We start from the raw sequence: 60,948 nt of genomic DNA on the forward strand, positions 1-60,948 counted from the left end.
GTCTCTAAGGATTAATAATGGCGATAATCTTAGTAGTTTGGTAGGAGTGCATTCTGTTGTTTTTAAGAAGAGTAGTTTGCTGTAGCCACCCTTGATTGTTTTCTGTTTCCATCTGGAATCTCTCCTGCCTTTTGAAGAGAATGAATGGGAGCTTCAAACAATAACAGTTAAATTTTTGTGAGGAAACGAGGGTATATAAATATAGTGAATTCCAGAGTACATCAGGATATTTTGAATAAAATAAATAAGAAAATGCTCACAGATAAATCTCTTCAAGTAGTTGCAAATGTAGTATTCCACTTCTGGTGTCGGCAAGTACCGTGCATAGCTGTTGGAAACATTTTTCCTTCAGGGATACCTGTTGGGTTCCCTCTGCTTCCATGTGTTACTGTGTTCAGGTGTGAGGGCAGAACTGTCCGTAGCCTACCCACAGTTCCTTCTTATCGTGACAGTTGTTGGAACTCTTTTCTATACCAGATCAGTTTCTTTGAGCCTTTGTGAACATTGTGTGTGTGTGTGTAGTCTAGTTTAGCTTTATTAGAACTAATTTTTAGTTCTTTTAATTAAAAAATGTGGTTTTTTTTGGACATTTCCCCATTTGGGGATTTTTCTGTATATGGTACTAAGATGCCCCGTCACAGAGTTCAAGCTGTGCACAAGCAACCCATGCGATAGATGATTGAAGTGGCTAGGAGAGGAACATGTGAAGTGCTTGGTTTTCAGGGAGTTCAAGCCTAGGACAAAAACACTGGGGAGACGAGGCTGTTGAAGGAGGCAGGCCTTGGGCCATTGTCTGGGCTGTCTTGGAGCTGTCCCTGTCTGACATGGTGCTGAGTGTTGCAGCTTCAAAGGGGAGTACACCTGTGGAGATAGAAAAAGCCCTGCACCATTCTCTTGCTTGTACAAAGGAAGAAATACCAAGCTTCTGGAGAAGGTCCCTCCCTTTGTGAAGAGGCTTGAGAAGCAGTTGAGTAAAGTGCACTTGGAACCTGAGCACTTCTACAAATCTGTGCCTGAAAGTTTCAGAGGGGTAGCCATGTTAAAACAAATAGTCTTGCAGCACTTTAGATGTAGATGATATCATGAGCTTATGATATCATTTGTGCCTAAGTTAGCTCTGGTGCTATAGGGGATTCTGAGCTAGGTGCCAGAAGCCACAGAGTCAACTTCTGCCCTACGTGAGACCATTTGGTGGTAACTACTCCAGAGGCATTTGTAATGGCAAGAAACCTGCTTTGCTTCTCAGTGCCAATGTCTCGATCCTTACAAGCGTCTGGTCCCCGTATACCACTCCCAGGAATTCAACGTTCATCACTTGAAGTTACATGCTTCCCCGGGGAAGCCTGCTACAGTGGCATTGCTCCATGCATTGCCTGGCTCCCAGTACTCATCTCCAGCACGAGTGGGATCTGCTCCGCCCTAGTTGGAGGAATGGGAATCCTCCTAGTTGGATCAGAGGTGGGGTTGACTTCCTGGTCTTTGCTCAGATTCTCTCTTCCTACTGACCACGGTGACCTTTCAGTGGGACATCCCATGGGAATGTGAACCAGGACAATGGGGCCCTGCCCTAGGTCAGCGGCCCTTTTGGAACCCTTGGGAGTTTTCCCCAATTCTTCGAGGGTCCCCATGGGTGCTCCACCTTAGGTGCATCAGTGTCACTGCGCGCCTGTCGGAGATTTGTATTAGCAGTGACTCTGGCCGGTGGCGCACGCGGAGTGCCAGCACAAGCGTTCTGAGTGCTCTACTCCGCATGTACAGCTGGCTATTTTCAATTCCTTCTTAACCTCCGTGGCTCCGGTCGCAGCTTACAGTCTCCCGCTTCACTTCACCATAAAATCCTTTTTATGTAGATAGTTACTCTGTAGTTACCTTAAAAAAATATAGTAGTAGTAGTTAGTATAAGTACTACTACTAAACCCTTATACTCATAGATGACTAATGTCTCCTCCACTTCACTCTGTCTTGAGACAAAACTTCTAGCTAACTCCAGGAGTATCCCAATTGTCGTCCTTGGAAGGAGAAAATGGGGACGGCTAGGCCACATTCTCAGAAAATCATCTCCCAGTATAGTCCGTCCAGCTCTCACATGGAACACACAAGGAAAATGCAAAAGAGGAAGACCACGGATAACATCTACTGAGATTGAAGGATGACATCATAAGTGCTTACTTAAAAAAAAAAACAACTTTATTTAGTACTTGATCCATATTAGTGTAATAGACTAGAGCAGTGCATCTCAACCAGCGGTATGAGTATCCTTAAGGGTACTCGAGAGAAGTTGGGGGGGTATGTCAACACAACTGAAATTTGGAGAAAACTAAAGTTTTTTAAAGTTTTACAGCATTTTATTACTTTTGTACTTTTTACATCCAAAAATTTCATTGCCTGCCTGGCTACAATTAAGTACTTTAAACAAATGTGTTGCAATGGTAGAAAAAAAATTGTGTGTCTGAAAACTGTAGGTACTCGGGTTACTTATAATTAAAAAGGGGGGGGGGGTACTTTATAAAAAAAAAAGGTTGAGAAACACTGTACTAGAGGACATTGATCTACTCACAACAAAGTGCTAAGACAGGAGCCCCTTGTGTCATGCTGGGTTTGCCTGGTTTTAACAGGTGCACAGGATGCAAACTGTCTATTTGAATCTCCAATGGACATGACCTCTGTGTCCGCTGCCTGAGTGAAGAGCACCTCACTGAACAGTGACCTCACTGAAGGAAATTAACGTCCAGAATGAGAGAATCCAGAGAACTTCAGATAAAAATGCTACAGCTAAAGAAAAAGACACATCCGGCATCTGACCCAGAGCATGACACCTAGCCCCTAGACAGCATCCCCTGAGGGCAGCTTCTGACAGGGCACCTAGTACTATGCCCAATGCAAGGGACCGGAACAGAGTTCAACAGCCTACAAAGAGGTCACTATCCTTGGGGACAGACTACCCTCGAGGAAGCAATCGGTACATGAGAGTACTGCTTTCAAAATCCTAGCGGCAAAGGGGTTAGCGAAGCCGTTTAAGGACGGGACCAGCACCGACAGAGGCCATGATCCAAAGCGCAAGACACACATTGCCACAAAGGCACCAACGGAGGCAAGAGTCAAAACCTCTGGATCAGCACTGACTGCGAAGCTGCTGGCACCGACCGTGACAAGTGCAAAGTCACATTGGGAAGCAGCAGTGCAGTTCGCAGCGGGATGCTCGGCACCGTCAAAGCCATGCCAAGAGCCTGACACAAACAGCACCAATGGCAACATCCAAGCCTCGGATAGAAAGAAGAAAGCATACCACGGCAGAAATACTGGTACCGGTGAAACACAAACAACTAATGAGTCAGACCAGAATGCTGATGCAGACACTATCAGTGCTAACACCTCATAGAATGATCCCTCCTATGCCAGTTCAACAATTTATAACTGTGACATCACAGTCGGGGTTCCCCTCGATCCTGCACACCCGTAGTAGCAAGAACAGACCCCGCCAGCCAATAGATTAGAGAGGGTTTATTGCTTCTCCAGGATACAGCACAGCATAGACGTGACATGGTTACAGGAGTCAAGGCCAGGATGCCTCAGATCCCTGAGGTTAGGGGGTCCATCACTCCCCCTTTTAGCCCCAGTCCTCCACTTAGGTTGTTCCCTTCATGTTTTCCATCCAGCAACTGATCCTTCTTCCAACACTCACTTTCTTTGTTCCATCTCTTCCCTTAACCGGTAGAACTGGTTCGGTCACTGTTGTGGGGGCCCTGAAGGTGCCCCCTGCAAGGCAGTTCTTACAGACAGAGGACAATAGAGGTCATCCAGAGCCCAAGCACAGCAACTAGCAAGGTACTGACACTACATTACAATAACTGCAGAAGATCTCGCAGTCACATCTATATCAGGAACACCCCTTTTCAGTACCGATAAGACCCCACAGGCATCAAGGCATAGCTTGTTGTCCACACCTGCCACATCCATGCTTCCAGTATTCAGTGAGAGTGAAGAAGTACATACCAACATGTACCCACACCGATACTTCTTACCCATGACTAATCAACAATGGCAACTGCAGCAGCAATGGCTTCCACCACCTATTCCGCCAAATTAGCCATACTGGAACTCATGGGTATTATATAGAACACAACAAATGCAACAGGGACAGAGGACACCGCAATCAATTGCGACACCGAAACTAGACATCACAATAGACAGCTCCCCAGGCAGAGAGTACTCAGCTACAGCCGAGGAAGGCGAGGAGAACGAGGATAACAATCAAAACACCAGCACTCCCTCTATGAACAGAGCATCAACTTCGATAGCTGATACAATTATGCTTCCACCTTCTCCAACAGGTTTCAGGACTTTCCAAGAACTGTTCAAGAGAGTGGCTGACTCACTCGAGATTTCCCTCTCCGAGATGCCGGAAATGCAACACAAACTCACAGACATACTTCATATTTTGCCACATGAAATTAGCGCTCCCAAGGAACAGACCCGGTTAAAAACATTTGGAAAATGCCAGCTACAATAACGCCAACTGACGAGATCAGATCAAAGGTACTATGTCACTCCCAAAGAATCAGAATTACTCTTCTCCTTGGTGGTGGATGCAGTTAACCACAGGCGTAAACAACAAAATAATCAAAATGGCCCCTCTGACAGAGACTGGAAGAGGCTGGACATGATGGGCAAAAAGGTATACTCATCAGCAGGGCTCGACAAACAATGAGTAGATCACACCCCAGAAGAGCCGGCGCAGAGCGATCTGCGCATGCGCAGAGTGCAGAACCACGCAGCTGGCGAGCAGGGCTTGCTGCTGCTCAGCGAGCCCTGCTCATCAGCAAGCCTACAGCTATGAATAGCCAGTTACACAGCACTATTAGCAAAGTACACACATCACTTTTGATCAGTTAGGAAAATGTATTGATTCCATACCAGACAACAGAAGGGAGCAATTCAAATTCAATGTACAGGAAGGAGCACTAATCTCTAGGAGAGCTCTACAAGCTGCACTAGATGCTGCAGATAAGGCAGCCAGATTCTTAGCTTCTGCAGTAGTCATGAGGAGGGCATCCTGGCTTCAGCTTTCAGGATTCCCGAGGGAAGTGCAGTCAGTGGTGGAGGACTTGCCCTTCTACGGCATCGAACTCTTTGCCGAATCCATAAATACATTCTTACACACACTCAAGGATTCACAAGCAACACTGAAAACCTTGGGGATCCATGCACCTGCTACGAAGAAAAGACAGGGCAGACCTTTTACACAAAGGTACAGATCCACATCCTTCAGTCAACACCAGCTTCACATTATGACAACAGACGGAGACCACGCCAAAACAGGCGCAGACAACCACCTGATCAATCAACAACTCAACAGCCATCTATGGCTAGACAAACATTTTGAAGAGTTGGTCAAGGGTCAGACAACCCTGACATTCCCAAGGCAAAAGCGACAAGGAGTCCTATGGCACCTTATAGACTAACAGATGTATTGGAGCATAAGCTTTCATGGGCAAAGACCCACTTTGTCAGATGCATGTAGTAGAAATTCCCAAGGCAGCAATTTGAACCCTTCCAAACATTTGGCAACAGATTAACCAAATTTTACCCAGCTTGGAGTGCCATCACCAGCAACAGGTGGGTGTTGGAAATCGTTCACACCGGTTACTGTATCCCTTTTTCAGTTATCCCGCCATTCCACCCCCGTTGCCCATCCCTCTACAGGGACCCCACTCACAAGATGTTGCTCCTACAAGAATCAGAATGCCTACTCATGCTAGGAGCCATAGAAGAGGTACCACAAGAGCAAGGAGTTCTACTTCCACTATTCCCTGACCACAAGAAAATCAGGAGGATGGCGGCCCATATTGGACCTCCTGAAACTCAACCGCTTCGTAAGATACCAGCGGTTCAAAATGGTGAGCCTTGCCACATTTATCTCTGCCTTGGAGAAAGGAGTCTGGTTGTCCACCCTCAACCTCCAGGACGCATATTTTCATATATCAATCCATCTGTCGCACAGACAATTTCTGCGCTTCAGGCTAAAAGACAAACATTTTCAGTACAGGGTGCTGCCTTTCAGACTTTCAGCAGCCCCTCGGGTGTTCTCGAAGGTCTTTGTAGTCGTAACCACACACTTACGAAAGAGGGAGATTACTATTTTCCCGTATCTAGATGATTGCCGGGAAACAGGCATGACACAGAGTCAAATATCACAGGCGGTCAATACCATCAGAGAGCGATTCAACACTCTGGGGCTTCAGATAAACACACCCAAGTGCACGCTCATTCAAACTCAAACACTAGAATTCATAGGGGCACAATTGGACCGCACAAAGGCCATAGCCTCCTTACCGAAACACAGGTTTACAGCAATAAGGCAACTGATTGCAACAGCGCAGTCCAGCCTAGTGATAACAGCCAGACATCGTCTGCAAATTCTAGGCCACATGGCCATGGTAACATTTGTAGTGCCACAGGCCCGTCTCCACATAAGACCTGTAAAAGCCTGGCTCTGCACAGTTTACAGGCCAGGCAAACATCATATAAACTAGCAAATTGCCATACTAAACAAGATAAAGGTCTCCCTTACTTGGTGGACAATACACGACAACATATGTGTTGGAGTCCCATTCCAAAGAACTTCTCCATCAGTAACGATCACTACAGATGCCTCACTGATGAGATAGGGTGCTCACTTGGGTCAACGCATAATACAGGCACAATGGATCAAGCAGGACAGAGAGAAACACATCAACCTGCTCGAATTCCGGGCAGTAAGACACACATGCACACACTTCCTTCCCCTCATTCAAAACTGACTGTACAGATACTTACGGACAACGTAACTACAATGTACTCTATTAACAGACGAGGTGCCAGATCATACAAGCTATGCCAGGAAGCAGTCCAACTGTGGGAGTGGTGTGTCCCAAGGAAGATATAGCTCATTGCAGCTTACCTCCTGGGCAGGAACAACACACTAGCAGATGCCCTAAGCAGACAGTTTCCTCAGAAACACGAGTGGGAAATAAACATGACTTTCCTCTTCAGGAAGTGGGGGTTCCCATTAATAGACCTATTTGCTTGCAACAAAACACCCGATGCCCACAGTACTGCTCTAGAGCAGGCATAGGGTGCAACTCACTAGGAGATGCCTTCGCCATACAACGGAAAACACACCTATACTACACATTCCCCTCTGTTCCTGCTGACACAACAAGTAATTCTCAAGGTCAAACAGGACAAGGCCAAAGTGATCTTAGCACCCAATTGGCCCAGGCAACCATGGTATCCATACCTGTTACGGATCAGCATCTGTCCACTGCACTGCTTCCCACCAGTCCAGGCTCTGCTCAACCAATGCAACAGGTGGATCCACCATCTCGACATACAAACTCTCCATCTACAACTGTGGATTCTAGCTGGCTAGATGACATGGAACACACTCTCCTGAAGACAGTGCAGAATGTTCTTAAAAATTCCAGAAAACCTACAATGAGAAAAACATACAAAAATGGAAACATTTTATGATGTGGTGTTTCACCTACAACTACGAACCACAGCATACCCAAATAACACACATACTACAGTATTTGTTGCAGCTACATGAGGCAGGCCTCGCTATGAGCTCCATACGAGTACACCTCGCCTCCCTTTCAGCCCTACCCACCCCCCCACTCCAATCACACTCGGTCTTTACCCACCCAGTGGTCAAAAGGTTCCTCCGTGGCCTACAAGCATGTACCCGCCAATTAAGGACCCAACATTTGCATGGGACCTAAACTTAGTACTCACAAGGCTCATAGGCAAACCCTTTGAGCCATTAGCGACATGCTCTTTACTACACCTTTCAATTAAGGTGGCATTCCTGGTTGCAGTCACGTCTGCGAGGCGCATAGGAGAGTTGGGGGGCCTCATGTTGGACCCTCTATACACAACATTCCTTAAAGACAAAGTAGTTTTGAGAACACACCCGAGAGTCCGCAGGGAACTCTCTTTTTACTTGCAATGTACAAAACCTTTCCAGAAATCTCCGCGATTGTTTATATCAAAGACAGAAAGGTCACAAGGACTACCCATTTCAAAGCAAAGATTATTGAAATGGGTATCAGCCTGCATACACTTAGTGTATGACTTATCACAAAAGGAGCTAAGTATCAGAGGTATCTGGGTCACAGAAGACAGCCGGCTGCACATGCGGAGTAGAGCACTCAGAACGCTCATGCCGGCACTCCGCACATGCCGCTGGCCATGGGCATTGTTAATACAAGTCTCTGAGTGTTGCACAGTGATCCTGACGCACCTAAGGTGGAGCACCCCCGGGGACAACCATCTCAAAGAACTCCAGTTACTGCACAGGTGAGTAACCTTTCCTTCCAGATCTTCCACACACTATGCATACTCCCTCCAGTTGGGCTTCCTCTTTGCACTCGGGAGAGAAGCTGTTTCATCCAGCATACTTCTCCTGAGCATTTTAAAGTTTGTTGGTCAAATGTGTATCTGCAAACATAGGTTTTCCGGTCAAAGAGTCTTCTCATCACGGGGTTGACATTTTATTATTGGTGGGTCCTTCTGGGTAGCTCATAGAATCATAGAATAGAATCATAGAACTGGAAGAGACCTCAGAAGGTCATCAAGTCCAGCCCCCTGCTCTAGGCAGGACCAATTCCAACTAAATCAACTCGGCCAGGGCTTTGTCAAGCCGAGACTTAAACACCTCTAGGGATGGAGACTCCGCTACTTCCCTAGGTAACCCATTCCAGTGCTTCACCACCCTTCTAGTGAAATAGTTTTTCCTAATATCCAACCTGGACCTCTCCCACCACAACTTGAGCCCATTGCTCCTTGTTCTGCCATCTGTCACTACTGAGAACAGCCTCTCTCCATCCTCTTTGGAACCTCCCTTCAGGAAGTTGAAGGCTGCTATCAAATCCCACCTCACTCTTCGCTTCTGCAGACTAAACAGACCCAAGTCCCTCAGCCTCTCCTCATAAGTCATATGCTCCAGCCCCCTAATCATTTTGGTTGCCCTCCGCTGGACCCTCTCCAATGCGTCCACATCCTTTTTGTAGTGGGGGGCACAGAACTGGACACGATACTCCAGATGCGGCCTCACCAAAGCCGAATAAAGGGGAATGATGACATCTCTGGATCTGCTGGCAATGCTCCTCTTAATGCAACCTAATATGCCATTAGCCTTCTTGGCTACAAGGGCACACTGTTGACTCATATCTAGCTTCTCATCCACTGTAACCCCCAGGTCCTTTTCTGCAGAACTACTACTTAACCGGTTGGTCCCCAGCTTGTAACTATGCTTGGGATTCTTCCGTCCCAAGTGCAGGACTCTACACTTGTCCTTGTTGAACCTCATCAGATTTCTTGTGGCCCAATCCTCCAATTTGTCTAAGTCATTCTGTACCCTATCTCTGCCCTTAAGGGTATCCACCTCTTCCCCCCAGCTTAGTGTCATCTGCAAACTTGCTGAGGGTGCAATCCATCCCCTCATCCAGATCGTTAATAAAGATATTGAACAAAACCGGTCCTAGAACCGAACCTTGGGGCACTCCGCTAGAAACCGACCGCCATCCTGACATCGAGCCTTTGATCACTACCCGCTGGGCCCGGCCTTCTAGCCATCTTTCTATCCATCTTACCGTCCATTTATCCAATCCACAATCCCTTAACTTGCTGGCAAGAATATTGTGGGAGACCGTATCAAAAGCCTTGCTAAAGTCAAGGTATATAACATCCACTGACTTCCCCATGTCCACCGAGCCAGATACCTCATCATAGAAGCTAATCAGATTGGTCAGGCATGACTTACCCTTTGTGAATCCATGCTGACTATTCTTAATCACTTTCCTCTCATCCAACTGCCTCAATATGGATTCCTTAAGGATCCCTTCCATGATTTTTCCGGGAACTGAGGTAAGACTGACCGGCCTATAGTTCCCTGGATCATCATCCTTCTCTTTTTTGAAGATGGGCACTACATTTGCCTTTTTCCAGTCATCTGGGATTTCTCCCGATCTCCACGACTTTTCAAAGATAATAGCCAAAGGCTCCACAATGACATTTGCCAACTCCCTTAGTACCCTCGGATGCACTAAGTCTGGACCCATGGATTTGTGTATGTTTAGCTTTTCTAAATAGTTCCTAACCTGTTCTTTACCCACCACGGGCTGTCCATCTTCATCCCATCTTGCGTCACTTAGCGCAGAAGTCCAGGAGCCGACCTTGTCCGTGAATACAGAGGCAAAGAAAGCATTGAGTACTTCAGCTTTCCCCACATCATCTGTCATTAGGTAACCTCCTTCATCCATTAGGGGCCGCACACCCTCTCTGATCACCTTCTTCTTGTTAACATGCCTGTAGAAACCTTTCTTGTTATCCTTCACATCCTTAGCCAGTCGCAATTCCATTTGCGCTTTCGCCTTCCTGATAACCCCCCCCCTCCCGGCATTCTCGAGCTATACCTTTAAACTTCTCCTTGGTCATTTGTCCAAGTTTCCACTCTTTGTAAGCTTCCTTTTTGTGCTTAAGTTCACCAAGGATTTCCCCTGTAAGCCAGTCCGGTTTCCTACCATGTTTGCCTCTCTTGCTACGCGTCGGGATGGTTTCTTTCTGTCCCTTCAATAAGGCTTCTTTAAAATACTGCCAGCTGTCCTGGACTCCTTTCCCCTTCATGTTAACATCCCAGGGCATTCTGCCCATCAGATCTCGGAGGGAGTAAAAATCTGCTTTTTTGAAGTCCAAGGTGTGTACTTTACTACTCTGCCAATTAGAGTCAATACTAGAGCCTATAAAGCAGGAGTCTCAAACTCAATTGACCTAAGGGCTAGTGGTAGTCCTCAGATCCTCCTAGTGGACCAGCAGGCCCACCTCTCTAGCAGGGCTCGGGGGGCAGCAGTCACTCTCCCCAACCCATGTGTGCTGCAGCCCTGCCTGCCACCCCCATGTATTTAACTGCCACCACCAGCAGCATAGTGGGACAAGAATGGCTTCCAGCTGCTGGCTCTTCACCATTGCTGCACGTCCCCGTCACCAGAGGTGTCTGTAGGGTGGTTCGGTGCATCTGTTCCCTACTGTCTTATGGAGGGGATGGTCCACCATATTCAGGTTAACCCATGGGGTACTGGGTGGGATTGGGCTAACAGCAGGGGTTGTGCCTCTCTCCCCCCCCCCCCCTCGCACTCACCACAGTAGTGGGAGTCCAGGGTAAGTGGAGCTACACAGCAGCCTGCTCCACTTCGCAAGCCACATCTCCCAAGCCAGCCCATGCGGGGGCACTCTGCTTCCTGCTGCTGGGGTGAGTGCGGGGGGGCCTGACCAGTGCTGCCATCCTGCACCAGGCCCCTCACTAATCCCAAGGTTGTGTCTTTTGGGACAGGGAGTTTGAGAGAAGGAGTGCGATTGCGGAGAGGGTGAGGCAGAGGCTGGACTTGGGAGGAAGGTGTGCGTGCGCACACACCCCTTGTCCCAGGGCTGCAGGGATTCATATGCCAGCAGCCATGCATAGGCTGGATTATGGAACTGCTTGGGCCACAGGTAGCCTGCAGGCTGTGATCTTGAGGCCCCTTCTATCGTGGTTTGGGGAAGATGCCACTTTTTCCCACCTCAAAAATGGCAGAAAGAAAATATTATGTCCCCTCCCAAGATTTTGAGTACCTCTGTACTCTCCCAGCACTGGGCTCGTTAGTTGTGACAGCGCTAATGAGAGCAAGTATCAAGGGCACGAGGCTGACATCTGTAGTTCAAAGGATGCTAAAAAGCTGGACTTATTTGGCAGAAAGATTTATTGTTGTATCACTAATCAATGGACTTTACTTGGGCAGTGTGATTTGTATTTATGGGGCTCCATGGAAATTTCAGATAATTGCTTCCAGAGCATACTAGACAGGAGATTGCTCCTGGAGTCGATGGGTAGACTAGTTGGGAGAACACCACTGTAGGCAGGACTGGATATAACAGACTTAGCAGGTTGAACCACAGCTTCTGCAGTGGCCATGTGCAGATCATTGTGGTTGCAGTTTTGTGGTCTTTCCTATGGTACATCAAGCTTTATCCAGGACTTGCTGTTCAAGGGTCTTTCTGTGGTCTCAGACCAGATGTACACCAATGTTCATGGACTTACCGACTTTATCCAGTCCTCTGAGACTGATAATCAACACTCACAATACCGTCCTTACCCCCTGTCCAGAGGCTAGAGTTTATGGAAGCTATACTGGACTGTTCTCAAGCCAATGCCTTCTACCAATGTCATGTTCCAGGCAATATGTAGGTTTGAATAATTGCATGCTCATAAAAGCACAAAACTGTTTAATGGTTTTGGGTCACCCGTGTGTTTCAATATGCCAGACTACAGTTCAGAACCCGAGGACATGCTGGCATCTGTCTACTCCCCTAGGTGCCATCAGTTTGGCTATGTGTTAAGAGTGCTCTTCCATGGTCTCACTTCCCTGGATTGGTGGACAGATCCAACCTGTGTATGTTCAGGGGTTCAGTTTGTGCCATAATTTGATGATTAGTTTCAACAAAACACATCTAGCTGCTATTTCTGTGATTCATTCTAAAGTGAACTATCGCTCTTATTTTCTCCAGTTACCTGTCCATAAGGTTATTTAAGGGCTTAGTCATGAGGGTCGGGGACTGGACTCGATGATCTCTCAAGGTCCCTTTCAGTTTTAGGATTCTATACCTCAAGGGTCAGAATCTGTTCCCCCACAGGATCTACATTTTGTATGTTCAAGATTTGCACTCTGCTGCTTCTGTCAATGAAGATGGCATTTCTAGTGGCCATTACCTCAGCCAGAAAGTAGGGGAGCTGCAGGCTTTAATTTCACAACTTTCATATTAGGCATGTCAGTGTGTACTCAACTGTACGATTAACCAGTAAGCCTGGGGTTATCGGTTAATTTTGTCAATTACATGCATTCCCCTGTCCCTTGCTGCCTATATATCAGAGGCAGCAGGTAGAAAGCAAGAGCTGGTGCTGGGAGGAGCCAGCTTTGCCAGTTCCCTCCAGCACCAGCCCCACTGCCTCTATCAGAGGCAGCAGTGGGGGAGGGGAGCTACTGCGAAGCAACTTCTGTCTGGGACAGGCCTGAGCGCCCCGCAGTCAGAGGCTGCTATGCATCCCACGCAGAAGCCTCTATCCACAGTGGGAAAAGGATGCATCATGGCAGCCAGCAGCCCCTGTCTGCATTAGGTCCAAGCTCCCCATGGACAGAGGCTACTCCACATCCTGCAGAGCAGCCTTTGTCTGTTGGGAGCTCAGACCCCCCCCTCCCCCATGGACGGGGTTGCTGCCACCCCACACTGCTGCCACTGTATCAGAGGCAGTAATGCAGGACGGCAAGCAGCCAGTTTGCAAGGGGAGCTGGGTTTTAAACAGGCAGCAGCAGGGGGTAGTAGGGGTCTCCCCGGGAGTGGGTCTGGAGCACACTGGCTGATGGCCCCGCCTCCGGGGACTATCGAATAGTCGTGTAACTGATATTTTATGCAGTTACGTGACTATTCAATTCTATGATAGCTAACTTTCCTACTCCATATATGAAATTTCTTTAAGAACAAGATTTGACTGCACTGTCATCCCAAGTTCCTCCCTAAGGTGGTTTCCTCTTTCACATCAACCAGGCAATTTATATGCCTATTTTCTGTCTGAAAACAGAGTGGTTTTGCAGACCTTTGCTATCAGAAAAGGCTTGACATTTTACCAAGATAGAAACTGACACTTTTTTGAATATTCCCAGTTCGTAGCAGTGGCTGACTTCTTACTGATAATCAGTCTCCACCCAAAGATTTTTTTCCTGGTTTGTATGCTATGTGAGCATGTTTTGATTTGACCAATGTTGTTCCAGCCAGTAGAATCATTGAATAAGGTCACAATTGACTTTGATCTTGCTGGCACAAATTCCAATTATAGACATTTGTTAGAGTGGCAACCTGGACTTCAGTTCACATGTGCCTCTCACTATACCAGTGGTTCCCAAACTTTTTGGCATCCCACCCCCTTTTTGATTTTTGAGAAACCCTCACGCCCCTCTCCCAAAAAAAAGCTGCAAAACTTGTTGAGCAAAAAAGAAAGAAAAAAGGAACTGACCAGGGCCAAAAATAGCAAAATTTGGGGTGGGATTGATGGAGAGGGGAGCTGGGTCACCTCGCGCCCCCCCGTTTGGGAACCCGTGCACTATACTGTGGCTGAGGACTCCAGAGAGGATGCAAGAGTGGGTGGAATTGTTCTATAATTGTCATTGAAATAGATTTTGATCCCACCTCCAGGTCTACAGGTAGTGACTCACCAGAGTGGAATGCATAAGTACAATCATGTGACAAAAAAACAGTTACTAACTTGTTCCGTTGTAGCTGCTCTTTGAGATTTGTTGCTTGCGTCCTTCTCACGACCCACCCTTCCACATCGGAGTTCTGGCAAGAAAGAACTGGGAGGTAAGAGAGTCGAGGGGTAGAGGTGGCTCTGCCCTTTAAACCTGTATGCAGTGGCACACAGCAGCAGGGGAGCTTGAGCCTCCTATGGGTACCACTGTAGGAAAAGGTTTCTGATGGCCATCTGCTGAGCACACAGACACCAGGGTGGAAGGGGAATGTGGTCGAACAAGTTATGAACCAGGTTAGTAACCGATTTGTTTTACTTTACTGATCCAGCAATAACTCCAGTAGTGTCCAACCTTTGTAGCACCAAACTTAGCAGAATTCTGAGAGCTACATTTTGTTTTCATATGTATAACATTTGAAGCATACCAATGCCTTCCTTGAAGAGTTCAGGTGATTGAGCATCAGTGGGAATCTGGCCCTGCTTACCCAAAGGGTAACTTACTGATTATGTTTCGGTGATGGCCGTGTGCATCATGCCAATGAAATGTAGACTTGAGTTTACAAGGTGACTGAAATGTTTTGGTTTCTTACTAAATAAGTGTATATTTTAGAAAGAGGAAGGCTACGTAAAAAAGTCCCTTTCAGTTTAAGTACACATGGCTAGATATTTATCCTGGGATCCATGCCTGGAAATTCAGACTTGCCTTTGCGTCAGAATCATAGAAACAAAATCCTGTATTTCATGGTATCTGCCCTTTTTAAAAGGCATCCATGGGAAACAAACTAATTCTGCAATATTCTGGTGTTTGACTAGTGCTGATAGTGAAGCACTATGGTTTTAGGAGTATACTGTCTGACTTGTGCCGAAGGGCAGTTTGAGGGGGAACAGAAACAATGAATCTGAAAGAAAGTTCTGTGGGACAAGAAGAATGAGACATGCAAAGTAAGAAGAATGGGAGAATAGATTCCAAGAACATACAGCTTAAGGAAGTAAAGCAAAGGCTAAAGGAAACCAAAATGAACCCTATTGTTAAAACAACTGAAGATTTAAGAATTCTGGGACTTTGTATGGGTTACACTAGAATTCTAAATGAAGTAGCACAAGACCAAGTGGTGTCTAGCACAACTGTATTTATCTTCAGACCTTGAGCCCTCTATTCACATATAGGCAGAGAAGTATATGCTTTCTCCAATTAACCCAGCAAGTGCTTCAGATCTGACCTATGTAACCCTTCGGTCTCAATAGACTATGTAGCCTTGGGTCTTTCTGCTGGAACTGACAATTAGGTAGCAAGTTATGACGATTTTTTGACAGACGTGTTCAGAAACTAAACTGATTCCATCTGATTTTCTCCAATGCACTGAATAGCTATGAGATGTAGATGGATTTTGGTGACTGCCAAAATGAAGGTAGCAGATGGGGAAATTAGCGTAAGAGCTCTGGAGATTTTGACTAGGCAGCAACAAATAAACATGTTGACCTTCAAGATGTTAATTTAGATAAAAGTATGGATGTTTTATATGAACCTATGAAGGGGTTACCCCCTCTCTCTTTCAGGGGTAGGGAACCTTTGGTCCAGGGTCCAAAATCAGGACCCTGGCTTCCCTGGATCCAGCCCCTAGGGCTCGGGGCTCCTCCCTCACAGCATTGGGAAACCCATACTGGAACACTAGCCTCCACCCAACTGATTTTTCTGTGGGTCAGCATCCCTTGACCTAAGAAGGGTTCCCCACTTCTGCTCTATTTTGTCATTTTGTTTGTTCCCTCCACTGGCACTAATATCTTACCCCATACTGCTAAGATGGAAGCTATTTCAGAAAGAACAGTCTTCAAGAAAGGCTTCTCTATGCCCTCCTCAGTAGCATCTGGACTAGGTCTGAGGTCTTGCTGTCTCTCCACTAGGCCCTGTTTGCTAAACATTATCTGTGGTACTCTCTCCGATGTTCTCATTGAAAAAGCCATTTTCTCTCTCAAGAAAGATCTCTTTTGCTTTAGTACTTCCCAGATATACATTGCTCAAAATAAAATATGGTTCAGTCTGAGATGCTTTTCAAGCCAAATCCTTACACCATTGTTGAAACTAAGCAACAACGAAGTCCAGGGGAGACTTCTGGGTATTTCTGTGTCCTGTTAAGATAACATTTCTAAGTGCCTGTCACTGTGGCATCTGAGCTGGTTTACGTTAAGATATTGATGATTTTAATGAAAGAAAGACGAGGTATCATTTGGGACAGGGCTGGGCAAAATATGACCTGGGGGCTGGGTCCAGCGCACCAACCCACCGGATCTGGCCTGTGGACCACCCTTCTTGCACCCTCAAGCACACGCAGCTGCTGTGGTTTAAAACCCAGTCCCTGCACCTCTCTGCTCTGCAGGAAGCGGGAGGCTTCATGCTATCTCCCCGCCTCCGGCCCAATCCTTAGCTCCTATTGGCCAGAAACAACTGATCAATAAGAACTGACCTCAGCCAATCTCTCAGCTCCTATTGGCTGGAAACAGCCAGCCAATCGGAACTGGGAGATTGGGCTGAGGGTCTGGAGCAACACAAACCCCTTCTTCCACCCTGAGTTGAGGGCCACATGGAGGGAGCAGCCTGTATTGTCAAGCAGGCTGGGGCTGCAGCAGGCAGGGAGCTCAGCCTGCCTTGTGGGGTGCTGCAGCCTGCTGGCCAGGAGACTCTTAGGTAAACTCCTCCCAGCCAGCACCTGCCTCTGATACTCCAACTCCCTCCCGCAGGTCACCATCCAAACTCTCTGCACCCCCTGCCCCAGGTAACAACTCCCTCCCAGACTCTGTATCCCCTCCTGGAGGCCAGAATTTCCTCCTGCACCCATACAGCCCTCCTTCACCCTGAACCCCAATCCCCTGACCCAGGTCACAACCTGCCTCCTCCAGCCAAACACCCTCAGACTCCATGCTCCAGACTGCACCCCGGTCCCTTACCCCATGCGCCCTTCTGTTCCCAGCCTCCAACCTAGACCCTGTGCGCCCTCCACAGAAAAGTGCTGCCCTTGACCACTTACCAAAATCTTGGAGTGGCCCCCCACCAAAAATTATTGCCCACTCCTGATTTGGGAGGTAAGACTGAGTTTCACTTTCAAGAAAAAGAAAAACTTAAAAAACAACAAATAGTCTAGTAGTACTTTAAAGAGAACAAAACATGTAGATGATATCATGAGCTTTCATGGGCACAGCCCACCTCTTCAGATGACCGGAGTGTTGGAAGTCCAGATCCAAGAATAAATAAGGGAAGGTGGGGGGGAAGGGGGGGAGAAGGGGGAAAAAATTGAAGGGGAGGAAGAACAAAAGAGTGAGTAGATAAGCTTCAGAGGGATAGCTGAATGAGTCTGTAACAGGAAAAACTTATAACCTCAGTCATGCAGAAGGCAATGCTATACACAGTCTCAAAAACAATTCTAACGTCATAATCAAAGAGGCTGACTAAGGGGGGCTCTGTAGTCGTCATGAACAGAACAGATTATGAACAGGAGGCGACCGGATAACTCACCAATACCAGATTCAACAAGCCTCTCTCCTGTGATCCCACTAAAGAATAACAAAAACACCTGAAACAACTGCTCATGAAGCTCCCTGATGCTGCTCAGGACCAGATTTACACTAATACCCTTCCTTATCCCCGACCAGGAGTTTTCTATCTGCTACCCAAGATACACAAACCTGGAAATCCCAGATGACCCATCATCTCAAGCACTGGCACACTTACAACAGAATTATCTGGCTATATTGACTTTCTCCTCAGACCCTATGCTGCTAGCACCCCTAGCTATCTTCGTGACCCCACCGACTTCCTGAGGAAACTACAAAAAGTAATCTTCCTGAAAATACCATCCTGGCCACCATGGACGTAGAAGCCCTGTACACCAACATTCCACATGAAGACGGATTACAGGCTATCAGGAACACCATCCCTAATGACAGCATTGTACACCTAGTTACAGAGCTCGGGGACTTTGTCTTCGCCCACATCTACTTCCAATTTGGAGACAATTTATATCTTCAAGTCAGCGGCACCGCCATGGGCACCCCCATGGCACCACAATATGTCAACATCTTTATGGCCAACCTTGAACAATGTTTCCTCAGCTCTTGCCCCCTAACACCTTTACTCTGCTTACGCTATATCAATGATATCTTCATCATATGAACCCACAGGAAAGAGACTCTTGAAGAATTTCACAAGGATTTCAACAACTTCCACCCCACTATCAATCTCAGCCTTGATCAGTCCACACGAGAAATCCACTTCCTTGACGCTACAGTACAATTAAATAGTGGACAAATTTCCACCACCATATACCAGAAACCTACCAACTGCTACACTTACCTTCGTGCCTCCAGCTTCCATCCCAGACACATTTCTCAATCTGTTGTGTATAGCCAAGCCCTAAGACACAACTGGATTTGCTCCAATCTCACAGACAGACACAAAAACCTATAGGAGCTACAAAGAGAGCATTCTTAAAACTGAAATACCCACCTGGAGAAGTGCAAAAACAGATTGCCAGAGCCAAAAAAGTACCCAGACATGAACTCCTTCAAGACAGGCCCAAAACAACAGAATTCAACTTGTTGTCACCTAGGGTGTGTCTAGACTACAGTTTTTTTCTTCAAAAAAAGTGGCTTTAAAAAAAAAAAAGTCCCCTGCATCTAGACTGCTGCCGCATTCTTTTGAAAGTAAATTGAAAGAACGTGGCAGTTTTTTCGACCATGGAAAACCTCATTTTACAAGGAAGAATGCCTTTTTTCGAAAGTGCTCTTTTGAAAAAAGGCGCTATGTAATGCAAATTGCTTTTTTAAAAGAGAGCATCAAGGCTGCCTGGGTGCTCTCTTTTGAAAAAGCGGCTTGCTTTTTCGAAAGTACAGGTTGTAGTCTAGACATTCTTTTTCGAAAGATGCTTTTTTGAAAGTGTATTTCGAAAAAGCCTCTTTCGAAAGAGGCTTGCAGTCTAGACATAGCCCCATAGTCCACAACTTAAACCCCTCCAACACGTTATCAAAAATGTACAACTTGTGTTGGAAAATGACCCATCACTCTCAGGGACCTTGGGGGAAGGCCAATTCTGGCTTAGACAGCCCCCTAATCTGAAACCAATACTTTCAAGTAATCACGCAACACAGCTGCATCATAAGCATCCAGGAACCCACCCCTGCTATTAGCCCCGGTGCCAACTCTGCCCACACATCTACATAAGCGTTTTCAACACTGGACCCAACCACATCAGCCACCAAATCAGGGGCTCATTTAACTGCACATCCACTAATGTGATCTATGCCATCAGATGCCAGCAGTGCCCCACTGAAATGTCTATCAGCCAAACTGGACAGTCTCTATTGGAAAGAATTAATGGACACACATCAGATATCTGAAAAGGCAACACACAAAAACCTGTTGGAGAGCACTTTAACTTCCTGGACACTCATTAATAGATCTCCAAGTCGCTGTTCTGTTTCAGACCAATTCCACAAGCCAAATACACAGAAGGATTGGAGCTTAACTTCATTCACAAGTTTAATTCTTATGCTAATGGTTTGAATCTGGATATCAGATGGCTCGCACATTTTCAACCAACCAAACAACGAAGGTGTTAATGGTTCTTGATGCCTGTATAGAATCTGGTATTGGTCACCTTCCTTTCCAAGTGCAAACTAATGTAACTAGTAGCATCTTAAAGACTAAATAGACTGTTGAAGTTTTTCCTGTTACAGACTCATTCAGCTATCCCTCTGAAGCTTATCTACTCACTGTCTTTTGTTCTTCCTCCCCTTCAATTTTTTTCCTTCTCTCTTCCCACTCTCTCCTTCCTTTATTTATTCTTGGATCTGGACTTCCAACACTCCTGCCATCTGAAGAAGTGTAGTGTGCCCACGAAAGTTCATGATACCATCTATATGTTTAGTCTTTGAAGTGCTACTAGATTATTTGTTGTTTTTTAAGTTTTTCCTGTTATAGACGATCTCGGCTACCCCTCTGAAGAAAAAAATATTGTCTTCATTTTGTGAGATGGGGAAGTTTCCTGTTTGCTTGTCTACTTTCAGCACAAATTTGAAACATGCATTTATGTACCTTTTATACTGTATGCAAACACAAGTTGAGGAATAATGGTTGCCTTCCTGCAAAGCATGTCTGTTACCTGTAGATACTGAAGCCTAAACAGAACTGGTTCTGTTTGTTGAGCAACCCTTCCTTCTACTTCATTTGGCTCTACTTTGTCCTGTATCTGTGGGTGAACTAATGAGTATTGAAGTGGAAAGTACTCTTTTCAATATTTCCTTTTTTACATGGAATTTTTATTGCTGCAGCATGTAAAGTTTAAGAATCATGACTAAGAAGCTAGGACTAACTGACTTTTTTTTTTACCCTTTTTTTCCTAACAATGGACACTGTATAAAGTTGTACTGAAGTGTCTGCCCTGTAGAATTGCACAAATATATTAGGGTTGCAAACTACATAGACTTGAGATTAAATTTGTTCTATGCACGGCTGGGAGGGCAAAATATAGGTGCATCTGAAAAAAGGACCTTGAGTTCTGCAGTCAGCCTGATTTGAGAAAAATTGGTTGTCAGAGGTAATGGTGGACCTTTGAGGCTGTGTGCACAGCCCATTTGTGGTTGAATGCTATAAAAGAGTGTAACACGTAAGATCAATAGTAGCAAAATGGGATAATAGCTTACTCACATATACGAATGGAATTAAAGTGTTTTGTTCACTTTTCCTAATGCTTCTCTAAATTCTACCCTACATCAGTTTTTTACATTTTCTCAGCACTGTAGAATCTGAATGGTGTGCAGTAGTGTATTAAGCAACATGACTAACATCCGTTATATGGGTTAAATCACGTTCAATCTCGTGTGATTGGCCAAATGTATTACGCTTAAATTGAAAATTCATTTTTCATTAAAGAAGTTGAACAAGATGATTAATGATCTAATACCTGTGGCTTTGAGTACTCAGTCTCTCTGAAAGATTATAGACCCTCCCCAGTTCTGATAATGAATGATAAATACACACTCTCTCACACACAGAGAGATTATCCCTTGCAAATAAATAACATTGTTATAGCACTCATTGTAGTAACCTCACTTACAATATTGTACCTTTGGTTGCTAAAGTCTGCAACAACTTTTTGCAATCTGTTGTTTTGTTTTGCTTTTTTCTTAATGAGACAGTGCTCAGTTGGGTTATTGACATCTATCTCTTTGCTGTTCTGTTCCCAGAAGAATTATAATTATAGATTTAAAATTTGGTAATTTTCCCATATGTCTCCTGCACTGGAGACATATATATGGCCCAAATAGCATCAAAGGACTTTGAAGACAAACTACCTGACAACTATTTTGTCTAGTGGATTCCCTAAAATATTTGTGAAACACAAGAAATCTTTTCTATCCTCCATTTCTTATAGATGGGACTTAAAATCTTTTTGTAATATGCTAGATTTCTAGACCAAGCCTCCTTGATACCAGCACAGAGATTTCTATTGCAGAAGCAAGTGGAATAATTTAGAAGAGGGGAAAAAATACTTTGCACAACTGGGTCTAAGGACCGTTCAAAAGGAGCACTTGCGTGAGCCGTTAAATATTAAAATATTTAAGCTTTGTCTACAGTGAGAAACTCAATCATTGCTGACACTTTTTAGCAATGTTTCTCTCTGAAGCAGTAAGGACAACTGCTCGAGTGCTAGCATAGACTTAATTTCTCTCTGTCTACTTAAAAGTTCCACGAGAAGGATGGCCTGCAGATTAAAGGGCTGAAAATGGAAGCAGTAGATCCAAATAAGATTCCTGATTCCGCCACAGACTGCCTGTGTGAACTTGGGCATGTCAACACTTTTTCTACTTCAGTTCCTCATCTGTGGAAAGTGATGATATCTCACAGGAATGTTGGTCTCATGTATTTTCCCATGTCAGATAATGCAGTAATGAACACCACAGAAGAAGCTAAGACTAAATAAATTTAAATAGAAATACCACAGGAATGGCACACCTTGGATATTCAGAAAAGTACCACAGGATCTGGTTGACTCAAGCAATCAAATACTATTACAGACCTGTCTGTCACCCAACAAAGAAGGAGAAGCAAGCTTACTGGAGCATGCTGAAGTTCTAATTTTGCTAAGGGTTTGCTGGCTAATCTGTGTGAGGAATAGTTGCTTCACTGGCATAAGCTCTAATTCTTCCTATGATATAACAATGTAGCTGTGTCCAGGTAGCACTAGTGGTATTTGCAAGGAGTGTGCCATTACCTCGGTGATTTCTCAAAATCTGGCCATATTCAGCATCCTTGTGGCTCTTTGTAGTATGTAGTTATCCTCTCTCTATTGGCTGCTTATTTCACAGCCCTTCATAAATGTTGTTGGATGTGACTGGGCTTTAGTATGGAATACTTCTTGCTTACCTGACCATTTGCTTTCTTGTATATTTCATACCCAGCAATCTGACCCTCTACACTGGATTAACATTTTAATTAAATTCTTCAAATTGAAAGACTGCCAAGAAAGGGGAAAAATGGCTTACTATAATTAGAGTACCATGAAATATTTGTTGTGATTAGTATTTCAGTGATTAGTATTTCAGAGGTCAACTCTAGTATTAAATGCTGTAGAGAACCCTGTATGGCCAAGCAGTTTCAGAGCATGTGTGTTTAGTTTTTAGGCACAGTCTTCAATATTAGTTGGATTCAGAGGAGGGATTTTTGTTCCCTTGGAGCCAACTCCTGCTAGTCTGAGCCAATTTTCTTATCTGTGCTTGAGGGCTGAAGAAAGGAGTAGAGAAAATGTGTCTCTCCAAACACTAGCACTATAAAGAAAACCTGATTTAAAGGAACAGGTGAAATTCCTCATTCCTCTCAACGAGATGGTTCTGCAGTAGTTGACATTGCAAGCACTTGGAGCGCTAGCGAACGCTTTGTTCAGTCAGAACTGTATTTGTACTGGGGACTGAGTGGCCTCACAATCACTCTGACACTGACTTTCAACCCTTCTAAATAGCTGGGTTCCCAGAGCCCCCATTACCTTGACTCCAGCCGCTGGGCGAGTGTGGCCAGCCTTTTCGTTATGGACTGTCAGGAAGACACAGATGCTGCCTGGAGCTGCTCAGCTAGTAACTCTGGCTCTGGGCATGGAGCCTGTAAACAGGAGTATCTCCAGGGAGGCTGCAACATCCGTGTTTTCCGTGGCCACCGCTCCTCTGTGCTGGCCCTGGGCAGGTGCGCACTGGGGCTGCAGGACCCGGCTGGCCACGCGCTCCTCCTAGTGGCATAGGCGGGGAGGAGCCAGGGGGTGCCGGAGTTGGCCCGGCCTGGTGCTGGCTGCGGACGGGCAGAGAGAACACAGATGGACCAGGCCAGCGGTCAGCGAGGCACGGGCCCAGCTCTCAGATGCAGGGCCCAGGCCCTTCGCCTTGGGCTGGCTGCTCAGGGACAGAGAGCCAGCCCAGCCCCGTGCCATGCAGAAGTTGCTGGGGCCGGACGCAGCCTTGGAGGGTCGCCGGGAGGGGTTTCTAACGGGCTGTGTGTGTCCCAAGGCTTGTGGGCAATTGTCAAGAGCTCATTGGAATCCTTGAGAATCTCCTGGTGAGCTTTGTCTCCTCCTAAAATCATAAGAGAAAATCCTGGCAGAGGCTTCTAGCATCCTGTAGGGAAGTGTTTTTATTTCACTTAATTTCAGAGTGGTCGCTGGGTTGGTCTTTATCTGCACAAACGACGAGGAGACCTGTGGCACCTTAGGGTGTGTCTGTATAGAAAAGCTTACCTTGAAATAAGCTATGCAAATTGAGTTCTGTCAATTACGTAGCTTATTTCGAAATTGGGAGCGTCTACACAGCACTTATTTTGAAATAGAGCATTCCTTCTCCAACTTCCCTTACTCCTCGTACAATGCGAGTTACAGGAGTTGGAGTAAGAAGCCCTCCAGCTTGACAATATTTTGACATTATTTCGAAATATCTCCTTGCTGTGTAGAGGCGGACTATTATTTTGAAATAATGTTGCTGTGTCAATGTACCTTGGAGACTAACAGACTATGTTGTGGATAAAACCTTTTGTTAGCTACATGAATTGGATATCAGAGGTAGACCCACATTCTCCCTCCCAAAGAAGGCAGTTATTTATCAGTGGTAGGATCGGCGTTAGCGAGGCCAATTCAGAGGGGATGTAGCTCGCTCCTAGCAGTTGATGGGGAGGTGTGAATACCAAGAGAGGGAAAATTGTCTTTGTAGTGAGACAACCATTCTAAATCCTCCTTCAAGCTACTTTTAAATCTGTTACTGAGTGTCCACAGAGGTTGAATTGCTCTCCTGCTGGTTTTTGCATGTAACCTTTCTTGATGTCTGATTTGTGTTTATTCTTTGGGACAGAGACTGGTTTGGCCAATATACATGGGAGTGGGATGTTGCTAGCACATGGTGGCATAGATCACGTTATGAATTGTAGGTGAATGAGTTCCTGAAGATGTGACTGATGGTGTTTGTATAAATATGGGGACAGAGTAGGCAACAGGATCTTTTTGCAGGGATACGTTCCTTGGTAAGTGTTTCTCTGGAGTGTGGCTGCTGATATTTGCTTCACACTGGGGGGGCTGTCTGTAGGAGAGAAATGGCCTGCCTCCTTGAACACTTTAACCTACCTGGACTCTCAATAACAGATTTAAAAGTAGCCATTATTTTACAGAATAACTTCAAATCCAGACTACAAAGAGAAAAGCAGAGCTGCAACTCATTTGCAAATTGCACTCCCTATCAACTGCTGGGAGTGAGCCACTCCAGTCTGACTGAATTGGCCTCGTTAACCCTAGTTCTACACTTGATAAGTAATTGCCTGCTTTTGTGTGTGTGTGAAATATATATCCCTACTTTGTGATATCCAGTCATGCATCTGACTGATTGTTTTTTGTTTTTTTTTTACCCATGAAAGCTTATGCCCAAATAAATCTGTCAGTCTTTAAGGTACCATGGGACTCCTCCTTGTTTATCCTGCTCAGGTTTTGTTTGCTGTATTGTCTGGCTTGCTGTGCGTCACTGTTATGAATGCAAGGGATGTGGTTTTATTGATAAATGCTTTATCAACATTTGCATTTATTTCTTCTCTGAATTTTTTTGCAGATGGCTCAGTGTGTGACTAAGGTGGAATTGTCCATATCCTGTGAGAATCTCATTGACAAAGATGTTGGTTCAAAATCTGACCCTCTTTGTGTCTTACTCCAAAATGTGGGAGGTGATCAATGGGCAGAGGTAAAAAGTAGCCTATAATCTCTAATCTTGCATTATATTACAGAAATGCGTATTTTCAGAGCATGACCAATCTGTAAAGATTGCCAGTTACAGTAGTGTAATTTGCTTAATTAAATCCTGCTTGGTCAAAATTGTGACTTTCAAAGCCCCCTGTCTCTAATTTGATGGAGTAATAATCATAAGGTTGATAATTTGAAGACACAACAGGGATTTTATTTTTCTGTTAAGTTGTGCTGCTGCTTTTCCCCTGTGAGGTGGGACATGATAGCGGTTTTCAAATATCTAAAAGGGTGTCACAAGGAGGAAGGCGAAAATTTGTTCCTCTTGGTTTCTGAGGACAGGACAAGGAGTAATGGGCTTAAAGTGCAGCAGGGGAGGTTTAGATTGGACATTAGGAAAAAATTCCTAACTGTCAGGGTGGTCAAATATTGGAATAAATTGCCAAGAGAGGTGGTGGAATCTCCCTCTCTGGAGATATTTAAGAACAGGTTAGATAGACATCTGTCAGGGATGGTGTAGACGGAGCTTGATCCTGCCTTGAGGGCGGGGGGCTGGACTCGATGACCTCTCGAGGTCCCTTCCAGTCCTATTATTCTATGATTCTATGATCAGCACATAGTATGTCTTTGGCTTTTTTCCTCAAATTTCAGATGATCTCTAAGCCAAATTAAGGGGCAGTTGATTATAAAATGTCTTTATTAACATGCGGGGAGCACAGAGTTGCAGAGTAGTCATTTTGCAGAGGCTAGATTTAGCAGCCTGGCACTTGCATACCTCAGAGACATATAAAGGCCAATAAACAAGTGTTTGGGGGTGAAGGGTATAACAAGTATTGTATGGTCAGTATGTTTATATAGAGAGATAATTTCCATCTCTTTTTTTTTTTTTTGCATAGTTGGATCGAACTGAAAAGATAAAGAACTGCCAGAAGCCTGAATTCTCCAAGAAACTACTCATTGATTACTACTTTGAGAAAGTGCAGAAGCTGAAGTTTGGTGTCTATGATATCGATAACAAGTCGTATGATTTAAATGATGATGATTACCTTGGAGGGGTGGAGTGTACATTGGGACAGGTACTTGCAGAAAATGTATCTCCGGGGTCTGGAAAGCAGTGATAAATGTAGGTTTAAATCAGAAAAGGGAGAATCTTGGGTGTCAGAAGTTTTGACATACGCTGGGTAAAAGCATTTTGTCCGTTGAACTGATTTCACTTAGTCTATGTGGTACTTTGTGGGTGCTACGATGTTACAGCCCCACCACTGTAGTTATGCTGCGTAGAACAGTAGGGTAGACACTTCCAACTGTGACAAAAGGGATTTTTTTGTCGTAAGTAATCCACCTTCCCAAGCAGCAGTAGCTAGGTGACTACTTTATATCCACCTAGCCCAGGGCTGGGCAGAATACAGCCTGGGGGCCGGATCTGGCCCACAGACCACCCTGCTGGCACCCTCAGGCACACGCAGCTGCTGTGGTTTAAAACCCAGTCCCTGCACCTCTCTGCTCTGCAGGGAGCGGGAGGCTTCATGCTATCTCCCCGCCTCCGGCCCAATCCTTAGCTCCTATTGGCCAGAAACAACTGATCAATAAGAACTGACCTCAGCCAATCGCTCAGCTCCTATTGGCTAATAACAGCCAGCCAATCAGAGCTGAGAGATTGGGCTGAGAGTCTTGGGCAATGCAAGCCTCTTCCTCCACCCTGAGTTGAGGGCCACGTGGAGGGAGCAGCCTGTATTGTCAAGCAGGCTGGGGCTGCAGCAGGCAGGGAGCCCAGCCTGCCTTGTGGGGTGCTGCAGCCTGCTGGCCAGGAGACTCTTAGGTAAACTCCTCCCAGCCAGCGTCTGCCGCTGGCACCCCAACCCCTCCTGCATCCCAACTCCCTCCCCCAGATCACCATCGAAACTCTGCACCCTCTGCCTCAGGTGACAACTCCTCCCAGACTGGTCCCCTCTCCTACATCCCTCTCCTGCACCCACACTCCCTCCCTCACCCTATACCCCAATCCCCTGACACAGGTCAAAATCCCCTACTCCACCCAAACACCCCGTGACGGCGCGTTGGGGTCCACCGTCTCCTGCACCTCCAAATGGCACGAACAGACTCCCCCAGCCAATAGAATGGAGGTAGTTTATTGCTTCTCCAGGATATAGCACCACCACCAGGATGTATTTCTTCCCCGTCCGGGTCGCTCTGTTAAAGGGCCCCACAATATCCACCGCCACCTGGAAAGGCTCCTCTATGATGGGCAGGGGTCTCAACGCAGCTTTCCTCCTGTCTTGGGCCTTCCCCACTCGCTGGCAGGAGTCACAGGACCAGCAGTACTGCTGTACAGCTGCAAACATCCCCGGCCAGTAGAAGTTTTGGAGCAGCCTCAGCCACGTGTGCTGGATCCCCTGGTGTCCCGAGAACGGGATGTCATGGGCCAGGTGTAGCAGCTTGCGGCGATACCTTTGGGGGACCACCAGCTGCCGCTGGAACGAGGTGTACCAGTAGTTCGGAATAGGAAGCCTAATCCGAACTACCTAGTTCGTGCCGCGTGTAGCCGCAGGCACGGAGTCCAAACTAGCGGACATTTAAAAATGGCGGCGCCCGGCAACATGCAAATGAAGCCCGGGAAATTCAAATCCCAGGCTTCATTTGCAACTCCGGCTGCCTACATTAACCACCCTAGTTCGAACTAGGGTGGTAGTGTAGACATACCCCCGGGAGTGCATTTTTTAGCCATAGCTATATCTCCTTAATTAACAGTGAGGCAGGTCTTAGAACAGCGGTCTCCAACCTCTTTATGCTTGAGATCACTTTCTGAATTTAAGTGCAATCGAAGATCTACCTGCAACCCAAATTCCCTTGCCCCACCTCCTTTCTCCTCCTTCTCTGCCCCTGTTCACTCCATCCTCCCTTCCTCCCTCTCACTAGGCTGGGGCAGAGGCTTGGGGTGTAGGCTCCGACCTTGCATTAAGGGATTTGGAGTGTGAGAGGGGCTCTGAGCTGCAGGCGGTTAGGGTGTTGGAGGGGGTTCTAGGTGCAGGCTCTAGGAGGGCATTTGGATGCAGGGATGCTAGGGGTGCAGGAGGGGCTTCATGACTGGGTTAGGGTTTTGGGATGTGGGCTCCAAGCTGGGCCCTGCTTACCTCAGGTGGCTCCTGGGTGGTGGTGCAGTGGGGCTAAAGCAGGCTCACCCCTGCCCTGGCCTTGCACCACTCCTAAAAGCAGGCAGCTCCCTCTATCGCAAGTCCTGCTGTGCCCCCTCTCTGCTCTGGGGAGATAGGGCACAGACAAGAAATATATATTTGTTGCAGGATTTGTGATAGCATCTGTCTGGTTTTGAAACAACTTTTGAACTGTGTGTTCTGTTCAAAATATCAGGAAACATTCTAGGTTTCAATGGAGAGAATCTGATTGACTTTTGGGGAAGAAGGGAAAAAATAGGAGAAAAATGGGAAGCACATGGAACCTCCTGACACCTGTTTAGCAGATCTATACTTTTAGGCATCGTAGTTTTTGTCAAGCAGATTGATGTGACAGGATGCCTAACATACTGAGTGATCGTGGAAATAGGTTAGTTTACAAGTTAAAATAAAAAAAAACAAATTAAAAATTAGAAAAGTTACAGAGGGGTAGTTGAGTTGGTCTGTAACTGGAAAAACTTTAAAAAACAGTGAATAGTCTAGCAGCACCTTAAAGACTAACAAAACATGTAGATGGTATCATGGGCTTTTGTGGATACAACACACTTCTTCAGATGAACGGAGTATTAAAAGTCCAGTTCTAAAATAAATAGGGGATGGGGGGGGAAGGAAGGGAAAAAATAGTGCATTAGAGTGTTCATGTTACAAGAAGCTGATCGAGAAGGTGCAAATTGTCTATTGTTTGGTTGGTTAAGTCATTAGGATGTGGAAGGTAGTGTGCTAACCAGGTAATGTCTTTATTCCTACCTTTGTGATGGCTCCCAAACTTGTAAATAAAAGCAAGCTTCCCTATCTTCAGATGAATGGAATATTAAAAGTCCAGTTCCAACTTAGTTAGAAGTCTGCAAGTCACCAGGGCCTGATGGAATGCATCCTAGAATACTCAAGGAGCTGACAGAGGAGGTATCTGAGCCTTTAGCTATCATCTTTGAAAAATCATGGAAGTCAGGAGAGATTCCAGAAAACTGGAAAAGGGCAAATATAGTGTCCTTATATAAAAAAGGAAATAAGAACAACCCAGGAAAATACAGACCAGTCAGTTTAACTTCTTTGCTAGGGAAGATACCAGAGCAAGTAATTAAGGAATTCATCTGCAAACATCTGGAAGATAATAAGGTGATAGGTTACAGCCAGCATGGATTTGTAAAGAACAAATCACGTCAAACCAATCTGATAGCTTTCTTTGATAGGAAAACAAGTCTTGTGGATAAGGGAGAAGCAGTGGATGTGGTATACGTAGACTTCAGTAAGGCATTTGATATGGTCTCGCATGATCTTCTTATCAATAAACCAGGAAAATAAAACCTAGATGGGGCTACTGTAAGGTGGGTGTGTAACTGGCTGGATAACTGTTCTCAGCAAGTAGTTATTTAATGGTTCAGAGTCATGCTGGAAGGGCATATCAAGTAGGGTACCACAGCGGTCAGTTTTGGGACTGGTTCTGTCCAATGCTTTCATCAACAATTTAGATATTGGCATAGAGAGCTCAGTTATTAAGTTTGCAGATGATACCAAGCTGCAAGTGGTTGCAAGTGCTTTTGAAGACAGGGTTCTTCTTCGAGTGAAGTTCCTGTGGGTGCTCCACTCTGGGGAGCTAGTGCTGGTGACCGGAGATTTTTCTAGCAGTGCCCTGCTGTGCCACACATGCACCACAGTGGCTCCTTGTGCTGTCGGTGTCTGTTAGGCACATGCCCTCGCTTCCTCAAAAACCCCACCGCGTCCAAGGAAAACGTTTGCTCTTCTGTTTTTTGGGTTTTTTTGCGGAAGAGCAAACATGCTCTTTCGGGGAGCCCTGTATACCTTGTTTGACAAGCCATAAGGGCTCCGCCGAAAGAGGAGGCTTTTCCACCATTTGGCCCCGTCTAGACTGGGCCAAATGGCAGAAAAGCTTCTGCAAAAGTGATTGGAAAAAGCTACACAAATTGCAGAGCGCAATTTGCGTAGATTTTTCTGATAAAGCCCCGTAGTCTAGACCTAGTCACACAGACAAACTCTCTGAAATTTATAGTAGATAACTGTCCTTTTTTTTTCCACCTCTTCCCCCTGCTGGCCCAATGGGGTTATAGCTGTCTTGGTCCCTATCTCTGACCCCTTGCTGCGCTTGTGGTCATTTCACAGTATAACTGTCCCTTTTACCAGACCCCTCCCTTTTCATTTTATGAGAAGCAATCAAATACCAGGCTCATCCCGTTGTCCTGGTGCAACCAGATCCTTACCTTGATTTAAGTTATGATAAGAGGAAGCTGTATACCAAATGTAGTGGTCCTAGCTCTTACTGTTTAGGAGCAGTTCTTGAACAGACTCATGGGTGCACGGATAATTATAAAATGTAGAGTAATTTTTTAACATCTGTTTAGCTTGACTGATTATCACTTTGAAGAGAAGGGTATGATAGCTGAGTGTGTATATGTGTTGTTACACCCCTTCTCTCCCCCAGCAGTCACTAGCAAAACCAGGGGACAAGACATCTCATTTTTTCTTAGATTATTTTTCTTGCTTGTCTTGTACCTGGGAACTTCAGACAGACAACTTGGTTCGGGCTTTCTGTATGTGTTATAATAAAGCTCCCTCACCTAAAAAGTCACAAGCCTATATTTAAGGTATGCTTTGCATGCCCTCTTTTAAATCAAAGGGAGAAACAATGTTTTCTATCCTGATTAATCACGTTTGATAGCACACAAATGTGTCCTGGAAAACACATACCTGGAACAAAAATGTTTAAAAGTTCTAAGTCCAGAAAATATAGATGGCTTGTTATAAAGTGCTCAAAATGGGGAGACCATCAAATATCCTGGAATATAATTGAACAGGTGAGGAGCCTGAGGTAATTGGGAACCCCAACAACATGACTTGGATGTTTAGTTGCCTTTGTGTGAAAAGGGAAGGTGATTGCAGCAGAGAAGGAATGAGTATTGGAGCCCCATCTACTCTTCCATGTCTGGAGAAGAGGGTTGGCTGTTCAGCCTACAAGTAGGAAGGAGAGGGTTAGATATATTAAAACCGACCCTGCATGCTGAATGGCCTTTTTCTATTCCTGGGATTTCTTGGATCCTTAAAGTAAAATATCAGTGTCTCAAAGTGTTTTGGTGAGGCAAAAATTAGAGCTAAAAGGAATGTAAGGGTTAGATTTCAAGGGATGTCACTGGAAGTCAGAACTGGAATACTGTAGCCCCAGAAATTATAGTTTTAGGAGACGTAAAATTTGCAAAAGGGCCTTAGTGATTTAAAAGCATAAGTCCCATTGACTTGTAGTGATGCTGAAGCGCCTAAGAGGAATAGGTTACTTTTGAAAATGGAATTTAGGGACTTCGTCACTTAGGTGATTTGGGGAATTTTACTCTTGAAGCATTACTGTGTTTTCTGTATCGGAGGGATTGCCGTGTTAGTCTCTATCTGAAGATACACCAAGGAGTCCTACAGCACCTTAAAGATGAACACATTTATTAGGACATAAGTTTTTGTGGGCACAATCCCATTTCATCATATGTATGATGAAGTGGGTTTTTGCCCATGAAAGCCTATGCCCAGATAAGTCTGTTTAATCTTTAAGGTGCCACAGGACTCCTTGTTTTCTGTGTCTAACTGCATCATTCTGTATGCCTTCATTTGGCTGTAGATTGTGTCCAGTAAAACACTTACTCGGCCTTTGGAGTTGAAGAAAGGAAAGCCAGCAGGGAAAGGCAACATTACGGTAAGTGTGCTTTGTATATGTCCCTAAAAGAATGAAAGACCTTGTTGCTTTATATCGGGTGAAAGTAGGTTAAATTTGTTACAGATACAGTTGTATCACATCCCCACTCGGGGCATGTGTGTGCCGTACAACAGTACTTGCACTGTAACCCACACTTAAATTTTACAAGGGAGTTTAGGGCAGGGAGCTGAGGGTGGGGTGCGCAGGGCAAAAGCTGGGATATAGGAGTTAGGGCAGGCATTTTGGTGGGTATGTTTAGGGTGAAATGTGGGTGGGGGGCTGGGGCAGCCCCGATTGGTGACCCTTAACCATGCTGCTCCTGATCAAATGGGAACAATGAGGGTAGCATCCATAGGCACAGAAAAGGAGTTAGGGAGGTGAGGGCTCCTGCAGTGCCCCTGAGTTCCCAGCTGCCAGCCCAGCGCACCGTTGGCCCCAGTTGCCAGCGTCAGCTCTAGGTGGGGGAGGAGGACAGGGATGGGCTGGATCAGAACCTCACCCCAAGCCAGCCACTTCCTTGCTGGGGTGCACCAACTTACTTTCACCTTTGTTTTATATAGAATTACATTTCATTGGTTAAATAAATTAATTTTGGGTAAATTAATTTTAAAGTTTGCTTTTCGGCAGTGTTAAATTATGTTACTTGACTTATGTGTGTGCAAAAAACAAAATTTACAACCAGAAGCAATGTCCTAAGTTGCCTAGGGAGGTTGTGGAATCTCCATCTCTGGAGATATTTAAGAGCAGGTTAGATAAATGTCTATCAGGGATGGTCTATGCAGTACTGGGTCCTGCCATGAGGGCAGGGGACTGGACTCGATGACCTCTCGAGGTCCCTTCCAGTCCTAGTGTTCTATGATCCTTTCATTGTGCCTAAGTGTCTGCTAAACTCCATTGGAGATTAATTTGTCTTTACGGTCTCGTAATACAGATCTCAGCAGAAGAGATTAAAGACACAAGAGTTGTCAGTCTAGATATTGAAGCACAGAACTTGGACAAAAAGGTAATTGACTCTTACACAGTTACACATCTTTGTGTAGCTCTCCCCAGAACTTGCACTAAGAAGGAATTCAGTTCTACTTGCTATGTGTATGTCCTGATTTTTCCTCAAATCAGGAGAACAGTGCAGAAGAGGAATTACTTATATGTAGAAATTGCTTGAACAGGAAACATGCTATTTACAGTCTGAATGTGATGTCACATAGAAAGTTGTCAACCTACGCTTTTGAGTCTGACCTTGCCTTTAATTCAGGTTGATTTCATTGAGATGCAACCTTGATAATGGGCAGTTTACCTGAACAAACATCCTTGAGGGAGAATTGAAAGTTGATGTACGGTAAATATATTAAATGTATTAAGCAACAACTGGAGGACTTCAACATAAGAACGGCCGTACTGGGTCAAACCAAAGGTCCATCTAGCCCAGTAGTCTATCTGCCAACAGTGGCCAGCGCCAGGTGCCCCAGAGGGGGTGGACTGAAGACAATGATCAAGCGATTTGTCTCCTGCCATCCATCTCTAGCTTCTGACAAACAGAGGCCAGGGACACCATTTCTATCCCCTGGCTAATAGCCTTTTATGGACCTAACCTCCATGAAATGATCTAGCTTCTCTTTAAACTCTGTTATAGTCCTAGCCTTCACAGCCTCCTCTGGCAAGGAGTTCCACAGGTTGACTACATGCTGTGTGAAGAAGAACTTTCTTTTATTAGTTTTAAACCTGCTACCCATTAATTTCATTTGGTGTCCTCTAGTTCTTCTAATAAATAATACATTTATAATAAATACCTTTTAAATAATAACTAATACATAACTTTTCTTTATTCATCCTCTCCACACCACTCATGATTTTATATACCTCTATCTTTTCCCCCCTTAGTCTCTTCTTTTCTAAACTGAAAAGTCCCGATCACTTTAGCCTCTCTTCATATGGGACCCATTCCAAACCCCTAATCATTTTAGTTGCCCTTTTCTGAACCCTTTCCATGGCCAAAATATCTTTTTTGAGGTGAGGAGACCACATCTGTACACAGTATTCAAGATGTGGGCGTACCATAGTTTTATACAGGGGCAGTAAGATATTCTGTGTCTTATTTTCTATCTCTCTCTTAATAATTCCTAACATGCTATTTGCCTTTTTGACCGCTGCTGCACACTGTGTGGAAGTTTTCAGAGAACTATCCTCGATAACTCCAAGATCTCTTTCCCGATTTGTCATACCCAAATTAGGCTCGATCTTACTGTACGTATACTTGGGGTTATTTTTTCCAACGTGCATTACTTTATACTTATCCACATTAAATTTAATTTGCCATTTTGTTGCCCAATCACTCAGTTTGGTGAGATCTTTTTGAAGTTCTTCACAGTCTGTTTCTGTCTTGACTATCTTAAACAGTTTAATATCATCTGCAAACTTTACCACCTCTCTGCTTACCCCTTTCTCCAGATCATTTATGAATAAGTTGAACAAGATTGGTCCCAGGACTGACCCTTGGGGGGACACCACTAGTTACCCCTCTCCATTCTGAAAATTTACCATTCCTACCCTTTGTTCAAAGGTTCAGAGTTGAGTTTTGAATCCTTATCTGCAGTCTCTCCTAGTTATCCAGACTTTGGAGTCCACCCTTGCCTACCCTACAAAAAAACTAATCCACCTTCCGTCTCATGTTTCCAGACTGCTCCTTTCATCCTGTTGGGTTCCTATCAGTGTTAACAAAGACATATAAGACCAGTGTTTCTTAAACTTTTTAAGACCGAGAAACACCAAACAATAATTTTTTTTATTAGGAACACAAAGGATTTTTTGTTGAGCAAAAAAAAGGGGTGGGGGAGTTAAGCCAAAAAAAAAAGGGGAGGGGGGAGTTAAGCCAAAAAAAAAGTCACCTACCCCTTTAAGGGTGGCCATTTTGAGCTCTGTTCTCCGCAGCACACCTCCAACTGCCTCATAACACAGTTTAAGAAACACTGTATAAGACCATGCAAGATATGGAAAGATGGAATAAATACGATAAAATACATGTACTTTACAAGATTATTATTGTGGAACTATCTGATTACAACATTAGAATGCAACACTAAATATGAATAGTTGAATATGGATGAACATTTTTTGTTTTTGTCAAAAAGTGTTGGGCTATTGGTGTGAACTGTACTATGTTAACTTTTATTTCCTTAAAATTTTCTGTGTCACTGTCATGTGTGTAAGGAAATCTCTTCAAATTGGCTATGGCTGAAATTTTCTTTGACAGGGCAGCCTTTAATTATGGAACAATATCTTTTTAAAACATGGTATATTCTCTCAAAACATGGTATGCAGGCGTATCACAAGTAGATATGCTATAATGTCTAGCTGCTTCTTCGAGTGATGGTCCCTATTGCGTTCCACTGAGGGCTAATCACATGCATCATGTGCCCAGAGTAGGGGAATTTAAGTAGGTCCACAAATGTGCCTTGGCTTGCTTTCTGCTTCTGTCTGAGGCGAAGTACAGGGCACACTCCATTCCTCCAGTTCCTTCTCACTGCTGTAAGGACCCAGTCGAAACTTGTGTCCTCATCTGATACCTCTTTAAACAGATCATTGTGCATAGTTTTAAAGTTTTATTATAGTTTGTAGTATTCAGATCTGGGCCTTGTTTTTCTATCGCCCTCCTGTCCTTTCCTTGTACGGGTACTGAACTATGCTCAGAACTAGGGATGTTACATCTCACTTAATCAGCAAGTCGATAGTTGATGGAATTCCTATCACTGCTTGATTAGTCAATGTGGGGGGACTCGCTATCCCCACTGCACCTTTGCCTTTTAAATGTGGTAAGAGCTGTCTGCTTCAGTCCCTGCTAGTGCCGTTTTCCCCCACTGCACCTTTGGCTCCTCTGCTCGCCCTCAGAGATGGTGCTGGGGGAACCAGCTTTTAAGCCGGCTTCCTCCAGCACTGGCTCCTGCTCCCCCTCTCCTCCACCATGCTGCTTCTGTCTCGGAGGCAGCAAGTAAGGGGAAGCAACTAGTCGTAATGACTCGACTATTCGATAAGCCTAGACTTATCAGGCAGTTGACTGGCCACTTACATCCCTACTCAGAATGTTGGGTTTCTGACTTTGACTCTTGCCTGTGATCCTGCTTGGTAAATAAACAGTGACGACCAGCATTGCCTCTACTGCTTAGGGGAAGCTCACAGCGTGTCCAGGTGCAATATCTGCCAAGAGGGTCAGGCTTTCTGTCTCAAAGCAATAAGCTTCTTTTTTCCATGGACAGGGAAGGCCTGTGGGAAAGACTTGGGAAGAGGAGAGCTACGTGCTTGAGCCAGATGCTGAGTTGGGAAATAGCTGCAGTGCTGTAAATAGACTTGAGCAGGGGTGCAAAAGTCCAGGCCACAGAGGCGCCTGGAGGAGGACCTGTGCTGTGTGGGTACTGGAAGGACCAGAGGTTGCTGTTTTACATAGGAAGAAGTGGGCTGGATATTTGGGTCTAGAAAGAGTTGAATCAAAGGTGACAACCTATCAGGGAGAGAGCACAATGGTTCTGTCAGTGATGAGGGAAGAGGGAGTCTTTGAGGAAAATCAGGCGATCAGTCTGAGTCTCCTGTTCGGACAGCTAACGGAAGGAGGAGGGAATGACTCCAATTGTAAACAGGGCAGATGTCAAACACATAGTCTGTGAGCAGGTCGCATTACGGTTACTTCTGAATTGCTTTCTCATACTTTTATCATTTGCGTGAAGCACGAGGGGTTGATTACTCTATTTTTTATGCACACAGGATTTTTTGGGCAAATCGGATCCGTTTTTGGAGTTGTACAAGCAGAGTGAAGGCGGAAAATGGCAGCTTGTCTACAGGTCAGAGGTAAGGTTTGCACACTGATGCAAACTTCTCTGGCATTTGGTTCTGCTTCCATTGCCTGAAAAGGGAGAGCATGCTGTGCTGTGGGGGATAGAATATTGCTGTGATTTGACAGCAACTAATTTTAGTATCTACTAAGCTTTTGCATCACAAATACGAACCTGTATGTTTAATGTCAAAGGATCTATGGCTCTTTAACAGGAATAGAGGCACCCTAATGGTCATATGGTAGGGTTTTTAATGTTTAATCTGCAGCAAGATGCAGTGTCCCCTACTGGGGTTGGAGTATTGGCTCAAGCTCAGAGGAAAGAGTGCACCTGCTGAGCTGTAAGCACTTGCTTTATGCAGTACCTGTGTTTTACAGGGTGTCTCATTCAGGTATTAATCAGGCCCACCCCTGCATGTATTTAGGCTGACCTAGCTACATTGCTCGGGGCTCTGGAGATTCTCAGACCCCTGTAATGAGGTACATTGATCTAGCACCCGCTGCAGCTACTGCTGCTCGAGAGGGTAGATTTACTGCAGCAATGGAAAAACCCCTTCTGTTTCTGCAGAAAGCGTCTGCACCAGGGATGTAAAATCCCATTAAATTGGCTAACTGGTTAAACATATTGGTTAATTGATTAAAGGTCAGGGAGCTGCTCCAGCCCCACTGGTTAACTTTTACCGGGAAGCCTCCAGTTAAGCCTTCACATTCCTAGTGTACACCATAGTGGTGTAGCTGCACCTGTGCAGAGCTTGTTGTATAGACCTGCCTTCAGCATGCAAAATCTGAGAGGTTCACAGCCTGAGGCGTGATCTGTATTTAAAATTGTTATCAACATAGCTGTGTTGGTTAGGGGTGTGAGCCCACTTCCCAGCTCTGACCCACGTAGCTCTGCTGGCAAAAGCACCAGCATAGATGCAGCTATATGGACAGAAGAGTGTGTCTGTCCACATAACTAACGTTGTTCAGGGAGCAGGGATGTAATAGTATAACCAGTTACAGATAAGCCTGGGGTTATCGGTTAACGTTCACACACAGAGTGTCCCGCCCTGCTCCCAGGGAGCTGGCTGCCCCCGCATGCTGCTGGCTCTGTATTAGAGCCTGCCACACAAGCAGCCGCCAGCTCCCTGGGAGTGGGGCTGGGAGCTGGTACACACCAGGAGCTGGCTCAACAATTGACTCCCTGGGAGCAAGATGGCAGGCAAGAGCCAGCTTAAAAGCTGTCTTCCAGTCCACACTGGCTCCCAAGGAGCCAGCTGCTGCCCTGCACTGCAGGCTGTGCAGTATAAAGCTTATGCTGCAGAGCCTGCCACGCAGCTGGGTCCCCGGGAGTGAGGCCAGCAGGCTCTGTGGTACAAAGCTTTATACTGCAGAGCCTGCAGTGTGGGGCACCAGCTGGCTCCCTGGGGGCATGGGGCTGCTCTCTTGATTTTTGACCACATTAAGGTTCATAATGATTTGCATGTGGCATGTTACCTTACAGGTGATTAAGAACAATTTAAATCCATGCTGGAGGAAGTTTAGTGTTCCCTTGCAGACTTTCTGTGGAGGGGACTTCAATAAACCAATAAAGGTGAGGTCCTGGAAATGCTTAAGTGATTGTTTTCAATATCTTCTTCCTTTGCAATTGAAAGTTACCACCTCTGGGTTGACATCAATTTATTACGTAATTATTAAGCTGTTCAGTTTGTTCTCATCTAGAAAAGTTGTTTAAAAATTTAAACACTAGCAAATAAGAGATCATTTTTATTAAATGCCAAGCCTATGTTAATGCAATATCATGTATCAAATTTAAAGTAGGTCAAGAAATGCAAAAGTGAAATTTCCCACGTTCTTTTCTCATGGCTGATCCACAGACTGAATGATCAGGCTTTCCGTCCTTATCTGAAACATAGCTGAGAGGCTTATTGAGTGCTGCATCAGACTGCTGATGCTGAGCAAGGTGATGGTACAATGTAAACCTCAGATCTGGCCTGCAACCCACCCTGTCGGGACCCTCAGGCAAGGAGCAGCCCCATACCATTCAAAGTGGCTGGCTGTTCCATTTGTCTGTGCCACTCACTGGGCTTGTGTGTTTTGTGCATATTAAGCCCTCCTACATACTGCTTTCTAGTGGGTAACCTTACATGGGGCAATGACTGATGTAGGTCTTAGCATGTTCTGAATGCCATGGTCTCTTACATTGGCATTATCACTGGGGAATCAGGTCTCCAGGCTGATCTAAATGTGATAGTCTGCTTGGTACTGTGCAAAATATGGAGGAAAGCAGGCGAGGTTCTGCTCTGTGGAGCTGCCAGTCTCCAATACCATCCCTATGACTTTTTTTATGTAAGTAAATATGAAAGACTGGAAGATGTTGGATACAGCTTTCTTATTGCTGCTTTCCCCATATTCCAAGTGAGCACCTTCTACAGACTAAAATCATGTTTATACCTCGGGACCTACGTAAAAGTAAATCATATTCAATAGTCTAGCAAAGCAGATCTGTTTAATTGGGTAGACATGCCAGTTGAAGCAAAACTTCTGCTATGCATGCGAGTTGCATTTAATTTCCCATTAGCTAAACTGGTGAGTTAGCAATATCTTCATCTCTAACCAGGATTCACTTTGAGTGTCTCTTTCACTGTCAGGTTTCAGTTAGTGATATGGATGACAGCACCAGTTCTGATTTGATAGGGGAGTTTACTTGCATCACTGCAAAGCTGTTGGAAGCGAGAGATCATTTGGTGAGCAGCTGAAATTCTCCCTGATACAGCACCTTTGTCCATTGCCTGCTGTTTCTTTCCTTTCAGGTACATTGTACAGATTATGATAGTGATGGGTCACATGACTTGATAGGCAGCTTTGAAACTAACCTGTCTCAGCTGCAGAAAGCAGGTGGCAGCTCTCTGGTGAGCTATTTCTTTTTTCACCATTTATTCAGCTGAGATGGCCATAACTCACTGCAAAGGGTTTTGCGAGAGACTGTTGAGCAGTGCTAGTGTGGCGTATTTTATTTGTGCTGCAATGTCATTAACACACATTCTAGAAAAGTAAATACATTTTGCACTCAGAGCACCCCAGCCTGTAACTTCGGGTGCCTTTGCAGCTCCCTCTCCAGAAGATATTCTGCTGCTCTTTTGTCTAGTTCCTATGCAATGTGTTCATCATCTCTACTTCCTGCGTCTCTGGAGACTCAGGCTGAAGCCTAGTAGCTTCCCTCTCTTGTTCACTCCAGCACAGCAGACTCCCGGAGACAGGCCAGAAGTGTCCTCACTGCATAGCTGACTTATCTCTACCTTCATGAGACTATTTCTGAGGAAATCTGACCATTTGTAAAATGTGGTTGTTGAAAGAGAGCACGTGTCAGAGTGGTTAAAATCTACGTCTTTTTGCTATGCTGGTGTTTAAAAACCCCACTGATTTCACAGGTTTTGGAGGGGAGGGCTGAGTTGAATAACACCCCCCCCCCCCCCCCGGTTTAAATTCCTCCACTGCTTTCTTCAGGTGAGCGTGTCAATGATCTGAGCTTTGTGCCTTGCATCCTGTAGGTGGAGTTTGAATGCATTCACCCTGGCAAAAGACAAAAGAAAAAGAGCTACAAAAACTCTGGAATTGTTAGGATAAAATCCTGCAAGGTAAGCTTGTCTAGCGAACCTCCAACTTTCCTTTTCCTGTAGGAGAGGAGATGCAACCCTGAGTATTTGTTCTTTTAGATTGAAACGGACTACTCCTTCCTGGATTACATCATGGGAGGCTGCCAGATTAACTTCACAGTGAGTGGTGCACCTCCTTCATGTCTTTGTAAATGACTACAGAATAACCTGGCAGTTTTGCCTGGGCAGCGTCCTCTTTAATGGCTGTATTTCAGTGAGCTGATCCGGGCAGTAAAAGTCAGAAGATAGGGATGTAAAATCCCGTTGGTTTAGTTAGCCAGTTAAATGTTAATTTTAACCAGATAACTGAGTCCATGGAGGTGGCGGGGGTGAAAAGGGCTGCTCCAGCCTGGCTGCCTTTGGCCCCGTGGTGGGCTGCTCCTGGCTAATGGTTAACCATTCCCCGGTAAGCAGGTTACTGGTTACCCGTTGACAACCCTATCAGAAGAAAGTAATTCCTTTGGTTGATTGTCATTAGCAGCTCACAGTAACTAATGGGCGGGGCATTTCTTCATCTCTTATCAGGTAATGTAATTTTTAGGCTAGCATTAAGCAAGACTGGGACCAGGGTGCCGTGCAGACTTGTGCCCTGCAGGTGTATCTCAGATGCCAGTGCTTGCCTAGGACTCCTAGGGAACAGAAGGGTCCCAGAGCAGTACTGGGGAGACTTTTGCCAATCTGCATGTGCAGAAGTGCTGGGCTAGCTGAGCTGGTCCTGGAGATAAGCATTTTCTTTCTCACTTACACTTCAATGACCTGCTGTCTTAATCTTAAACAGGTGGGTATAGACTTCACTGGCTCCAATGGAGATCCAAAGTCACCGGATTCTCTTCACTACATCAGTCCAAATGGGATAAACGAATACCTGACTGCCATCTGGAGTGTGGGGAATGTGATCCAGGATTATGACACGTACGTAAAAGATTTTGTGATGGGTCGGGACCACTGAAATGTCACCTAAGGTGCTCGGACACCACTGACCCACCCCCTTTCGATCAGCCTGGGCCCTCTTTAACCTCGTCTTGCTGAGTTTTTGTGGGCAAAACCCACTTCTTCAGATGATCTCATCTCTCTGCTCAGCTGAGGAAGTGGGTTTTGCCCACAAATGCTCATGATTCATTCTCTTTATATAGATATATATTGTATTTATATTTGTTAGTCTCTAAGGTGCTACAGGGCTATTAGTTGTTTCTTTAAAGTCACAGACTAACACAGCTAACCCTCACAGATATGTTTATTAACTATGAACATTTGGATTTTAAGTGGTCAAAGCGATTACTAAGAAAAGAATACAAAGCTCACAATCTAAGCTAGATTCACTAAGAACTGGTTACAAATATCAACTTCTCACCCTAGTAATTGTTTCAGATAAAGGCCTTCACAGGCCAGGGATCTCTTGGCCTAGCACCTGCAGTCCACCCTCCCCTCCTTCAGTTGCAGCCCTTCTATTTCTAGGCATTGTCAGGTATATCTGTGGAGGGGAGGCAGAGGTGGAGCCAGTGGAAGGGAGGCATGGTGTTCTTCCCCATTCTTACATAGAATAGGTGGGGAACATTTGTTGGATTTCCCCATTCAGTGGGGAGCAGTTCAGCAGACCAAGGATGTGGTGAAGGCCAGGATTCTAACACGTTCAAAGAGTAGCTAGATAAATTCATGGAGGTTAGGTCCGTCAGTGGCTATTAGCCAGGGTGAGTAGGAATGGTGGGCCTGGCCTCTGGTTGTCACAGGCTAGAAATGGGTAACAGGGGAGCGATCACTTGATGGTTCCCTGTTCGGTTCACTCCCTCTGGGGCAGTTGGCATTGGTCGCTGTCGGAAGACAGGATATTGGGCTAGATGGACCTTTGGTCTGACCCAATCCGGCTGTTCTTATGAGTGAGTTAGTATCAGGTGACCAGTAGCAATGTAAGAGCGTCAGCTTCTTGGTTTGTCTTATGGTTAAACTCTTCTGCCTTGCAGGTGCTCAATGGCTCCTGGGGAACCTGCTGCCAGCCCATGGGGTGGTAGGTGGCTCCTCAGGAGCTGCAGGGCACCCCTCCACCATCCTTCCTTCCCTAGCCCTGCCCAGCCAGAAATGGTTAACTGTGTAACCACGAGGATTTTTAATGGTTACTGGTTTTAAAACTTTTTTTACATCCCTAATGGCCAGATGACCTGACTTTGCAGCACCCCCTCCCAGTCCATGAGTGGGCCCAGCCTATTCACAGTCCATTATCCTCGCCGATGGCCCATCAAGCCCTGTGTGGCTTTCTCCTTGTCCCTGACATTTCAGGGACTGCAAGTGACCCAAAGCAGCACAGTATGAAATAGAGATACCTCCTTTACAGAACTGATACGTGCATATGAATGGGATGTTCATACTCAGTAGATCATAACCCCCTTGCATAAAGCATATCTCACTTCTCTCTTGTCCCATTCACAGACTCATCTGCAGACTTCTAAGAAATGTGAAATCTAAGGGTTGGCAGTCATGGGCTATGGGCTAATCTATTATGCTGCTGACAACGTAGTTTAATCTTCTGTTGCTAGGAAGTATTTCAAGCCTGAATGCCATGCTTGTTCAGGTCTTAATTCAGCGGGAAATGTGCTCTCCAGCACTGCAGTTTTGATGAGCTCTGTCTGGCTTTAGTTCTCTCTCAATCTGAAATATCATTGGTGTTTCGTCTGGCGCAGCGTGTGACCTGGGAGATTGGCTGGAATTCTCAACCATTCTGCAGCAGCCCCAATCACCCCTTCCTAGGCTACTGGATCACAGTGCGGTCCAGGAAATGTGCCGTGTGCCCTGTCATTACTGAGTTAGGAGATGGTGGGGAGGGTGGAGAGCGGCTGGGAAAGGCCTTGAGAGTGCAGACCATGGGCGTGTGTGATACAGCAGAGATGAGGGAAGCAGTGAGAGAGGTGAAATAGTCTGTGGGCTAAGGCAGTGGTCTTTGCAGCAGCATCCTGGATGGATGTCAGTGGGACACAGTCGCGTTTGTCTAGGCCAGGGAGAAGGCTGTTGCAGTTACTGATGTGAGCTGTGGAGAAGCAGGAGAGTTTTAGCTGCACAGATGAATAGGAGAGGCCATCTTAATAATATGCAGAAAGTTTTACAGTATGTAGTTGGCCTGATGTGAGGCCCATGGGAGGCTGGAGACGAAGGCGGCCCCACAGTTGTGGGTCTGAGTGACAAGAAAGATTAGAGAGGTGTCCACAGATTCAGGCTAGACACTGTCAATCCAGAAACCAGGTGCAGATGTTTAGCAGGGAGTGCGATTAACCATTGCCAAGGAATGTGGCACATTCCCCATCCCTTGAAATCTGCCCACCAAGCTGGGATGCCCTCATGAAAGGGGCTCTGCTTCCACCAGAAGTGGTTGGGCTTGATGCAGGAATTGCTGAGTTATCATGGACAGTTCTCTGAAAACTTCCACGCACTGTGCAGCGGCGGTCAAAAAGGCAAATAGGTTGCTAGGAATTATTAGGAAAGGGATAGAAAATAGGACCCAGAATATCTTACTGCCCCTGTATAAAACTATGGTACGCCCACATCTTGAATACTGTGTACAGATGTGGTCTCCTCACCTCAAAAAAGATATTTTGGCCGTGGAAAGGGTTCAGAAAAGGGCAACTAAAATGATTAGGGGTTTGGAATGGGTCCCATATGAAGAGAGGTTAAAGAGACTGGGACTTTTCAGTTTAGAAAAGGGGGGGATATGATAGAGGTCTATAAAATCATGAGTGGTGTGGAGAGGGCGGATAAAGAAAAGTTATTTATTAGTTCCCTAAATAGAAGAACTAGAGGACACCAAATGAAATTAATGGGTAGCAGGTTTAAAACTAATAAAAGAAAGTTCTTCTTCACACAGCGTGTAGTCAACCTGCGGAACTCCTTGCCAGAGGAGGCTATAATAGAATTTAAAGAGAAGCTAGATAATTTCATGGAGGTTAGGTCCATAAAAGGCTATTAGCCAGGGGATAAAATGGTGTCCTTGGCCTCCGTCTGTCAGAGGCTGGAGAGGGATGGCAGGAGACAAATCGCTTGATCATTGTCTTCGGTCCACCCTCTCTGGGGCACCTGGTGCTGGCCACTGTCGGCAGACAGGATACTGGGCTAGATGGATCTTTGGTCTGACCCAGTACGGCCATTTTTATGTTCTTATGTTTTCCCGCGTGTTATGCAGACATCAGACTACAGGCAGTCCCCGGGTTACGTACAAGATAGGGGACTATAGGTTTGTTCTTAAGTTGAATTTGTATGTAAGTCGGAACTGGCTCCAGATTCAGCCGCTGCTGAAACTGATCAGCGGCTGACTACAGGAAGCCCTAGGCAGAGTTGCTCTGCCCCCGGCTTCCTGGAATCAGCCACTGATCAGTTTCAACAGCGGCTGAATCTGGACTCCTGGGACAGAACAGCTGGGGCGCTGCCGGGTAGGTCCCCGCAGGACCAACCCAGCAGCACCCCAGCTGCTCTACCCCAGGCGTCCCGCAACAAAAGCCTGGTCTGCTGGGGGGGGGGGGGCGCACTAGCTGCGCCCCCTTCCCCCCCCAGCAGACCAGGGAGACCCGAGCAAAGCCGCGGAGGCGCAGAGGTCCCGCCGCCTCTGCGACTTTGCTCCGTGGCAAAGGAGCAAAGCCGCACGGGCAGCGGGGTCCCGCCGCCTGTGCGGCTTTGCTCTGGTCTCCCTGCTGTGCTGGGGGGAACTCCCCCCCCACCCCCCAGCACAGCAGGGAGACTGGAGCAAAGCCGCAGAGGCGGGGGACCCTGCCGCCTGTGCGGCTTTGCTCTGGGGCAAAGGAGCAAAGCCGCACGGGCAGCAGGGTCCTGCCGCCTGTGCGGCTTTGCTTGGGTCTCCCTGCTGTGCTGGGGAGTCCCCCCCAGCACACCAGGGAGACCCGGAGCAGCTTTTCTCGCCCCGGAGGACGCGGTGGCAGGTGGCGGTCCCGCCGCCCGCGAGCTCCGGCGCGAGAAAAGCCCCGTTCGTAAGTGCGGATCCGACATAAGTCGGATCCGCGTAAGTCGGGGACTGCCTGTATTTGATCACGTGGGTCGGAGCTCACCTGCCCATGCAGGCTGGTCTTGCTGCACGTGTGTTCCTTTATATTGCACAGTTCAGCAGCTCTTAGCTGCATCCCCATGTCATTGCCCCTACCTCTCTCTCTCAATGCTGGGGGGAGTCCTGCTGCTCATGCAAGCCCCTGGAGCTAAATTGTAGGCAGGCGCAGGCCTTATGTGAACAGAAACAGCTGCATGAGGGGTTTGGTCTTGTGCTCAACAGGGAGTTGAGCTCCTCCTTTCAGGCTTCACTGCACTGCGCCCCAGCAGCACGCTTTCAGGGGACCTGCACGATCTCCTGCTGCTTTCGGTGGGAGCAGGGTTGGATCCTATGCAGCATTCGCTTTCCTTCAGTTGAAGCAGTGAATAGAAGAGGCAAAGGGGGGTGGATATCAACATGGTATTACACATCCCAGTTTTTCAGTCTTCATATTGTTTCCCTTTCTGTTGCAGAGATAAGCTGTTTCCTGCGTTTGGGTTCGGAGCTCAGGTTCCTCCAAACTGGCAGGTAGGTCTCTCAGACTTCTGCCAGCACTTGTGTGCACATCAGGTTTTCGCCAAACAGCTGTAACTGTTCTCTTTTCCAGGTTTCTCATGAATTTGCCTTGAACTTTAACCCCAACAACCCCTATTGTCAGGGTAAGCACACCTTTGTCTGTTAATGTTTCTTAAATAAGAACTGCTGGTTTACATTGTTCAGGCTTTTTATCTCCACAGAAATCACATTTGCTCTTTCTGGCAGTAGAGGTCTTAGTTTGTGGATGCCTATGAATCTGGAGTATTTGAAAACTCATTTCTTCACCACATACTCACTAAATACTCATTCTTTTGGAAACGCAGCTTTTACAATTATTGAGGGTTATATCTTTTGCTCTCAGAAGCCACGTTGTTCAACAGTAGCTCATCTGCAATCTTTTCAGTTGTTCTTTTTGAGTTGGATTATGAAGCCCTTGCAGCAAAGACTCTCTCATTCCCTCTTATTCAGTACTTAGCACCCTCCTTACATTTAAGAAACTTCAGTGTTTCTGTCTTGTCTGGGCCAATAGAAAATTACAAATCTGTGAATTTCTGTGGGTGAGCCCAGGTGTCCCTTCCTGTAGTGAACATGGTTGCCTGCTGCATTGCCAGGATCTCTTTCCCTGCTTACCCCTGTGTTGTCCCCTGAAGCCAGCCCTGTAGAGAGCCTTAGTCCTGTGAGTGTCTCCGCATGAGTTTGTAATTGCCTCGCCTGTCAATGCCCCAGCCTAAGCACACACCAGTCTGTCAGCTACAAACCTTTCCCTTTGTAGATGAAGCTCCTAGCAGCTGCATTACGTCGGTAGCACTAACCCGTGGAGCTTCTTGGAAAATCTTTTGGCAAGTTCAAGATGGGAGCAGACTGCAGGACACCCGACCAGTTCTCTGCAGGTTCCCACTAGACACTCTGCTTATGCTCTTGTGCACATGGGGCCACCTTGCCATGCATAATACTGCCTGCTGTTTGTGACCTGTCCATTAGGTTGTGTATAGATATTCCATGGGAGAGGCGGCTGTAGCAAGACAGTTACATGTTAAGGCTTTTCTGGTAATTCAGGTTGTCTTGTTGCATAGGGATCCAAGGAATTGTGGATGCTTATCGCCAGGCACTGCCTCAGCTCCGACTTTATGGGCCAACAAATTTCTCTCCTATTATAAACCATGTGGCAAGGTTTGCAGCTCAGTCAGCACAGCAAGGAACTGCTACCGTAAGTCCATGTTTGTCGGGTACAGACCTGCATGCTTGATCTTTCCATCTTCCCTGCCCGGGATAGAATGGAATCGCAAAGAGATTTCGCCTTCCCTCCTTGCACTCCTCTGATTGGTTCCCCCAGCGTGCCCAAATCTTGATGGTATTTCACTCAGCCCGTGGAGTCTAGGTGACCTTTTCCTCACCTTGTGATATCCTGGGGAAACACTGGCTCTGTGTAGGGTGGAGTGTGACAGGTAAAATCTTCGGTTATAGGGCAATATGGGAGCTCAGGCCTTCCTACTCCATCGGGCTCTGAATGAGTATAGCCAGGGTCAGGCACCCAGGAGCATCTTAAGACAGTCCTACCTGGGCCTCATCCTACCCCTACACTCTGTAGTTCAAGCTTTTTCAGTCTGTGACCAGGGTAATGTAGAACAAACAAGGCCTGTGGTCAGTCTGGGTTCCCGGGGTCAGATCCTCTCATCTCAGTGGAGCAGCTCCCATGCTCTTCTTCAGGCCCTTCTCCTTGCCTGGTCAGCTTCTCCGGGCTGTCTGGATAGCTTTCAATCCCTACTTGCACCTGGAGCATGCTCTCCCGGGGTGGCTAGCTGGGGTACTCAGGGCCTAGAGTTGTTCCTTAACCCTTTCACTCCCAGCGCTGGCTTTATACAGCCTGTTACAAGGGGTCAGTGTGAGGTACGTCCCTTCTTTGTGCAGTTCCAGTGACTTGAAGTCATTGACTGACATTCCCTGGGGGTGGCTCAGGTTGGCAAAAGATGCACAAAATGGGGCAGAAAGGAGTTTTCAACCCCTTCTAGAGCATCACTTCCCCAGACAGAGACGAGACCAGTGCAGCCACTCACAGCAAGTCCAGTTGACCTTCCACAATGCTGGGCAGGGAATACAAACTTAAACTGCTCCATTAGCACAACTGTGAGCACTGATGTGTAATCATGGCTTAATTATATCACTTGCCATGCAAATCAGGCTCACCATCTCGCACACGTTGCATTTGTAGGCCTAGCTTGTTTAAAAATCACGTCATTAACTTGTACAGTTTCATTTATTCAATTTGAAAACCGTGTCTCACCAACACAAAAGCCTTTTATTGCCCGATAGAATTATTTGTTTCCATGTTGGTTCTTTAAAACAAACACACAGACTTTGAACAGAGTGTGTGACGGGAGTGGTAACAGACGACCCCTCGGGGGGGGGGGGGGCTCCCAGGGTGCTGCCACGGCCACTCACCTTCCCACTCTCTGGGGCTCCTCACCGCCCGGTCCTGCTGGGCCAGCTCCGCTGGTCTCCCCCAGCCCAGGCCCCGAGCTGACGTTCCTCCCCTCTCCCCCCTCCCCAAGAAGCAGCACAGACACTGAACCTCTTCAGGTCCGAGGAGAGTGCAGTTTAGGGCCCAGCTTCCTCGATACCACTCCCCAGATGGGCTCAAACCCCAGAGAATTAGGTACGCCCCTTTAACAATGAAAGGGGGAATGTGCACACTGGCTGCATCCCCAGGTAACAATTATTTACACTGGGTTTTATAGAAAACAAAAATGATTTTATGAAGTGGAAGCAGTAGCATTTAAGTGGTGGTAAGTGAGAACAGGCAAAGCAAAGTACGTTACAAATCAAAAGAAACAAAAACGTTTGGCTAATTCTCCACTGAAACCTCAGTACAAACTCTTCACACTCCCTCTAAAACCTCTTTTCCAGCTGCCCCTCCAAACCAGGGCAGTCTCCTCACCTTGGGTCTCAGGCTCCTTCCTTCGGGTGCAGCCCAGCCAAAAGACCCAGGCCTCTGCTTTCCTGTTCTTTTTGTTAAGGACTTGAGGCCCCTCCCTACTAACCACTGCTCAGACTTAGGACAAAAGATTGTTTACCAGTGGCTCATCAAGAAGTTGCGGGTAACACCCTCCATTTCTCCCAATCACACATTTGAAACTCACAAAGTATTCCCCACTCCATGTGCCTAATTTTACATGCATACATGATACATGCAACAGAGTCAGATAAACAGAACCAGCAGATCATGACATGAAGATTGACGAGTTACAGGAAATAATTCGCTCAAAGCACCTTTGAGTTGTGTATATTCATGTCCATTTCATAAAGCATGGTGCAGGGGTCCATCATAGAGTCTGCCCCACCCAGACTGCATAGCAATTAGCAGCCTGCTGTTTAAAGTGGCTGCAGCTCTATAGTAAGGGTGCCAGCGAGGTGGCCATAGACTGGACCGGGCGGCTTGGATCTGGCCCGCTAGCCACCTCTTGCCCACCCCAATCTAGACAAATCCCTACTTCTGGTTACCTGGTTGTAAATCCAGGGACTGTGGGTTTTTGTCTGCATGAGCAGGGAGATGTATTGCACTTCATCTCTCAGGGGGTGTTTGCTGCTAGAGTGATGGATAGTTCATATTCTGAGGCCCTTTCCATACTCTTTCTAACTGTGTCTCAATGAAATGACGTTTACGGTACAAATAGTGTCTTTCTAAACTACCGCCAGTAACTGCCGAGGGAATTGGGCAACTCCTTTTCTTTCCAGTTGTTAACAACAGCGATTGTCTTGCTACCTGACGCATAGGATTTCCTGTTTATTTTCTTTGTATTAAAGTTTGCAAGCAGGCACTACAAGATAGAGAGCACTGATTATACAGACATCTGGGCACTCAGTTGTAACCCTTTGTCTTTAGGACTGGGAGGATGCCACGTGGCCCTTAGTAGAGCCCCCTACCAGTGCTGCGTGTGTTCCCATTTAATGTTTGCTCTGGGGTGTCTTACTCTTTCTAGAAACGTTCATGTGGCAACTCTTGTTGCTGCCTCTGACATAGTCTGTTCCACATGCAGTTTATTCCTATGGTGCAGAGTTTTCAAAGTCCTCTAATTTCATGTCCTTCCTGGGCGTTCATTCATGACCTGAATTTTCTCAGCTTGTTATGCTCTTGGGCACTTTAATTTCTTTATCCTTTGTAACAATACCACCACTAAGGAAAACAGCCTCAGACAGCAGGTATTACAGCTGACGGGCTTGCTCCAGTGGTACTTTGCTGGTCTCTAGCGCTCTCTGTCCAAGGCTCTGAAAATTCTTTACAGACCTCACTGTACTAAGCCTCTCAGTTCCCCCTCCCCTTTAAAACTGGGGCCAGCTTAGGAAAATCTGAGTCGCGAAGGGAGACGTGACTAACCCAAGGTCACTCAGGTACTGGGAACAGAACTTCACTCTGTCCTGTGCCTGAGTCACATGCCCTAGCGGTAGCTAAGGCTTTGGGCTCTGGCTGGGGGGTTGAGCTTATGTTCACTGATTGCCCGATTGAATGTTTTGCAGCAATACTATGTGCTCCTGATCATCACAGATGGGGAGATCACTGATCTGGATCAGACCAGGCAAGCTATTGTCAATGCCTCGAAGCTGCCCATGTCTGTTATTATCGTTGGAGTTGGCAATGCTGATTTCAAGGCCATGGAATTCCTGGATGGGGATGACGGTGTTTTAAGGTCCGTGACGGGGGAGCCGGCTGCACGAGACATTGTACAGTTTGTGCCTTTCCGACAGTTCCAAAAGGTAAGTTATCTTTTATTTTAATATGAGGAAAACTGCAGCCTGTTATCCTGCTCTCCTTATACCCAACTGTCCCCGGGGTGAGCTGAGAGAGGAGCGTCTTTGTAGTGAATCCATTAGCCACATAGCTAGAGCATAAAGCCAGTGAGCTGTCTGCAAGGGAGTGTGGGCCGGAATGGCGCTGGAGCTGTTCTCTTGGTTCTCAAAGGATGGTTCTTGTCCATCAGAAGCTGAGCACTCCCAGCTTGGTAGGTGAAGGGGCAACTGAGTGAGTGGAGGTGTTTCCATGAAGCCAGGGGCTCAGCAAAAGACTGAGCAACAAGCTCCCCTGTAATTGGAGCTAAAGGTTTTCACATCACTAGGCCTAACCTCTTTGCCCCCATAACCATGCTAAAAAGTAATGGAGCTAGCGAGCCCCTTGTCCTAGTGCTCTGGAAGAGACTGAAGCCATCCGAGGTCATGTTGGAGGTTGTGACATGAGATGTTGGCTGAGAAATAACTCTGAGCTCCAGGAACTACACGGGTCCAAATCTAAGTTTTTGTAAGGTTGTGAAGTATTTGGGGGTTGTGAAGCCCCTCGTTGCCACCTGCCTTAAATGTGCAAGAGCCGTGTCTGGACTGACCAGGGCCCAGCTCCCCAAAAACTGTGCCACAAGTTGCACAGTAATCCTTTTGCAGCCCCTGCAAGCTCCACTGTCGTCCTACAATGGTGAGGGGGATAGCTCAGTGGTTTGAGTATTGGCCTGCTAAACCCAGGGTTGTGAGTTCAATCCTTGCAGAGGTCATTTAGGGATTTGGGGCAAATATTTGTCAGGGATGGTGCTTGGTCCTGCTGTGAAGGCAGGGGACTGGACTTGATGACCTTTCAAGGTCCCTTCCAGTGCTAGGAGATAGGCAATCTCCATTAATTTAATTTAAATTTACAGCTAAACCAGAGACCCGCTCCAACCCCTCAGGATCCCTCTGGAGCGTCCAGGCCTTGGTCCGCTGATCACAGAATTACAAGGGCTGCTGTCCCCAAAGGAACAATGTGCTGCAGCTTAGAGGCCAGCTTAGAACATTGCTCCGCATAGCACATGGCACTGAGAGGGCAAGTGTCTAATAGCAGAGAGATTGCAATATTCCTTTGCTACCACTGGAAATAACAAAATCATAAGCTCAAGTGCCACGGTCCCCTCTTGGCAGGCATGGCCCCACTTCTCTAGGGCTTCTCAGCCAGCGCTGTTGAGACTCCTCTTTCCTGAGGCCCAGCCTGCTGGCAGCTTGCCTCCCCCACTGAAGGATGCCAGGGTGCATCTCTGCACCCGCAGATAGACAAGACCACTCCTTTGTTGTTCACCTCTAGAACTGGATTCTCTCTCCCCTCCCGCCGCGCCCCACTGTTTACCTTCTCCTGGGAATTTCCTTCTGAAGCCTCCAGGTGCTGTTGGTTAGCATTAGACTCTGTGTGCTGACAGACGTTTATTGTAAGGCACACGCCTCCCCATGGCTGGTGAGGGAAGCAAGCATCTTCCACCTACTGTCTGGGGAAGTCTGTTTCAAGATGCTACCTCTGACTAACTCTGAAGCTTCTAGAATGTAATTTCCAATATAGAGACCTCTCTCCTGACACATTATTCACACAGATGTTTGCAAAGGTTATGGCGGGCCAGTGTGACAGAGCTTTCCCTAGAACCTTTACGTGACACTCTGTGGAGAAGTAGAAGGTAAATACCAGACCCAAGGATCCCTTTAATTGGTATGTCCCTGTACTCCCTGCTAGCTGGTGCACAAAGGTCCCTGTGTCAGGGGTATAAATCCTGTCTTCCACACTGCCTTTTCTGCACTGAACACTAAACCAGCTTGTGGTTTGGGATCATCAGAGGTCACTGCTACAGTATCATCGAGCTGTTGATGGTTTCGGAGCTGTGACAGCTTCTGACAAACCTGGCTTGAGGTGGGCATATGATAGAACCTTCTCCAGTCTCGTCTGTGGCGAGATTTGGGTCAAAGTTACACAGCTTTTTACAGAAACTGATTAGCTCTTTATTCGTATCTGTAGGTGATGCCCTTAACGTACCATATTTATGGCAGGTTGCTGTGATTCCACACACAGTCCTTTGGTCTTAGGAGGGTGCCAGCTCTGCGTTTGAGTCAAAACGTGGCAAATTCCATTTAAGTCGAAATCTACAGTTGGTCTGGGCTGTGGCATAAGACAAACCAAGCTCCTTTACTTATTTTTCTCCAGAGCCATCATATTTTCTCCATGTTCCCTCTTTTTTCAGATGTAAAACTAATAATTCTCCTCCTCTAATAGGCTTTGTGTGTTTCCCACGACAGCCTCCAATTTATTTTTCAATAAGGATTTTTAAATGTGACTCTAATAAAAATGAAGAATTAAATCTCTCTCTCTATAGAGTTGTTTCTTACCCGGATCTTACCTTATCTTATTGCTGTTTGAAGAATTATATGGGCCTGGTCAGACACAGCAATTCTATCAATGGAAGTAGCCATTTACAGAATTAAGCAAATCTATGGTGCTCAAAAAGAAATTGATCTGTGGGAATAAGACCCATGCATGGGCCAGTGTGAACAGAACATACTTGGTATCAGCTTTTTCATGTGCGATTGCAAGGCCACTCGGGCTTGTAATCCTGAGGGTGAGATTTGTCCGCAGAGGATGAAGCACTGCATTCAAATCTCCAGCAATCCCAGTAGGAAATATGGGGTTCTCCATATAATTGAGTTTAAAAGCCTAGACTGGCTTTTTTCAGGTTAGCTTCTGTTGCCTGGGAAAAGATTTATGCTAAGCTGAAAAGGGTACTCTTCTACTCAGAGTGGCCGCGGGGGAAGGGGAGCTCTCTTGGTAGAGTGGTGTTCAGTTAATTCACAACTTAGGTTATACTGAAAACTTTGCTTGTGGCCTTAATGTCAAGACTAGACTGTAGGAGGCTGAATCTAGCAGTGGGCTTGGGAGTCAAGCCAAGGCTCGGAGCCGCAGTCAGAATCAGGAGTCAATTCAAGGGTTGGAGCAAGAATTGGAAACCAAGGGGAAAGAAGCAGGGGTCAGGGTCCAGCCTAGCATGCAGGTAAAGCCCAATTGTACGGACAGGTTCCTGCGCCTCTCTTTACATTTGAATAGGCTGCCCTGCCTTGACGAACCAGTTCCTGGTGTTCAACAAGGGCCCAGAGGACCCTCCTTGATGTTGCTTCAGGTTTCATGGTTTCTCTTTTAGAATCATAGAACCATGGAGCTGGAAGAGACCTCAGGAGTCATCAAGTCCAGCCCCCTGCTCTAGGCAGGACCAATTCCAACTAAATCAACCCGGCCAGGGCTTTGTCGAGCCGAGACTTAAACACCTCTAGGGATGGAGACTCCACTACTTCCCTAGGGAACCCAGGGAAGCTGCATAGTAGCAAGTCTAGGGCAGGAGCCAGGGAGATGACAGGTGTTAGGGGTGGTAGGTTTAGTTTCCTACCCTGATCTGGAGGATGTGAAGGGAACTGGTTCTCTGACCACTGCTGGTGATTTATAAATGAATCCAATAGATTTTGTTGGAGCCAGTCACATAAAACTGCCAGTTTGAGCTCCACTCTAGATTTGCCAGCATGGAAACAGCACTTGTTGGGCAGTCTCGGAGTGGGGGGTCGGATGGTTCTTTTCAGATTTTCTGCCATGGGCCTGGAGCGCACCCCACCTGTGCAGTCACTCTTCCCTGAGCTTTCTGTGGATCAATGTTGATGTCAAGGGCCACTTCCCCTTGAATGGTGCCTTGAAATATGTGTTAGCAATTTCACCAGACAGTCTGTCCCCCCTTGGCTCTAGCTGCGGCGCCCGAGGACGTTCCCCAGGCCTGACGAAGATGCTGTGCTAGCTTGAAGCTTTCCTCTCTTCAACAAAAGCTGGTTCAGCAAAGAGCTGCACCCCACCCCCGGTCTCTGTGTGCTGCTGCATTTCAGAGACACTCCTGCCCAGAGCGCCCTACAGGCCCTGAGGCATGAAAGCTGAAGCTGGAGAGGCTTTTTGGGTCTTTCCTTGGAGGAGCAGAATTGATGGGCAGCCTGGCCCCCTGCTATGTGCTGTTGTTCTGTTTGCTTACACCGGTGTCTCCTGCAGGCTCCTCGGGAGGCTCTTTCCCAGACAGTCCTGGCAGAAGTTCCTAAGCAGCTGGTGTCCTATTACAAGATGCAAGGCTGGGCTCCTGTGAAGCTACCTGGAGCAAAGCAGGAGTAGAGGAGAGGGTATCTGCCGTGCGTCCCCAAAGAACCAGGAAGAGCACTCTGCTCGTGTATCAGTCACTTGTATTCAGGCGCCGCGGCACAGATCGCCTATGTATCTTCAGCTTCTGCGGAATGTTAGAAATGAAACGCTCTGTGCAGATGCTGTACAAAAAATGTTGCTGTTGGCAGTTCCCATGCGAAAGAATTGGAGTTAATGATGGGCTGATAGAGGCAATCGATATAGCAAACCTGGCCTCCCAAACGCTGAGAACTTGTATGTAGGAGTCAGTTACTTTAGTGCTTCTAGTCCTGACCTAGGACCAGATTTCAAAGCCCGCGCGGTGCAAGGAACTGCAGAAAACTGCCAACCAGGTAACATTTTTTCCATACTGAGTTGATTGGAATAGGAGTTAATTGCTGCCATGTTTGCCAATCCACCTTTGATTGCGCATTGCTCGGTGGAGGGTTTCTCTGCTCTTCTCTTCAGGCCAACTCAATAGCAACGCTCCTACATTGATTAGCATCAAAGTGCCCTTGCTGCATAGATGGCTCAGGTAGTTTTTTCGTGCCTCTGTAGAGTGCCATGCAATTTGCTATTACATTTTCGTCATAAAGCAAATATGTTTTTAAATGTCTGTTTTTAAATTGCAAAAGTAATTGTATAAGATTATCCGTTGCCCATAATTGTGTCTCTGGTGCGTCTCTCAGAGCTTGTGCTGGGGAGTAAAAGCCCCTTGCCTTGTATTTCATGGACCATGGTGGGCCCTGGCTCATCAGTTTGCAGCTGGATATGAAATTTCCCTGCTGCCATTTTCACAGTTACACAATTGCTGCAACTGGCAGGGAGAGGGGAGAGTCAGTCTCTGGGACGAGATGGCCCCCACTCTGGAATGGTTGCAAAGTCCTGCTCCCTAGGGTGCTGCTTGGAGTGGGAGTAGAGTGCAGATGTGCTGGCGGGGCCGTGCGGGGGAGGGCACAGCGTATGCTTGGTTTAGCTTGCACAGTTCTCACCACTTTGAGCATCGTCTCTTCATTGTTCTGAACCCCTGTTCTGAGCACAGAGACTCGCTGCTGTCAGATGTGGAGATGGGACGTTATCAAGGCCGTGAATAGAGGGCACTGTCCTTTTCTATTCTGGCCACTGTGCCGGAGCTGTAGGAATAACTTCAGAGGGGAAGCCATGAGAGTCTGGAACTGGAAACACATCAACAGCGAACAGTCCCACAACACCTTAGAGATACACCAAACACCAAACAGGTTGATGGGATCATGAGCTTTTGTGGGCACAACCCTCTACTTCAATAGGAATAACTGTGAGCAAAGCCCTAGCAGGGCTACTGAGATGGCAGTTCCTGCTTAATCGTGGCAACAGCCGACGCAGGAGTGTCTTCCCCTGAGAATGCAGGGGGGGGGAGGGGAAGAGAAGCCCTCTTTTCACACAGGAGAACACACCACGGTGTGCAGCTAACAATGTGCAAAGTGACGCAAATAGTATTTCCCGACTGTGTCTATTAGTTTCATAGAATCCCAGGGCTGGAAGAGACATCTCAGGAGGCGCCTTGTCCTGCCCCCAGCCCAAAGCAGGACCAACCCCAACTCAATCATTCCAGCCCGGGCTTTGTCAAGCCCAGACTTAAACACCTCTAGGGATGGGGATTCCACCCCCTCCCTAGGGAACCCCTCTGTGGCAGCACGTCAGGGTCCCCCCGATCCTGCAGCCCCATAGCAGCAAGAACAGACTCCGCCAGCCAGTAGATTGGAGAGGGTTTATTCCTGCTCCAGGATACAGCCCAGCACAGACGTGATGTGGTTCCAGATCCCTAAGGTTAGGGGGTCCACCCTCCTCCCCCCCTTAGAGCCTCCCGGTTAGGTTGTTCCCTTCATGTTTTCCAGCCAGCGACTGCCCCTTCCCCCGAACACTCACTTCCTTAGTTCCCTCGCTGCCCCCAACCGGTCTAGTCTGACGGGTTGGGTCTTTGTCTGCGTGACCTAGGCAGCCCCCTGCGGGGCCGTGCTCACAGACAGAGGCCAGTAGGGGTCATCCACAGCCCACGCACCGCGATCAGCAAGGTACTGACACGCATCACAGCATGTGGATGAGTCAGTGGGAATCACACATCACAGGGCAGGGGGGCACCGGGTTACAGAGCAGACAGCCCCCCAATACGTCACACTATCCCAGGGTATGTCTACACTACCCCGCTAGTTCGAACTAGCGGGGTAATGTATGCATACCGCACTTGCTAATGAAGCCCGGGATTTGAATTTCCCGGGCTTCATTAGCATAAGCGGGGAGCCGCCATTTTTAAATCCCCGCTGCTTCGAACCCCGTGTAGCGCGGCTACACGGGGCTCAAACTAGGTAGTTCGGACTAGGGTCCTATTCCGAACTACCGTTACTCCTCGTGAAACGAGGTGTACCGGTAGTTCGGAATAGGCACCCTAGTCCGAACTACCTAGTTCGAGCCCCGTGTAGCCGCGCTACACGGGGTTCGAAGCAGCGGGGATTTAAAAATGGCGGCTCCCCGCTTATGCTAATGAAGCCCGGGAAATTCAAATCCCGGGCTTCATTAGCAAGTGCGGTATGCATACATTACCCTCCTAGTTCGAACTAGGAGGGTAGTGTAGACATACCCCCAGAGCTTCCCCACCCTCCCAGTGAAACAATTTGCCCTTGGCTCTCAAGTCACAAGAAGTTTAATCCTGGCAACACAGAGCAACTCTTTAGAGTCAAGACACTTCCAATTAATCCCAGAGGTATAGCTTTGCTGAGGGAGCTTTCACAAGCATTTCCCAGAGACGCACCTGGGTGTTAATTTACAGACCTCCTGCTGCAAAGCTCCAGGCAGCTGGAAATCTGGGTGCAGTGCAAGGGAAAGAAGGACAGCAGCAGCCTTCTGCATGCGCCCCTCTGTAATGACCATCTGGGTTCTGCAGCGTGGCCTGTGATAGGACAACACTGCAGTGGGATGGGAAATGTGGTCAGGACCTGTCTCAGAGCCTCTTCCCCTCCGGTCAGAGCTTCCCCTGCTCCGTGCAGGGAACAGACGTGCCCAGGCTGCGAGATTGCCAAGTGCGCCTGTCGCAGAAGGGAAGGAGGCTGCATTGCCAATGGGTAGCGTTCCTAAGATGGGGGCGTGTTTGGAGCAAGCAGACATGAGAGTTCATTTGAAAAGGGTAAGAATTGTACCTAGGCTTGTCAATGCTCAGCACTTTGTTTTCTAAATAAAGAATCTGCTTTAATTTGTAGCTGTTTTCAGCTCATTTCCTGTTCCTCTCTGTGCTGTCCCGCACCTCTTCAGTTATTGCCCCTGGGCAAAATGTGTTAAACCTCCACTGTGGAGTTAGCCACATGAGCTACACCAGGGAAGGGCAAAGGGGCCTCTGCGGGCTGGATCCCCAATTGGCCTGGGGCCAGTGGAGTGTGTGACGTCTCCATCCTTGCCCCCACCCTGTAAGGGGCACGTGGCACTTTAAGTGGACCAATCCACTCTAAGCACCATGTGCCCCTTGCAGGGTGGTAGCAGGAAGTGAGTGGGGCAGTGCACAGTCTCCTCCCGCTCCCGGGGGCACAGGGGCCTAGAGGGAACCACCAGCTGTTCAGTTGGCAGTTCTCTCTAGGCAGGGAGGGGGCAAAGACTTCACGTGCTCCCCCACCCCCAGGCCAATCAGGGGAACACAGAAGTGTCCCGGACGTGCCCCAGGCTCCGCCTCTTCCAGGGCAGGCCGGTGCCACTTCAGAAATTAGTGAAATCCCCCCCCCCCCTTTCCCGGTCTATAATTATTGTCCATCCCTGATCTACACTCAAGCCAGCCTAGCTGGGCATGAACAGCCACACTACGGCCACTGGGGCTTGGCATGACTAGGACTTAAGGGCATGTATCCCATGGTTCTTCGTGCTGTGGTAGGTTCCCCACAAGGGAAACTTGTGGGGCTGCAGCACCTGCGTGAAGTTTCCAAGGCTGTGTCTTCACCGCAGAAGAGGGCAGATTACCAGCCCAGGTGAAAGATACACCCAGACTCTGCCCGTCACCACCAGATACAGCAGTTTGAAAGCACCATGAAACATGGTGGGAGGGTTTTGTGTGTGAATGGAGGAGGGGGAGGAGCAATGCCTGGATAAGAAACCAAGTGAATGCTTTGCGGTGAAGACAAACCCTTTGTTAATCTCTCAATGGCTGTAGCCCACTCAGGGAAAGCAATAGTCATGACTGGAAGGGGTGGCTGCCTCCGCTCTAAAGAGCCTGTCAATCTGCCCAGGTTTCATGAGCCGACACCTGGAAAGTTCTTGTTCCATCTGCTGGTCGATACCGCCCAAATTCCCAGCACCACGACCCCTGCTCAATAATCTCAGGTCTGATCTCACTGGAAACTGAGAACCTCTGGTTGCCCAATGTAACGTCCACACACTGCTCTCAGAAGCAGTAGATATAACAATAATCAAAAGGATTTTACAATTTAAAATTCTCTCGTGATCCTCAGAGGCCTTTACCCAGCCAGTGAGGATCAAACAAACAAAATCGTTCAAGTTGCCCGGTGCCCAATGTGCAGGCCAATCTTTTCCTCAATGCATAAATACCACAAGGGCTCCACGAATAGAGTTGCCAGGTGTCCGATATTCACCCACACAGTCTGGTATTTTCACCTCCTGTCCGGTAAAACAATTCAGAAAATACCGGACACCTAGGGTTGCCATATGGTTGAAACAAAAATACTGAACACCCTCCCCCCCCCCAAAAAAAACCCAGGAAAAACTGTTGAAGGAAAAAGAAGGGGGGAGACGGCATGTCCCCTTTAAGAGTGAGTGCAGGGATAAGAACGGGAGCGGTTGAGCACTAAGACCCAGAGGAAGCATTGCTTCCCCTTGGTCAGCAGCCATTCTGTGCTGGCAGCCTTGCAGAACCAGGTAAGCATAGGGGCTGGGGTCGGGGGGCTGAGGGTGTTGGGAGCTGGGGGGGGCTTGGGGCAGCAGGGAGGCAGGGCGCTGAGTGTTTGTAGGGTTGCCAGGTGCCCAGCATTTTTGCCTCCTGGCCAGGGAAAAAATCAGAAAATACCGAACATTTTAGGTGTCTGGTATTCTCTGAATTGTTTTACCGGACAGGAGGCGAAAATACCGGACTGTCCGGGTGAATACCGGACACCTGGCAACCCTATGGATACCTAAGATGGCCGGTATTTTCTGATTTCCCTCCCCCTCCCCCCGGCCAAGAGGCGAAAATGCTGGGCACCTGGCAACCCTACAAACTCCCAGCGCCCAGCCTGCCCCCCCTCCCAGCCCCCATGCTTACCTGGTTCCACAAGGCTGCCAGCACAAAATGGCTGCCGGCAAAAAAGACCAAGGGGAAGCAATGATTCCCCTGGGTCTTAGTGCTCAACTTTTCCCCTTTTCCTATCCCTGCACCCCCTCTCAAAGAGGGGACATGCTGTTTTGTTTTATTTTATTTTATTTTTATTTTTTTTTTGCTCCAGTAACAAAGGTCTCCCTTAGTTTGCTCAATAATAAAGTCCCCCCCCCCTTTTTTTTTCTTCAATAGAATTTTTTCCCAGCGGAGTTTTTTTTG

The 60,948-nt window shown here is 46.9% G+C and overlaps 1 protein-coding gene across 4 annotated transcripts; it reads left to right on the forward strand.

Annotated features, from left to right (window-relative positions):
- The first annotated feature begins 14,459 nt into the window (after positions 1–14,459).
- On the forward strand, positions 14,460–57,130 carry CPNE1 (copine 1). Of its 4 annotated transcripts, none has more exons than XM_075901466.1 (16): positions 14,460–14,608; positions 25,433–25,561; positions 26,457–26,636; positions 32,365–32,439; positions 33,371–33,442; positions 37,189–37,272; positions 38,739–38,828; positions 40,048–40,146; positions 40,786–40,872; positions 40,951–41,010; positions 41,669–41,802; positions 46,378–46,432; positions 46,512–46,563; positions 47,515–47,648; positions 50,954–51,190; positions 53,229–53,572. In XM_075901466.1, exons 1-16 carry the CDS (start codon positions 14,600–14,602, stop codon positions 53,268–53,270), a joined length of 1,539 nt encoding a protein of 512 aa, XP_075757581.1. In that variant the 5' UTR covers positions 14,460–14,599; the 3' UTR covers positions 53,271–53,572. The 4 variants fall into 4 exon arrangements, with proteins under 4 accessions (XP_075757581.1, XP_006124502.2, XP_075757582.1 ...); XM_006124440.5 differs by lacking the exon at positions 53,229–53,572 and adding an exon at positions 55,284–57,130 and having other exon boundaries at positions 14,463–14,608; XM_006124441.5 differs by lacking the exons at positions 40,048–40,146; positions 53,229–53,572 and adding exons at positions 39,886–39,981; positions 55,284–57,130 and having other exon boundaries at positions 14,464–14,608.
- Positions 57,131–60,948: the final 3,818 nt, after the last annotated feature.

Source organism: Pelodiscus sinensis, chromosome 17, assembly GCF_052426305.1.
Source record: "Pelodiscus sinensis isolate ZL-2025 chromosome 17, ASM5242630v1, whole genome shotgun sequence".
Lineage (NCBI taxonomy): Eukaryota > Metazoa > Chordata > Testudines > Trionychidae > Pelodiscus > Pelodiscus sinensis.

Excerpts from the sequence above, each read along its gene's own strand:
- CPNE1 (XM_006124440.5), top strand. Across the intron at positions 37,273-38,738 it reads AGCTTGTCTACAGGTCAGAG|GTGATTAAGAACAATTTAAA; the intron begins GTAAGGTTTGCA and ends GTTACCTTACAG. Across the intron at positions 46,433-46,511 it reads AGGTTCCTCCAAACTGGCAG|GTTTCTCATGAATTTGCCTT; the intron begins GTAGGTCTCTCA and ends TCTCTTTTCCAG.